The sequence below is a fragment of the Arvicola amphibius genome, chromosome 8 (assembly GCF_903992535.2).
Source record: "Arvicola amphibius chromosome 8, mArvAmp1.2, whole genome shotgun sequence".
Lineage (NCBI taxonomy): Eukaryota > Metazoa > Chordata > Mammalia > Rodentia > Cricetidae > Arvicola > Arvicola amphibius.
In genome coordinates, this window is record NC_052054.1 from 9,136,176 (window position 1) to 9,207,894 (window position 71,719).

The 71,719-nt window shown below is 46.2% G+C and overlaps 2 protein-coding genes and 1 non-coding gene across 3 annotated transcripts in view; all 3 read left to right on the forward strand.

Annotated features, from left to right (window-relative positions):
• Positions 1–25,317: 25,317 nt before the first annotated feature.
• Positions 25,318–25,423, forward strand: LOC119822124. Its single transcript, XR_005286716.1, has one exon. It is a non-coding gene; the product is annotated as a U6 spliceosomal RNA (small nuclear RNA).
• A 25,634-nt stretch (positions 25,424–51,057) lies between these two features.
• LOC119821044 (T cell activation RhoGTPase activating protein) lies at positions 51,058–59,871 on the forward strand. The gene is made up of 10 exons (XM_038339860.1): positions 51,058–51,178; positions 51,890–51,972; positions 52,097–52,150; positions 52,595–52,661; positions 53,870–54,036; positions 54,541–54,702; positions 55,183–55,292; positions 56,551–56,746; positions 57,315–57,429; positions 58,071–59,871. Exons 2-10 carry the CDS (start codon positions 51,949–51,951, stop codon positions 59,300–59,302), a joined length of 2,127 nt encoding a protein of 708 aa, XP_038195788.1. The 5' UTR covers positions 51,058–51,178; positions 51,890–51,948; the 3' UTR covers positions 59,303–59,871.
• Positions 59,872–70,069: 10,198 nt separating this feature from the next.
• The window catches only part of Rsph3 (radial spoke head 3), a 24,203-nt gene continuing 22,553 nt past the window's right edge, over positions 70,070–71,719 (forward strand). Inside the window, exon 1 of the mRNA XM_038340561.1 lies at positions 70,070–70,823. Within this exon, the coding sequence (XP_038196489.1) occupies positions 70,273–70,823 (551 nt within the window). The 5' untranslated portion in view covers positions 70,070–70,272. The remainder of the gene's footprint in view (positions 70,824–71,719) is intronic.

A 71,719-nucleotide genomic window follows, 5' to 3' on the forward strand; every position in this document is an offset into this window, starting at 1 on the left:
AAAAAAATAAATAAATAAAAAAAAAAATGCTCCAAACCCAATAGCTCCCCAGAGTTTGACTGAAGGTGCTGCTGCTTAAGGGACCACACCACTCAGATGTCAGTGGTAACCTTTGGTGCCATTTAATGGGTCTGTGTGAATCACATTAGCCTTACCTTTGACTCCTGACCCCAATTAGCTGAGATTTGGCTTTGTAGTTGTACCTAATGGTCCGACTTCTGCACCGCCAGTCAAATGATGCACTTCAGGGACCCTGCTGTGTGCCGGGCACAGCAACTGATGCTGGAGAGGTACAAACACATATGACAAGGGCCCGTATCGAGATGTGTTCCCATGTAGAGACAGGTGAGCAGGTCATCACAGGACAAGGAGATGGGTGTTAGAAACAGGATGGGTGCTGGGCAAGCTAAGAGTGAGGTGCCAGGTGAGCCCCGGAAGTCTGAGCGGCTTCAGCTGGCAGTGGATTGAGTTAGGTTCTGATACACCAATCAGAGTCAGCCACTATGGAGGAGGTGTTCCAAGTGGAGAGGTGCCCTGTCCTCAAAACCATGACACTTTAAAGAACACCAGGAGAGGCCGTCTGACTTGGTGAGTCTCCTGAGGAGGAAGAAGACATCCCCCACTTTGGATGCAACATTTTATATAGTCATGAGATTCCTATGAAAATGGTAATGCTTAAAATATGAAGTGTGGCATATTTGAGAGTCAGCTAAAAACACGCACACACCCTCTGCCCTTCTGCCCTGCCAGCATCCTACCCAGAACATCTCAGCCCATGAAATCAGGTGTCTCTAAACCAGAGGGCGGTCTGCTGCCTCCGCCTGGAGCCTGCCCCTGCCTCCCCAGTCGGCTGCTCTTCCAATGCACCATGCATCTTTTCCACCCAAGAGTGAAATGTCACAGTTCTCAACCCGCCTATGCCCAGCGTCCACAGAGGCTAGACCCGCACAGACTCCTGTGCAGGCACCCGGGGCTTGTTTCCTGTTGCTCACGAGTGTGTGGGTGTCTTCTAGCCCAGAGGTATTTTCCCTGAGCCAACTCACCCCCTAGCGATTAGGGTCTGCAAATAGAACATTCCATCTGGCCTCAACACAAGTGGGAGGCTCACTGGGGGTCACTGTGCAGAGCTCAACAACTGGGTCTTAGAGACATGTTAGATTCAGTGTGCAGTGCAGGCTGAGTCTAGTCCTGCCCTCTATCCCTTCTGCCGCCCGCTTCTCTGAGCTTCTTTGCTGTCTCCAAACAAAGTTCAAAGATTTCTGTCCCATTCGAGAGAAGGATGAAAACTAAAATCAGATAAGGCATGAGGGCAGAAGGGCTTTGAACTCTGAATCTTCTAAAATCCCATGCATCACTATTATTACAGAAAATCATATGACAGAATAGGTAGCTTCTTGGGGCAATTTCAATACAAGATCAAAATATGAGCAGAAACAAATTTCCGAGCTAGACCCAGCCGAGAGTGTCCATCGTCATTTATGGTAACGTGAATGCATTCGCCTTTGTGGTCACCAGACAAATACCCAAGGGAAGCCACTAAAATGAATCAAAGATTTGTTTTGGCTCCCAGTCTCAGAGGGTTCGGTCTGCGGTCAGCTGGATCTATTGCCCTCAGGCCTGTGAGGCAAGAGCATCACAGCCAAGGGGTAGTTAGTAAGGGGAGGGGGACAAGGGACAGGGAAAAGATGCTCCTCAAAGACACCCCCCCCCCATGACAATCCTTCTCAAGGCCTCGCCATCCACTGCCTCTCAATAATGTCATGAAGTTAGAAGTCCACTGAGGAAGTCAGAGTAGCATAGTGACTGCCTCCACCAGCTAGCAACCGAGCCCTCGGCACCTGAGCCTTTGGGGGACACCTTATATTGAAGCTATAATGAAGCTATGGCACGCATTATAGGATTTCAGAACAGAGAGAGTAGGACCTTCCACCTTCTATATACAGAGAGTCCAGACGAATCTGGTTCTCTGACTGGCACACAGCAGGTGTTCATCTGTCCAAGAGCATTCCGATACTGGAAAGGCCGTGGAGAGGAAAGCAAGCCCAGACAGGTCACACAGCACGGCAGCTGCTTGCTGCGTTGCTCTAGGGTCACTAGGCCGGGACCTGGGTGGATTCCTGCCATTCTCTTGGTTTCCCCCGCTAGTGGGTCTCCCCATCCTCACACAGCTTGCTGGCTTGGCTTCAAGCTGACCACGATGACACTTGTGTGTGACAGAGAAGACAGGCAAGCAGGACAATGAGGTAACTAGGTTTGCAAAATGGTCTGGAGATGGAGGTGGGACATGTGGAGAAGGGAAAACCCCAGTAGACAGATTCTGGCTCCAGACCTTCCTTCCCCTTGATAGCTGTGGGGTCAGCAGGCTGCTTAACACCACTCAGTCTCCGTTACTTCGTCCGCAAGGGCCTAATTCTACGGGAGTGTTTTGAGGACTGAAAGGGAATGAGAGTGAAGGGACCAGCACGTGCATACCGAGCCAGCTTACAGGAAATTTAGCCCCCTGAAAGCAGAGCAAAGTTGACCCCTAGGTCGAGGTAGAGCTTGAAAATGATCCAGGTTTGATTGATCATGCCTACTCCTCCAGTTACAGGAGAGGCTGATGCTGGAGGATCAGAAACTCATGGCCTAACTAGAATGAGTTCAAGACCAGCCTGAGCACTGAGAGGGATCCTGTCTCAAAATAAAAACTAACACAGGGCTGGAGTGTAGTTCATTGGTAGAGTTCTTGTCTAGCTTATGTGAGGTTCAAAAAATGAGTGTGTAATCACACACACACACACACACACACACACACACACACACCGTTTGAAAACGGATGATAAGGGAGAAAGATCCAGCCAGCTTCAGAGGCTCCGGACCTATTTCGTGTAGGATGAAGCTCGCACAGAAACCTGGAAGAGAACTTTGGAGAGCTGAGGGTGCCATGCTTTCCGCAGAAGGTCTCCAGTGCAGGGAACCCCAAAACCTTGCAGAACACTAGAGCTACACCTGTGTGACCTCCAGCCCTATCTGCCAAGAAGGAGGAGCTTTCCACTTGGTCTTCAGACAACCGAAGTCAGTTCTAAAGTATGCTTTTTTCTTTTGGCCATGACACCTGGCCCTCAGAACCTACACTGAATCACTGCTACTTCCTTTATGTCAAACCCGCAGTGGGACGAGGGGAGTCCAGATGCCCTGGGTACCTCCCTGGAGACCTCTGCTCCCCTGTAGCCCGGCACCCCTGCCGCCGGCACCTCTAGCACCTGCCTTTCCCTCTCCAGCGCCTCCCCAAAGTCCACACAGTCCCGGTGCTGGCCACACACCGAATCGTTTCCCATGTCTTGGGAGAGTGAGAAAGACGCCGGCTGCCCCACTGCCGCTGGAAACTCAGTACTGGTGGAGAGACCATGGGCGGAGTTGTTTCCGTACAGCAGGTGTCTGCTACGTCACACGTTCCCTACTTCAATGACTTTTAAAATTTCCCCTCCGGTGACAGCACCCAGGCCTTTGTTGTGAACCATGGTTAACACAGGGTGCTGGGTTTGGGGTTTTCTTTTTGCTTTTTGTTTTTCTTTTGGTGACATCACTCGCTTTAGGTCCTTGTGTGTGACAGAAAAGTAAATCCCCTGTGAGTACCCAGCTCTGCTGGGATCTCAGAGGAATGAAGAGAAACAGGTAGAGGAGGGCTTGGGGGATGGGAAAGAAACGAGAGGGGCTAGAAGAGAGGAAGGGTAGCGCCCTCCCAGCTGTTCAGCAAGCACCAGGCAGAGCAAAGCACCCAAGGGAGGAAGTTCTCCTTGTCACCTTTTTCCTTTCCCTTCCGCTCTCCTGGGAGGAGCTTTCTGGGTATCCATACACTCCCCACTCCGGTGGATACAAATCTGCCATGTGTACCTCTATCTGTCACCCTCTATTTGGTTTATGACCTCCCATAGAAGCACTCGGCTATTTGACCAGAATCATCAGCAGCCCCATGTCTGCTGGATTTTTTTTTTTTTTTTCGTATTCTTTATCATCACAGGAGGCTGGGATGAGCTGGACCAGGGGTTGAAGCTTGCCCCATCACTAACATTGCGTTTAAGTGGGTACTTAAGGTGACACCATTGGCACTGGATGGAGTTTCAGCTTATTGACCAAAACAATTGACAAGAACACTGGGCCCAAATTCCTCCTTGCGCGTTTGGATGTAGGGAAAGTTCTAGCAGCTCCATGGTCCTTCCTCAGTGGCCCCGTCAGGAACTGGCCATCTGTAGGTTAGGTGTCATGGTGGGCTCTGAGGAGTGCAATGAAAAGGCCAATTATCCCTCCCTAGTGGGGAGTTATTCACCCCTCAGATACAAACAAATAAATAAACAAATAACCAATTCTGGAAAAGCAGAAGGCCACTGCATTCAGAGCAGGGAGTTCTAGTCCCCGTGCTCCGTGCTTTGACTCCAAATTTAGCCAACAAGGACAAGCTCCTATATGAATGCCGTCAGCACCCGTCCCTCTGCTTTCCGCTGCAGCTTTACGATGCAAGCCGAGCGTGCTAGGATGCATTCCCGCCGTCAGTTTAATCTCTTAAAATGTGCTCCGTGACCCTGGGCTAAGCATGCCCAATAATGTGTCCACTGTCTTCTTAACGACCCTACACTGGGCTTGCTCAAGAATGTGCTCCTTAACTGAGCAGGCTCAGGAAGGGACCAACCACAGTGAGAGGATGTCAAAGTGCCTGCTTTGGAGAGTGTCCTGCTCTTGCCTGCTGCGTGAAATAAATCCCCCCCCACACACACACACACACACTCTTCAGGCTCTGGATGGGCTTATTTGGACTTTACACTCACCACTGTCCCTGGCTAAATCTCCCCAGCTCCCCCCTTGGTGGCTCAGTAACCTTCAGCAAGTGCTGACAGCCTCAGCCTCAGCCGCCCAGGCTTTCCTCTCTCTGGCTTGTGTCATTTATGGACAGCGCTGGGTGCTGAGGGAGTGGGAGGTGTCTGGTGGGTGGAAAGGCCAGAGGACAGAGTTTTGGTAAAAGCTGTCACCAGGGGCCAGTGCAAAGACTCGCAATGGATGAGATTATCAGTGTTTGCTTTTTAGATAATAGGAATGTGTCCTTAACACCCAACACACCCGTCTATGAAGCTTTTGTTTGTGAAAGATTTGCACAGTTTTGTTATCTTTAGGACAGAAGAGCTTCTGGAGTAACAAGACAGTGGGTCGCCATACCTACTTCCCCTCCTTAGACACACACACATGCACACATGTACACACACAGGGCACATGCACACACAAACTCTCACACACATGCCCATGTGCACACATGATTATGGACACCGAGGCATGCGCTCACAAGCATGCAAGCTCACAGACATCCTACCTGCTGGCACGGCCTACTTCTACCAGATATGAGTATAAAATCTGTGATTGAATCTGGTCTGCCAACAGCAGAAGCTAAGAAATCCTGGCCCACGAGGACTGAACCTGGAGTCAGCTCATGAATGACGGCCACTAGAACGTGGCAGAAAGCATTAACTCTGTGTGGCCACTGAGGAAGCAGCCGTGGAAGAAAGCCACTGAGAGAGAGAGTCATTCATTCACATTTCACAGCAGGCCAACGCTGGCCTTTTTAATCTTTCAGGGAAAATTTTATTAATTAAATGGATAAACATATCTCAGCCTTCATCTTCCCGATCGAGAGCCTGTCTGGGGAAGGCTTGGGTCAGCTCCCTGTTGCCTCTGTTTACCTCAGGGTATGATGTGAACAGTCATATGTGGATGGTACGCAGAAGTATTAGGAAAGTATTGACTTTAGTTAAGTCTCATGTTACGGCATTCAGAACCCCAAAGCCCTTCCTGGAAAGCACACTAGAAAGCTTCAATTCCATTAAACACACACACACACACACACACACACACGAAAGTGTCTCTATTCCACTAAAAAGTATGTGTGCAAGCCCCACTCCAAGAAACTCTTAGCATGGACTTGAAGAGCATTTTTCACCTGCTCTTCAAGGCAGGTTCAGCAACGCTTGCTTTGCTCTGCTTCCAAGTCTTCGCTGGGAGAAAACAGTGTATGGTCCAGCCTCTAGGACAACAGATAAAACCATGCATCAGGTAATGCCCTGCCCATACCACCTCCCTGCCAACTCTCCTCTTCTCTCTTCCTCCCTGAGGACCTAAAGACCTGAAGGAAACCAACATCAGTCTCATAACCTGAGCCACCTCTCCCAGGATTCCGTCAACCTTTCTGATAGAAGCGTAGCCTTATAGGATGTGTTTCAACGCGAGAAGGGTAGCGGTGCACGTGGGGTAGGGGTGGGGGGACACGGGGCTATAAATGCAGCCAGGGGCCTATGGAATTCAACAGAGGCATATGGGAATAGGGCTTTAGGGGACAATCAATGTCCAATGCAGCCCAGAGATGAGGAGAAGAACCATTGTGTATGGATGAAGCGACCGAGGGGAGGGGGGCCTGAAGCTATAAAACCTGAGTTTTATAGAAAGAAGAGTATTTACATGTTTTTATACTTTCATTCAGTTTCCCTTGAAAAGCTCTAATTTAAGCTCAGTGGGAAATGTGCCACCGTTTAGAGACTTCTCACACCTACCCACCAGGATTATTTTTTTGAAGATACGTAGAGATTTCAAAGAATTCAGAACCTCTCTGGCCCCCTCCTCTGTATCCCAGCCAGGGTGTGTTGTTTTCAGTGTGCTGAGAAAGCCCCGGGGAGACAAGCGGCTGCTGGGGAAATCCTGCCCCTGTGAAAATGACAGGGCCCCTAGGCTGCTTGCCACAGTTCCCCAGAACACGGGGCAGCTCCTGGCTGAAGTGCACTTGGCCCAGTGCTCACTACCCGAACATGGGAGCACTCATGAACAATTGCTCGTGTGCACCTGAAGTCAAGGGAAGAGGAGGGAGGGAGAGCAGGGTGCTGGGGAGAGCCTCAGCGTGGAAGTGGGCAGCCAGCTGTCAGTAGTGAACCAAGGAGACTTCCCCAGACTGAGCCACGCAGCCTTGTGAGGCAGTGTGTCAGTGTGTGTGTGCTGGGATTCATGGATGTATGTATGTGGGCTATGTATGTGGAGGCCCGAGGACAACCAGTACCAGTCCACACCTTCTACGCTGTTTGAGACATGGTCTCTGGCCTGAGAGCTTCCAAATACTCTCAAAACTGCTTACCATGTCCCCATACAAGTGCCTTACCCACAGAACCATCTCCCCAGACCCCTTATTCGAAGTGTGTGTGCATGTGTGTATGCATGTATATGCATGTGTGTATGTATATGCATGTATATGTGTGTCCATGTGTGTGTGCGTATGTATGCATGCATGTATATGCATATGCATGTGTGTGCATGTGTATGTATGTATATGTGTGCATGTGTATGTGTATGCCTGTATATGTGTGTGCATATGTGTATGTGTGTATATGCATGTGTGTGTGCGTGAGTGTATGCATGTGTATATGTGTCAAACTACTGTGTATTTAGGAAATTTATCTAGTTCGTCCAATCTTCAGGTAAAGTGGAATGTTATACTGTTTCTTCTTGCTACTGGGGCTGCCTGGGATGTAGAAACCTCTCCCCCTGTGACCAGATCTTCCCTACAGGATGAGTAAGTAACAGAACAGTGAGTCAAAACTCCATATACTGTCAGTGGCACTCCATATGCTGCTAGCTGTGTTCCAAATACCATCAGTGGTGCTCTGTATACCGTCAGTGATGCTCCATATACCATCAGTGGTGCTCCGTATACTGTCAGTGGTGCTCCATATACCATCAGTGGTGCTCCATAAACCGTCAGTGGTGCTCCATATACCATCACTGGTGTCCATATACCGTCAGTGGTGCTCCATATACCATCACTGGTGCTCCATATGCTGTCAGTGATGCTCCATATACCGTCAGTGGTGCATATACTGTCAGTGGTGCTCCATATACTGTCAGTGGTGCGTGTACTGTTAGTGGTGCTCCATATGCTGTCAGTGGTGCTCCATATACCATCACTGGTGTCCATATACCGTCAGTGGTGCTCCATATACCATCACTGGTGCTCCATATGCTGTCAGTGATGCTCCATATACCGTCAGTGGTGCATATACTGTCAGTGGTGCTCCATATACTGTCAGTGGTGCGTGTACTGTTAGTGGTGCTCCATATGCTGTCAGTGGTGCTCCATATACCGTCAGTGGTGCATATACTGTCAGTGGTACTCCATATGCTGTTAGTGGTGCTCCATATGCTAACAATGGTGCTCTAAGGTTCTCCAGCTACTCACCTGTGACCTGGATAACACAGAGCATTCTAAAGGATTGGAGCAAGGATTGACAGAATCATTACACACAGTGCTTGGAGTGGGGCGCCATGTAGGGCTTTTGTACGGAATGGAGACAAGTTCTGTTGTGCTTTCCAGGAAGTTGCGGGGGCCTGTGTGTCATAACACAAAAAGGCCAGGGTGGAGAAGCCTCAGTGTCCTCTGCTAGCCTGAATTTAAAGTTATTAGCTCGTCACAACTGGTGTGAGTTAGGGTTCTGTCTGCTCCACCCTGGCTGAGTCAGGGACCAAGCTCGGGATGGATAATAGAAATTTTGAAGTCTACCAGCCTTGACAGACAGTAGGAGCCATGAGTCTGGCAGACAGAAAGTATGTGTCTGTCTGCCTAAACTGTTATATGTTTGGAAATGTAACTGCTTTGTCTAATTTTAAGTTGAATTTCCTATTATATGTTTTTAAGCTATACATGGAAACATTCAGATTTGCTATCCAGTGAGATAGAACTATTCTCAAGCTTTACTGCGTGACTGCAGCTCACAGGTGAGAAGCTTCCCTGTGTGACCACAGCTCACAGGTGAGAAGCTTTATTGCGTGATTACAAGCTCACAGGTGCAATTGTTTTAAGGATATGGAAAAAGATACATGAAGCTATTTTTAGACCTGTATGAAAAAAAATCTAAAACAGCCCTAAAATTCCTTGACGGGACTGTCACACCCTTTGCCTCCGTGGCCAAAGAGACCGTTTCAGTTGCTTTTTACTACAAATAATATGAGACACAAAACAGCGTGTTGTAACTTTCCCCAGTGGTTTTGAAATATCCCCTTACCCCTGAGGCAATACCCATTCACACTGATGACACCTGTCCTGAGAACTGAGGACCCGTGGTGAGCTGAACTTAGGGGCCTGTGTTCCAGAAGCCAATAGAGATTCCCAGACAGCACGAGAGGAATAGTAACCCCGGAACAAAGGTGTCTGAGCACAGGTCGTGGGCACCTGTGCACCCAGCTGTGATGCTGACCCCAGCTGAACCTGTTGTGAATTTACTATATTTTAATCATAAAACCCCATTTAAGAAACTTCCAAGCTTAAGGCCTTCTTTTTTTTTTACATTAATTTTGCTCTGGAAAAAAAAAATGCCAAAATCCATGTTTTAGAATAAAGTGGTCATGATATTAGCATAGTTCTTTAAAATTCAAACCATAGAAGTGCACTGCTCACACTCTCTGTGAACGTAAACGAAAGTGTCCAGGCTGGTGTGAATTGTGAATTGACCTAACCTGCCTTTCTCAGTTTACAAAGGCTGTCGTCAGCTCAAACAGCAAGGATTTGAAGTTAGCCTCACTTGCTGCCATTGGCTAACACACCAGATGCCTGATTACTGCCCACTTTAGGTGACCGACCCCTGATTGCAGACATTCAGAGTGTTCCAGAAGAAATCCCGGCGCTTCCCAGGAAGTAGCCTGAAGGAGCTTCACAACTCAAAAAGTTTCCATCTTGCGTGAGACCCCTGTAGGGATCCTTTTACCTCCTTCTGTTCCAGTGAAACCAGGTCAGAGTGAGAGACCATCCCTCTGCTGCTGATCCCACAGAAGGGAGGAGAGAGAAACACTATGGTCCGAGTCACTAGAGCAAGCATTTTTATTTGTATACTCTAACTGTCTCTCCCTAAATGTGGGCTTTAAGAGATGAACACCGGATGGGGGTGGGGAGAGAATGGTTTTATAGGTCAGGAGTATCCGGTTTTGGAATGGAGGGTTTGGCAGGCAAACAGGCAGGGTTACAGGAGCAGAACACAAACATAGCGAGTTGGTCACAACAATCTCCTGAAACAAAGGCATGGTTGCCATGTCCTGGAACAGGCAGCACAGAGCCGTTGGTAGTTAAGGTTATAGGTGGGGCATAGCCCACTCTTTGAGAAATAGAGATTTAATCACAAACAGGAGTGAGCCTAGTTTATCTTCATATGATGTCTTTACCTAAGATGGAGGCAGGTTGGTTCATCATCTGCCGCAATCCAATCTTAGAAGCAAGCCAGCCAGCTTCATCCACGCTAAAGGGAGGAAAACTAAGATTTAACTTTCCAGAGAAACCAGCAGAATGAGAGTGGAGAGGAGAGGAGAGGAGAGGAGAGGAGGGGAGGGGAGGGGAGGGGAGGGGAGGGGAGGGGAAGGGGGAGGGGAGGGGAGGGGAGGGAAGGGGAAGGGGAGGGGAGGGAAAGGGGAGGGGAGGGAAAGGGGAGGGGAGGGAAAGGGGAGGGGAGGGGAAGGGAGGGAGTGGAAGGGGGAGGAGAGAAGGGGAGAAGAGCGGAGGGGGGGTGGGGAGGGGAGGAGGGGAGGGAGTGGAAGGGGGAGGAAAGAAGTGGAGAAGAGCGGAAGGGGGGAGGGGAGGGGAGGGGAGGGGAAGGGGGGAGGGGAGGGGAAGGGAGGGGAGGGGGCCAGGGCTGAGACCCAGGATACTCTACACTCACCTCCCCAGTGTCACTGAGTTGGTGGCCTGAGTTTGGCAAACTCATGGGAGGAAGGTGGAGGTTCAGGAACTTGTGTCTGCATGTGTTCTGGTGTGAAGGACAGAGGAAGGCTTCCATTCCTTCATGAACTCTCTGGGTCTCTGCCATTAGATGATGGTGCTGGTCACGCAAGCGACTGCTGATTCATCTGCTCTAGAGGTATGTGGTGGGCATTTGTCTACCAGGCACTGTTCTTAGCACTCGTGATGAGAAAAAGAATCCTGCGCATATAGCACTTACCTTGTAGCACAGAGAAACGACAGGCATAATAAATCATTTAGCATACCAGAAGCTGCTCTATGCCGAGCGGCAGGGAAGGAAGTTGGGTAGGAACTGGCAGTTGCTGCAATAGTAAGCAAAGCCTACACCAAGGGCAGAGGCCCAAAGTACGGGGTGTGCCTGGAATGTTGTGGGAGCAGCAAACAGCAAGTGGGCAGAAAGAGAGAAAATAAGAGTAAGAAGGTAGGAGATGAGGTCAGCAGGGACCACATGTCAAACCAAACCCGGCCTCCTCTGGCCTGTTGATTTTGTTGAGTGAGCTAGGAAGTCACCGAAAAGGGTAAAGAGACAAGTTGCTCTGGTTTCCATTGCTACCCACAGTCCAGGGCTCATGGAGACACCAAGGGCAGAGAGGAGGATTGTGGGATGAGAAGTTCAGGAAAGCAACCTGGGAAATTGCTGCTGGAGGTGGTGACCTTATTGCTGGATTCTGAGGAACAACATGTGGAGGGGATGACCACCGGCTGAAATAGAGTGGGCTTCTGGAGAGAAGGGGACATCAGGGAGGATGAGAACGACAGAGGTTAAGGACTCTGGAACTCTTGAGATCGGCAGTTTGGCTTTGGATGGGTTGTCCGGCGATGATGTCATGCTTCTCAGAGAAACACCTCAGTATGTGCTGTCCTGTGGCAAGGGAAAGATTAGGCCCGTCAGCAGCCTTGTCAAAGGATGAACTAGGGTTCGTCTTGGGCTATCACAGGAAGTAAAAAATTGGTATTAAGTAGAATTATTCAGTCTTAAGAAAATTTTCTTGATGTTGCTGTCTTAAAGGAAAAGGGAATCTCTGTCCACAGAAGATTCTCGTGACCGTGCTGGTGAACACTGACAGAGAGAGGAGGATGGGTTTAAGATTGCTCATGCAATCATCCGGCTTCTCATCTGAGTGGTGTCCTGCAGTTACTCTCTGAAAGCATGGGCTGGATCTATCCACAGAGACTGTCAGCTGTGGGGATCTGCTCGTGATGTGGGGGTGCTGAGCAAGGAGGGGCCAGTCCCAGGAATCAGCCTAAAGCCATCCCCACTATTATTATGTAGAATTCCATCCGCTGGCAAGTTCCAAGCCTGAAAACTGAGACGTCAGTTAAGGAAGCAAGGTAGGGCTTGGAGGGATGGAGACTAGAAACAAAAGCCCATGTTTGTGAGGCAGTGCAGTGCCCTGCTTCTGAGGCCTGCACATGGAATCCCTGTAGTGTGGTCTTGTGCTCCATACTAGGGCAGTCAGCTCACAATCACAATCACAATCAGCTCAAGTCACAGAATGATCTAGAACAAACCTTATCCTGGAGCACAGCAACCTTCAGGAATAAGCCACAAGCCTTGCGTTTTTCTAGGTGTCCACACACGGCTCAACGGTGCCTATCATTCTCCAGGCTTAGTAGGACATCGAAGGAATATGTTGCAGGATTTAGGCTTTTGTTTGGGAACTGCTCCTAACATTTTGGTTTTGGTTTTGTGTCCTGAGGATGGAACACATGTGGAGGCCCAAGTGCCAAGTCCCTCAGATCTTACCCCCTAAAGACAACCACACTGTATTTCCCGTGTGTCGGCTGGCTAAAAGTCGAGAGTCTGAGAAGGACACCATGGTCACCAGAACCAAGAGCGTGGCTGTGCGGTCTGACCACAGAGGACTGAAAACTGGCAGCAGCAGTTAAACTGAGCACAGTGCCATTACAGTTATTGCTTTTATTGAGGACACTAGGAGAAGGTCAGCTTGTCTGGTATCTACCAATGTCAAGTGGAGAGACAGAGATTCAAAGCCAAACAAATAGGCCTCAGAATCCGGGTTCTTACTCAGAGTTATAGACAGGGTCTAGACAAGAGCCCATGTGATCCAGAGGAGAAACATGACAGGTTAGAAACGGATCAAGAAAAGGACAGAGACAGAGCGGCTGGAGCCAGCCTTAGACGAATTCTACCCAAGTTCTATCTTGTTCAGTCTCTATAGATCCCTTTAGCTGCAAACCGTAGTGCATGCTTGCTCTTCTCAAGAATAGAGTCATAACAGACATGTTATATCCCCAAATGGAGACGTTATTCCTCTCCCAAATCTTTTTCAAAATTTCATAGGTTATCAATTTTTTGTCTTTTTCTTTATAATAATAAATGTCTGTGTTTTCAAATGATTTGCCCTGAGGGATGCAAAAATTATAGCCTTTATACATAGAAATATGTTTTAAATATACTGGTATCATTTTACATTGAGAGTTCTTTGTTGGAAGATTTTTCTGTAATATATTAAGCTTGCTTAAATATATTTTGAGGCAGATTTTTCAAATTTTTGGAACTGTAAAAAAATTTTTATTTTACAAATATTTTGCTTGATTTTGAGATTTTATTCAAAGCTAAAAATCTATACCATTTGCATAGCTAAAACAGGAATTAGTTTTAGTTATTCCAGAGAGTAATCAATTTTGCATTCAATGGATAATAGTAAAATCAGCATAATTGGTTTTCATACTTTGAATAATGACGCAACTGCTCATAACCAACAGTGAGATGATGTGTCTGATTAGGATAAATGAAAAAAGTTATTCATATTTAAGATTTTTGACTTCTAGGCTTTAAAATTAAATTTCAAACCCATAATGGCTTGAGCAACATTTCTGAAAATGTCAGAGAAATCCAAGCAACCATTTTCTATCAATCTGTTTCTTATCCTGACCAAATCAAATCCAAAATAGATGGAAGGATTGTGAAACAGTAACTCAAACCCGAGACCGTGAAAGGAGATGCGGCAGTCACATTCGAGCCCAAGAATAGATGGAGTTTCAGCCTTTGCAAAGATGATGCAGCACCCTGGCTTTCATAGAAACACCAAGGGCTGTCATGTCCCGTGAAACTGCTGTCACTCATCCGGATTCACGGCACAACTTCCACTCCATTTTTATTCAGCCGCAGATAATTGAAGTAAGAACTTTTCATTACCTATAAAAAAAACTTCAAATATAATTGTGAGTGCTTGTGGTAGCTTGGTAGATAAAAGGACTGAGACCAAAGGCTTTTGTTTCATTCCCACAACCCAAAATAGAGGGAAAGAGTGGACTCCCAAAAGTTGTCTTCTGACCCCAATATGGTGTACACTCTCTCTCATACACAAACACACACACACACACACTTTCAAATTCAGTGACAAATACAATATTAAGTATGATTATGGCAAAAATTCCAAACATATTAACAGTAAATATACTGTTTTGTATACTTTGCTACTAAACAAAAAAGTGGCTGTGTTACATAGTATCACATGTTTTTTGATGCAATGATTAAGGGGTCACAGTAATGGCTCAGCAGGGAAAGGCATTTGCCACTAAACATGCCAATCAAAGTTTGAACCTCAGGACACACATAGTAGGAGGGAACTGACTCCTGCAAGCTGTCCTCTGGCCTCCACATATGTTCCATGGCATGCACAGTCATACCCATACACACTCATGTACACAAACACACCAAGAACGATTAAATAAGTAAATACGTTTCCAAAACATAAAAATACAGTGATCACAAAATAAGGATCAACAATGCATGAATCCATCACTTAACAAAAAATAGACAAGAGCAGTTGAAATGCATTGAAAAGTATAGAAAGCCTAAAAAGAAATTTAAAATTAGGAAATGTAAAAAGAAATTTAAAATCAGGAAATGTAAAATTAAGAATGTGGCTACCAATTCTTCTGTCAATCAATTTAAAAAAGATTTAATTTGGAATCACTTTTGAAATAGTAATATATTCAAGAAAAATATCGAGACTTTATAAAAAGCCTGGTGAGCTGGGTTTGACCCCCTGAACCCACTAAAAGGAAGTGGAAGGAGAGGGCCAACTCCACAGAGCTGTCCTCTGACCGCCACACGGTGCCATGGTACACGTAACCTCATACAATAAATTAAATGTGAAATAAAAATTTTTTAAAAGGAGCCTTGATTAAATGTAAAACAAAGACTTGACTAGGAGAGAGCCGGACCACGTCCGTGGTTAAGGAGGCTTGATTACCAAGCTGTCCCTTCCCAGGGCACTGCAGTTGCAGATCAGAATCCTCCCATGGCTTTTTAATCAAGCTGGTTACGAAGTTCTTCAATGTGCTAAAATACCCAAGGGCAGCCTCTGAAGATAAACAGAGCAGGACAGGCCCTGCCACGTCCACCGGCCACAACAAAATGCAAAACACAGAAATCTTACGACAGACGTCTTCCAGTCCTAGCGTTATGGGTGATGGCTGATTTTCTTACAGTTTTGCTTTCTTAAGTCATTCGCTCTCCAAAAGGGGAAACACATAAATAGATGTAGTTACTGGTAAAATGAGACGTGGAAGGAAAGAAACTGAAGGAAGATCGTGTTTTTAATCACTTAGCCAGTGGTTCTCAACCTGTGGGTCTCGATCCCTTCAGCAAACTTTTGTCTCCAAAAATACTTACATTACAATTCATAACAGTAGCAAAATTGCAGTTATGAAGTATCAATAAAAGTAATTTTTTTATTTGGGGATCACTACAACATGAGGAACTGTATCGAAGGGTTGCAGCATTAGGAAGGTTGAGAACCACTGACTCCAACAGTTCCAATGCAACAACAGGAGACCCTCACTAGGACACTGTGTGTGACTCTATGGCCAGTCACAAGGTGAACTTCCTGCAGACTATCTGGTCATGTTCTGCATCACTTCAGCCTGTATTTCCACACACAGAGAGAGAGATACACATACAGATATGGATAGCTATAGTATCAATAGATTTCAGTTTTATCATTTTCACTGAAGTGAAACAGCTGAATTACAAGTCCAAATGAGGCTCGCTTACCCTTCGCATTCAATGTTGTTTTAATGTCAGAAATCCTTTGTAGGGGTTGTTTATTTTCACAATGCTGTGGATAGAGTCCTAGGCTTCCCACACGTCGGGTAAGTACCCCTCCACTGGGCTACTCCAGCACCAAAACCCTATTTTTAAAGTATTTGACAGTTAAGTGCAGGTGGGAGATTCTGTTTTCCAGCCCTGTTCTCAGAATCAACAGGTCTGTTACTAAAAACCCTCCAATGTATCCTCTTTTCCATGGGAGATGAGACTTCTGGCCTGAGGTGCTGGACAGTGTCCATTAGTGATGGCGTGGCAGGGTTTGGGGTGAGTATGACCTTCAGGGACGGTTTCCAAGCCTTCTGGGGAGGGATTTTTATTGCTGAGCTCAGTGAGCTCAGACACTTCTCCTCTGCTATGACATGAGGTTACCTGATCTCCCTTATAAGAAACCAGTAAATATTTAATGGCAATGTGTCAAGTTGGTTTATTTTCCTTAACTGTTGGTTTAAAAACTTAAATGAATCCAGGCATGGTAGCGCATGTTGTAATCACCGCATTGAGAGGTGAAGGAGGGGTATATAGTAAGCTTTACATGAGACTGTGTCTCAATAAAATAAAATAAAAAATTTAAAACTGGAACCAAGTGGACGTCAGAAGAGTAAAGGGTGCGCCTCCAAATCCTGCACACCTTCCTCCTCCACATATTTTCTGGCCCCTGGGTTGCCTTCCACGGTGACACCAATTGTAAAGATGGTGCAGACTCTGGGACAGTTCAGGCCCTCGGAACAGAAGGGACCCGATGTTGGGTCTGCCCAAGGGCTCCTCTTTAGTTCTCTCTGCTTTGGTTTGTGCTGTTTGGGCCGCTGAGGTCACGGTCGGAACAATAGGAATCAGTTGCAGTAAAACAAACAAGAGGAAAAAAGTCCTTTAGGCTCTTTCTTGCCTTGGGTGGATGGTATCAGACTGACCCAAAGAGCCAGCAGAAAGGGATCATTTGTTTCTCTAGACCTGGGGTAAGTTTTTGCTGTCCTTTCTGTAGCAGGGAAAGCCCCTGGAGACACAGCTTCTGGCCACTCACTTTCTCTGTTTGGTGGATGTGGCATCTACATTAGCCCACTATCAGCAAAGGACCGCCTCCAATGTGCGCACAAAGGCCAAAAAGGTCCAGAGCTTAGGAGTGGGCGGAGGATGTGGGGAGGGTTTAGGGTTAAGGTTCCTGAAGGCTTAGTGTCTCACTGTTAGAGCGGTCTCTAAAATAAACCCCTACCAGGTCTTGTTGGTACACTGTTCTTAGTGGGCGCTTGGTGCGGTCTCTCTTCAGAGTGCGGGGACCTCCCGCAGTGAGGAACCCGGTGGGCAGCTTCCCAGGACTACCATGTGCTCCCCAGAGCTCCCCAAGCCCTTCTGTGTGACTTTGCATTGTGGATTGCTGACACAGCAGAGGAGACTTACTAGCCTGTGTTGACTCTGTCCCAGGCACAGCCCTGTCGTTTTTCCATTATTTAAATCGTTAGGTTCTCATAACAGCCCGACTTTGTAGTTTCTGCCTCAATTTGAGGATGGGAAAAATGTACGCTTGCACTGGACTAGGTTCTCTTGATGGAACTAATGAAAATAAAGTTGCAAAAAAAAATTAAAGTAAAAGAAATCACAAAACAGTTGGTACCAAGAAGCCATAACTCAATCTTACCAAAGTATTCAAATTAAGAAAAGCATTTGTGGCTCTTCCTTCCCCACATTTTGTAGTCCGTGTGTACACAAGGCATCATTAAATACTTGACAGTTCAAAAGTACCAGTAGAGATTTCATCCTTCAGTTGACCAGAGTGATATTTCTTCAGTTTGGGTCTGTCTGTTTTTATTAAATGCCGAATGCATTTATCTTTGGCCAAACTCTGAGCCTCAGATCACTGCACCCTGCAACATGGGGAGTTGCTCAGCCCATGGGTGAGAGGAGCAGAAATACAGAAGGAAAAGGAGACACTATCTGGAGCCCGGTGGTCTCTGGCGAGACTTCCAGCTTTCCCCACTATGGCTTGTACGTGGACTAGCTCTACCTGTGGATTTAGGATAAGAGAAGATCAATAAAAGTAAATAAAAAAGTAGAATAAAAAAGTAAATAAAAAGTAGAAGTAAAATATAGGAACTAAAACTCCCTCTCCACCATCCCCTCTCCTTGCACAATGGCCACTGAGAGAACTCACCTGACCTTCTTTCCCCCAATCTACCTGATGACCAAGTTCACATCATTGTATCCCTGCCAGGCTGTCCATTCCTAGGCACAGTTAGCATCTGTGGGGACTCACTCATGCCCGAGCCAGCCCACCCCCTATATTACCACAAAGACCCATTACCCCAAGTCTGCTCCTCACCTCGCTGCATCCCTCTGAGCCTTCATCATGCATCAGCTCAATTAAACACCAAGATGCCACATCTCCACAAAGCCCAGCAGCTGTGTATTGGGCTGAGGGTACTATTATCGTTTGCCTGTGCTTTTCTCATTCTACACAGCAGCAGGACTCACCAAGGGTCAGTTCCAAGCCCTGCCCATGCCAGTGCCCCTTCCAGGAGTCACATGGCTCCCGTACTCCTTCTTGTGAGACTCTGTTTGCTCTTTGAGGGTTCACTTGAGTGTGTCATTGCACTAAGATCTGGCCCAGCTGCTGTGGACACAGTGGTGGTCCACTCCAAGTCCCCATGGCCTCAACCTCACTCTTTGTAACTACATTAGCCCACAGGTGCCTCCAGAACAGGGCAAACTTGAGCTCTCTGGGATTCCCACAAGCAGGAGCCCTACCAAGCTTCGCTAAATTAGATGAACCGGAGCTAGCCAACAGTGATGGTCCATGCCAATGAAATGGTCACTTCAGCCAGAGATTTCCAGATGACTATACCCAGCACCACCATGAGAACAGACTGGTGACTCAGCCAAGCCTGGATCCCATCCCAGCTGCCAAGCAGTCTTAAACCATTAGACGCCAGTTTCCTCCTCTAAAATGCTGTGGTGACAACAGTATCCTTGCGTCACAGTGGTCAGAAGACTGAACAAGTCAACAGTGGAAAATACATATGATAGTCCAGGTGGTGGAAATGCCTCCAAGCAAGAAAGATGGTTTTATTCTTTCCTTTTTTCTTCCATTGATCTTTTACAAATCAAATTCCAATTTCATAAGTGTTTTCTCATTTCAACGGAGGATCCCATTGTCTACTTCCCAGGACAAGAGGGCAGCCTGTGCTCCATTAGGAGGTGGACAGCTAAGGATGGGTGAGCCCTGCAATCAAAGGCCTGGAAAACCCATGATTTACCACGGAAATCATGACACACCTTCTTGTTGACACCCAACCCACCCAACCTCCCCCTTTCTCCATTAGGCCCCCCGAAGCCCCTCAGGGTGCAAGCACAGAGGCCAGGTGCTGCCGGAAGCCCACTCTATGGTTTGGCTTCACCTTCCTCCCACTCGTTTGAGTGGGCTGTGCCACAATTACTCAAGGGCCATGGAGGGCAGGGGAACTACAGGCCTTGGCTCCTTCTGACTGTCCCCTGAGTCCCCAAAGAGCATTATACCCGAGGCTGAGACATTTCGGGCAATGAAGCTCACTTCTCATCTGAGCACAGGAACAATCACACAATTGCTTCTGAGAGCAAAAGACCCTGAAGCAGGTCCATTGTCTCCAGCAGCTACTTCCTTTAAGAAGCCACTGTTGCTCTCTATCCTGTCTTATAGAGGTTCAAACCGTGCTCTAGTAGCTGTGGACCTAAGGAAGCCTTTTTTAAAAAGCAAAGATAGTTTTGAAATTTTTAGTAAACTTTATTTTTAAAATTTACCGATAAATTAAAAAAATTACACACCAAAGGTAGCCAGACCCAGTCTACATAAACCAGAGAACTTCTATACAATTAGAGCAGGCATTTAGAATGGAATCCACATTGCTTCATTTTAAAGTTTGCATTTTCAGTTTCAAATTTATTTTATGCACTTATCCACCATCGAAATCAATGACAAGAATACATGACCTTGTCTGATGCTGTATATCCTAAGTCATCATTTTTCTCCATATTTTTAACTGTGCTCTTCTTTAAAGCTGAGTAGTATTCATATGTGTGTGTATTACATACATTTTATATTTTATAAAATATAAATATACAAATATATAAAATATAAGCATAACAAATTTTCATTATCCATTTATCTGTTGATGGGTAACTAGGTTGACTCCAACTCTTTGCTATAGCGAATAAAGCACCAGCAAACAGGGCATACAAATATCTCTCTGGGGGTGTGGGGTTTTTCTGGATATATGCCTGGAGGTCGGATGGCTGGATCATACGGCATTTTTCTTAGAAATCTGCAAACTGATTTCACAATGACTATATTAATCTCTCCTCTGCCATCAGAGTTCTCTCTGGCATCTCCAGCATCTGTTTTCAGATTTCCTGATGGTAGCCATTCTGACTGGGGTGCGGTGCTGTCTCACAGGAGTTTAATTTATGTTTCCTGCTAGCTAGGGATATCAGACACTTCTAAAAAATAGTTATTGGCCATTTGTGTTTTTTTCTTTTATTTTTTTCCAATTCTCTCTTTTTTTCTTTTTTGAGAGTCATTTATTCAGTTTATTTTCCTATTTGTTGGTTGGCAGTTTTACTTCTTTGGTATTTAATTTCCACAATCCTTTGCAAATTGTGGATATCTGCCCCTCATCTGCAGGGTAGCAGTAAAGATTTTTTTCCCATTCTCTGGCCTGTCTGTTAACTCGGATGTTTCTTTTGTTGAACAGGAGTGGCCATCGCTTTGCCCTTTTATTTACAGAAAAGCCTCGGAATAAGAAATCAGTGTGCAGAATATTGACCTACTGGCAGCAGAATCATCTCGCTCTTCAGCTTCAAACTTTTGGACGTGAGTCTGCATCCTGAGCATGGCTCCAATGCCCCGTTAGCTTTGCTGACCAGGAAGTCCCCATTTATTGCCTTGGGAACAGAGTGCGTGCCTGCTGCTTGTGTGAGAAGAGATGCTGCCTGGCCATGAACACCTTACTGGTAGCATCTCGTCTCACGCAAGCAGAAGGCACGCACTCTGTTTCCAAGGCAACATGAGATGCATGTGGAGGGAGGTTGGGAAAGAACAGATGCCGTGTGCTAGGCCAGCCCAGTGTTCACCAGGAAGTGTGCAGTCTCCTAGAGAAGAGGATATGTGCAGACTATGCCACCAGCTATAACGATGAGTTATTTGGAACATCTTTCCAAATCCCAACAAATGGTCCAGTTGTGAGTCTGGGGTACTGAGACTGGAAAAATCAGTGCAACGCATTCAAACATTTCAAAAATCTAAAATCCTCCAAAATCCAAAACTGCAAGATGCCACAGCGGAAAGTTGCACCCACCTCAGGTGATAAGTTGGCAGCTGCTGTCTGGTTTTGGTAAATAAAGTTTTACTGAAATACAATCACATCTGTTTTGTTGACACTCAGCCTGTGGTTGAGTGGTGTGGCATCATTAAGCCAAAAAAAATTCACTGTGTGGTCTTTTACACAGAGTTGTTGGCTCCTAATCTTAGAAAACAGACTAGATAAAAGCCATTCTGAGCCAAGAGTGATGATCCCACTTCTGTAGAGAAATGTGGGTGCAGGGAGATAGAAGGGAGTCCGGAATCGGTCTTCCCATGCCAACCTAAAGAGTAATCAATCTAAAAGGTTTTGGTCCCCCCCAAATCCAGTGATCCTCCAAACTCTACTCAGTATAAGCTTTATTTGAGCTGGTCTGTAATTAGTTGTAGTCTTTATTCAAAGCAACAGACTTAACTACGAAAAAGGCAAAGACCTAGTTTGGGAAGGCCATCACATCTGTAGACAGGAGGTCCCAGCTTCAGCCGCTCAGCTTCATGAGCGGTTAGAGCAGCGGTTCTCACCCTTCCTAATGCTGCGACCCTATAATACAGTTCCTCTAGTTGTGGGGACCCCCAACCCTAAAATTATTTTCACGGCTACTTCATAACTTTAATTTTGTTCCTGTTACAAATCATAATAAAAATATCTGATATGTAGGCTATCTGATATGGGACCTTGTGAAAGGGTCTTTCGGACGAGAGTCGCGGTCCATAGGTTGAGAACTACTGACCGGTTTAGAGTGTAGTGATCTCCGCGAGCAGACTTTTACCAGCTGAGCAGGGCTGGGATTCAGTTTGGTCCGTGCAAAGGCACCTTGCAAACCCTGACATGAAGAACAGATGTTGGTTTCTCATGGGGTTGGGGAGGGGTGATGTGAAATTTCAGATTCACGTTGTGGGGTTTCAAAGGGGGCTTACAGGAAAGCTGGGGAGGAGTCTGTGCGTGCTCATAAATCAACACATTTCAGAACTTAAACAGCGGCATGGTGTTCACAAAAAAACTGAATGTCAAAGGGACTTAAAGCTCAAGACTGAAATGGTGAGAAGTGGAGGGGGCGGTGAGAACGGTGCAAGGACGACTCCAAGATTATGAAAAGGGAGCCAGCCAGACCTGGGCAAAGGAAAAAAGCCAGTGTTCCCAGATGGGAATGGGCAGGGAGCAGAACAGCGGCTCCGCCCCATCACGTGTCTCGAGGTCTCTGGCACACGTTACTTCCTCCCTCTGGACTTTGCTTCCACCCCAGCCAACCTCACCCCACCAATCCACCATTCTTGCTTCAGAGTCTTCAGGACACCTTTGCAGGGAGGTCTTCACGGCCACCTAATCTAACATCTCTTGACTAACCCGTGGGTGGGACAGGAAGAGGCTGCATGAGCTAGTGGCCCCTGGGCATCCCCACACCGGTGTGGCCCAGGCCAGTGCTGCTTTTGTTTTTTTTTATTTACAAATGCGTCTGTGGATCTGTGATGCAGAATCGAAACATCCATAGACTTAAATGTACATAGTCCGAATCTAGGTTTTCTTATCTTGGAGAGAGCTGCCTAGGAAGCTTGAATGTTAGCAGACACTTTGTAATGACCCGTCGTGTGCTGCCACCTTGCACAACACCGCGTGGGGGGGGGGGGGACACACAGCAGGTGTTCATCGGTGTTGGCTGAACGAAGGAAGATGGGCCAATCTTAGCAAAACTTTGCAGAACTTTAGGGGCTGCCTGGAAGAGTCACTACGGCTACTGGAGTTTTGCTAGCCGAATCCCAGAAGTAATCTTGCCAGAAGTCTGCGACTGGGGAAGGACCAGGAGCTGATCACTCTGTCCCCTACACTGTGCGTGCTTAACTGCTTGTAGCATGGCCTGGCCCACAGTTCTGTCCAGTACTGTGAGTAGAGATCCTCCTGTCTTTACAATAGCTTGAGCCCTTCAAAGGGTTGTAGTATACTCACGGATTCATTCCAGCTGTTGTTAATATTAACTTCCGTTTAGTCAGACCTGAAATGTGAGAACCTTTTTATTTACATGTTCTTCATTGGATCCACCCATTTCTTGGTTAAAATTTTTTTTAAAAAACGTGGGGAGGGAGAAAGGAAGAGACCAAAACCAAAACTCAGCCAGATGGTGGTGGGATCTTTGAGTTTGAGGCCAGCCAGGTCTATAGAGCGAGTTCCAAGACAGCCAGGGTCACATAGAGAAACCCTGTCTTGGAAAAAAAAGGAAAAGGAAAACAAAACCATCACACACATCGGTATGGATTGTGCTGCTCCACACCTAAAACTAAAAAGCAAAATTGCTCTTCTCTAAGCCGTGGGGCATTTCTGAAAAACACAGGGATGGTACTCTACCAAAGCATATCTCATTAAGAACACCCTCTCCGTGGGCTCTGTTCTGTTTGCTTATTTGCTGTGCTGTTTATTGCTCTATCATCTCTCTTCACATCCCTTGGAATACCTCTGCTGTTGCTAACCCTTGCAGGGAGTCTGCAGAGACACCTAGGAGTCTTGCACTTGCCAGCGGTCAGTTGTGTAGATCTAGCCAGGCCTTGCTACGGAGCCTGGCTCTTGTTCAGGCTTCGCTTCCGCTCTTTAGCCTATGCTCTTCAGGAAAATCCGAGTCATCCTCTGCTTGATTTAGGTTGAGCGTGGTTCATCTAAAGATCACACACACACGCACGCACACACACACACACACGCATGCACGCATGCACACACACACACACACACACACGCACACACACACACACACACACACACACAGTGTAACTGAGTCAGAACTTGACACGTGACTCCATTCTGACCACTAAAATGCCAGGAAAGTCTCTTTTAAATTTGTGTGTGTGCATGCCTGCATATCCAGGATGCTGGATCTCCAGGAGGTGGAGTTCAGGCAGTTGTGAACTGCCCCATGTGGATGCTGGGAGCAGAAGTTGGGTCCTCTGGAAAAGCAGCAAGTGTCCTTAACTGTTGAGCCCTCTCTCCAGCCCCCTGGAAGGGATTCTCAGTGTTTGGAGGACTACCAAATCTCCCTGTGCGAATAGTCCCGTAATAAACAGCATGAATAGCTTCCCATGGTTACACCACTGGCAGCCAGCTCATCTACAGGGAGCTGTCGCTGAGAGCTTCATCATGATTCTTACAGTCCCGGCATTGTGCAGTGTCAAATGCTGCAGCAAACACAAAGGCTCCCCACATTTCCATCTCCCTGCCAAAATGGAATGGCTGGGTGGCAAGTGTGTGGTCTCCAGGAAAGCGGAAGATGGCATGAGCATGGTGGGAGCCATGTGCCATTTGGGACCCAGAAGCCACAAGACCAGTGGAAAGACTCACTCACAACTGTAAAAAGCTTTGGCATTTTTTACTTGCGTGCTTCTTGACTGCCAGGCCATTGCTTCAGTGGCTCAGGCCTATCCTGATTTGCTCACCATCCCCCACCCACTACACCCCTTCAGGTTTTAATTCTTCCTTTTCTCCCCTGCCCCTGCAAGTCAGGTTGGACGACAGTTAAATTTAAGACTATGAATGAATGCTAAATAAGAATTGCTTAAAAACCAATAAAATGCATGAATTTCTCTAAGTGTTGGTTAACTGGCATACATAGAACAAAGAAGATTGCTTAAAATCAGGATTTAATAGAACGACGTAATAGACAATCATATATAAAAAAAAAAAAACCTCTCCAGGGACCGGAGAGGTGACTGGGTGGCTAAGAATGATACTGGAGGCTGGAGAGATGGCTCAGCAGTTAAGAATACTGGTTGTTGCCGGGCGGCGGTGGCGCACGCCTTTAATCCCAGCACTCGGGAGGCAGAGGCAGGCGGATCTCTGTGAGTTCGAGACCAGCCTGGTCTACAAGAGCTAGTTCCAGGACAGGCTCCAAAGCTACAGAGAAACCCTGTCTCGAAAAACCAAAAAAAAAAAAAAAAAAAAAAAAAAAAAAAAAGAATACTGGTTGTTCTTCCAGAGGATCTGGGTCCAGTTCCCAACACCCACAAGTTGGCTCACACCCATCTGTAACTTCAGCTCCAAGCGATCTAACATCCTCTTCTGGCTTCTACTGGTGCCTGATTTGCACAACCATACATGTAGGCAAAACACCCATACACATAAAAAGAATTTTTCAAAAAGAAATGTGGGTACTGGTGCTCGCTTCGGCAGCACATACACTAAAATTGAAATGATACAGAGAAAATTAGCATGTCCCTGTGCAAGGATGACATGCAAATTCGTGAAGCAGTCCATATTTTTATTAGCATGTAAAATAAGAAGATTGTTTTAAAATTTTTTTTTTTTTTTTTTTTTTTGGTTTTTCGAGACAGGGTTTAAAATTTTTTTAAAAAATTAAAAAATGTCTACTGTTCTGGCCAAGGACTGGAGCTCAGTTTCCAGCAGCTCACAATCCCTATAACTCCAGGTCTGATCCAGGGGAGATCGGATGCTCCTGGGCTCCTCAGATACCTGCACACACGCATACATGCACACATGCACACACACACACACACACACACTTAGAAATAAATCTTAAACATAGCAGAGTCCAGAAGGAGGTTAAAGCATTCAACTTGTGGAAGGAAAAACATGGCAGTGTTAACCACCTTTAGGATTTCTCAAAAACACAAGGTCGAGTAAGAAAATACAATAGAATGTGTTTTCCCACGTTCTAAGAAGAGGTCAAAGACATTGTTGAAATGACATAAAAATGATTGGTGCCACATGAGTCAGAAAAGGAAATGAAAAGAATCCAAGAGAAGATGTGCTGCTGGTCCTCAGGGAGCACACGATCTCTGCAGAGATCACACAGGCTGATCCTCAGGGAGAACACGATCTCTGCAGAGATCACACAGGCTGGTCCTCAGGGAGAACACGATCTCTGCAGAGATCACACAGGCTGGTCCTCAGGGAGAACACAATCTCTGCAGAGATCACACAGGCTTGTCCTCAGGGAGAACACGATCTCTGCAGAGATCACACAGGCTTGTCCTCAGGGAGAACACGATCTCTGCAGAGATCACACAGGCTGGTCCTCAGGGAGAACATGATCTCTACAGAGATCACACAGTCTGATTCACGGGAGAATATGATCTCTACAGCGATCACACAGGTTGATCCACGGGGAGAACACGATCTTTGCAGATATCACATGGATTGATCCACAGGGAGAACACTATCTCTGCAGAGATCACACAGGCTGATATATGGCCAGAACATGATCTCTGCAATTATAGTTGAAGAAAGGAACCAAGTGAGGTATCATGGATGTGACCACAGGAAGCAGTCAGCTCACCTGGCCTTGGAGGACAAAAAGAAGAAATTGCCTTTCTTAACAGCTGGGATGAGAACCTTGCAGGGATTCTCTGCATATGGGAAGCAGCTTCCTTGGCTGAAAGCCTGGCAGTCAGAAGATGCCAGATGATAGGAGCTGAGGATGGCTGAAGCGGTGTGACCAGAGTGATTTTGAGAACTTTGAAAAAAAGTGCATACTGCTATTGGGTGAAGACAGCGTTCCTCAGGGGACACAGACAGAAAACAGAAAGTAGAACAAGGGACACCAGGAGGGAGTGTGTTCTGCACATTCGCACCAACAGAGCCTCCCAGGGAGGCTGAGAGAAGAGCAGGAATGAAGCGTGTATAGTCCACCATGCCTCCCAGGTGCCAAGGACGGTGGGTTTGACATTGAGTGACACCAACAGTCTACCTTGTAACTGATTCTCCTTCCCCCACACACCTTCTCGTGTTTGAATCTCCAAGAATTTCAGATTAGCAAAATGTGAATCTCTCTCATAACGCACACACACACACACACATTCACACACACACACACACAGGAAGACATTCCCAACTTTCTCCACAGATGTGGAAATACAACATCCCAACAGTTCAGCAGTTACCGTTGTAATTTCCTAGGACATAGTCCACCATTATGGAGTCACCGTTCCTCAGATTCAGGCAGTCTCGTTTGAATACGATACTACCTTACAACTAAACCCTAAAATCATCTCTGGCAGTATTTGTTCCAAGAGATGAAGAGAAAAGAAGAAATGTGTTACAGACGTGCTTTGCACATGTGAGACATACTCAATAGTCTTCCTTCTTAGACCAGCCATGAGCCTGTTCTGTGGTTGACACTTGTAACTTCCTCCATGGGCGTTCTGTGTCCTCTGCCCTCAGCGTGTCCTCAGCTTTCTGGGTTTCTCCACCCAGCGACTCCTTCCTCGGCTCCTCTGGGATCTAGATCCTCAGTGGCCCTGCCTCTCTCCTCGCAATGGTTTTCCTTTCACGTTCATAAGATAGGAAGTAAGGAGGGACAGCCCAGAGACTCCGTCTGGGTCCAGACGGGCGTCTTTTGCTCTCAATATGTGGCAATAGCTCAGTTTCCTCTTGTGACTGATCACATGACCTGCCCCATGCAGGAGGCAATCCCCTTCTTCCATGGATATGAGTGATCCCACAGGGTGACCTCCCCTTCTCCCAGTCAATGGGGACACCACTGGAGCCCCTCATGAGACATCTCTCCCTTCAAAGCAAGGTTTTTTTTTTAAGGAATTTGGATTCAAGACAAGAGGAAACAGACATTTTTCAAGGTGCTGTTAGGGCCAACACTCAGATTAACCATCCAGTAATACTAACCACACCGTGATTAGTGGCTCCATCGCCTGAGGAACAACATTGGCCTCTCTGAGCATCTTGGGTGTAGAGGAGGTGTCCAGGTTGCTCTATCCTCTATTCATGGATGTAAAAGGGTGTCCTTCAAGAAGAGCAATGTTGTACTTTCCAGGAGCATGTGAAAACTGTCATCCTGGTATCGTGAACTGGGTGGGGGTGGGGCAGTTGAGGCTGCAGTGCAGCACCGAGTCAAGTGTGCGTGATTTCGTAACCATCTGTGTGGGGGCAAGGAGTCTGTGAGACCAGGGAAGGCAAGCACTGAACCACAGCACATACTGTGCAGAGCCCTCTCTGGAACCGGGCTGCGCTCCACCCCCCTGCCCTGGCCCATCACTCTCCTCCTCCTTGACTCCGTGTTTTAAAGACCATATACAGACGGTGGCAGCAAAACAAGGACGTGGTTCTTCATGCGGCTTCTGCGCTCCTGCCATTATTTTATGGTCATATTTCACAGCTTATCTTTTCATATTCTGCTTTTGCAAAGATAAAAACGAAGACTTAAAAAAGCAGCTTAAAATGGACTGGGGGCGGGGGGAGGTGAGCCTGTATCCCTGAAGAGAAAACATTAGTCATCCCTTGATTTTCATTTTTCTTTGAATGAACCAAAACGCCATGGCATCTTACTGGGCAGAAGTGTCCTTTGTTCTGCTTGCTACTGAGCTGGTAGAAAAGGAGGAAATCACACACCTGCCTTGTAGTCTACAGAGCTCCCCAAAATAAACTGCACAGGTGCTCCCAATCACACACTAACCCCAGCAAATCTGAAATACCCCAGGCTGCAGTTCCCCTTCAGTAGGAGGGTGTGTAAAAACCCTCCGTGAAGACATCCAAAGGCACAATGGGATGGTGTCCGGGGTTATTGAAGGGGGCGGGGACATTCTGAACATTGAAAACAATATTTAAATTTTCAGAACGTAGGAGGGGGCTTTCAGTGGCACAGGAGTTTTGAGTAAAAACACTGCCCCTGCCCTTTTGCTCTTGACAGACCACGTGCAAGACGCCAGCACTGGCCTCTCTAAGCATCCTGGTAGAGAGATGGCATCCAGGTCCTGCAGTCAAGGAGGAGGAGTGTGGGTGGGACGGGGGAAGGGAAGAGCTGTGTTATTTGCGGAGGGTGTGCGGCACCAGGCATGTCAGCCATGGAGAAATAAAATGTACCTGAAAGAACACTGCCCTTCCAGCAGTCTCTGGCCCTTGGTGTACTCCAGCCAACCCTCACAAAGATAAAATTTTGGAGGAGGGACTTGGCTTTCTATTTTCTTTCAAGTAACCGTCTATGATAGTGTGGTATGGGTGCCCTTTATGGAACTAAATTGCCACAATGGCACGGGCTTCGGGGAAACATGTGGAGACCTCATCTGTGCATAAGTGATGAGCTGCCTTGAATCTCAGCAGTCTAAATAATCCAACCTACCCTGGTGTGAGAGGAGAGAATGGAATGCAGCCGTATTTCTTGTTTATTGTTTCAGGAGAAATTTGTTGTTATAAATACATAGACTTAGGACTGACAGGTCAGCCTGCCCTAAAACGTAAGTGGACTCTTGCTAGGCGGCGATGGAATCCCTTTAGTTAGTCCTTAGGAGAAGTGTTAGAATGACCCGCCCCACCCTGCCTTCTCCCGCAGCCCCCACAGCTCCCAAACCCACCAGAGTCCTCCAGGCCCGTGTTTGCTGCTTGGTACTGTGGCCAAATGGATCGGGATGGCCGAGATGTTTTGAAAACATGCTGAGGCTCAATGGGATTTATGATCCCTTGTTTTGCACTCCCTGCCTATTCCATTCCTCTTGCTCAGTCCCGATCTAGTCAGACAGATAAGGCGGTCCTCCCCTCCTAAATCCAGGGATGATGGAGGCCATCCCCCACTCTGGCTCGCCTACGTCTCCACCCCTAGTCAAAACTACAGTTGTTTTCAGGTCACAATTCTCAAGCTGAGTTGAAACGAGGCACCTCGTAGAGAAGAAGAGCTCAGGGAGAGCCAAAAGCTCCCTGCTGCTGGGCGGGAGGACTCCCATGCTTTCCAGTGCAGATCCTGTTATGGTGACTGGTAGTGTTCGCGGGGTTCACAGGGAAACTTTCAAGTTTGTCCTGTCACCAAGGAATGTTTCAAACCTTCTTTGTACTCTCAAGTCCTTATTCTTCCTTCAAAGCTCCTGGTAAATCCTCGTGCCTCTAAACTACCTGTTATTAAGTGCCTCTGCGGGCCTGGTACTAATGCTCCTCTTTTGATCTGCTAAATTACGGTTTTTGTTTAGAGCCACAACAAAGCCAGTGAGTTCCTCTGTAAAAGGAGGTGTCCTTTCACTGACTTTTGATGCTTTCAGACTGAAAATAACGGAGAAAATAACAACCCTTGTTTGTTATTGTTGCTTTCGTAATAAAACACTTGGCCACAAGTCCTCACTGGGATAGGGTGAGGGATGGGTGCTGTTCTCTTTCAACTCTATAATGGATGCTCTGTCACTGAAGCTATGTCCAGTCTCAGCCAGGGTCCTCCTCCACTTGGAACTGGTACAAATAGGTCATCTGTGGCCGTGATAAAGTCAAAGCACTGTCACCAGGTGCCTCACACTTGCAGAAGCTGCTACTTCCTGCTGTCTGAAAACTGAATAGACCACGTGTCGGGGGCAGAAGGGAGAAAATAAAAAAGATGTAGGGGCCAAGCTCCTAAATTGGAACTTGTCAGGCACTGTTGTGAAACAGTCTTTGTACACCATAAATATGTATTGCTCTCATTGTTAATAAAAAGCTGATTTCCAGTGGCTAAGCAGGATTTGGGGGGCAGAGAGAATGATGGGAAGAAGGACAGAGTCAGAGGAGTCTCCAGAAGTCACAGAGGAAGCAAGACATGCTGGAGGACAGCTAAAGCCACAAGTTTCATGGTAATACATAGATTAATAGAAATGGGTTCGTTTAAGTTGTAAGAGCTAGTTAATAATAAGCATAAGTTATTGGCTGAGCATTTGTAATTAATATTAAGTCTCTGAGTGGTTATTTTGGAGTGGATCCCAGGGACAGAAAAAACTCCACCTATAGGGCATCTTACAAGGTTACTGACTTAACTTGGAATTCCACTGCTGTACCCAAACTGAAAACACCAGCAGTCAAGCAAGACTCTAGACCTGACATTCTTGTTCTATGTGATGTAGAAGGAAAAGAATATAGAATGAAGTCTTGTCCTTTGCAGCAAATGGTTGGAGATGGAGGTTACAACATTGAGATATAGTAAATCTGAATGTAATTCACTGCCAATTCCGGAACCCAGACAATAACAGTATGATATCCCTACGAAGGGTTTCGTGTATGAATGAAGATACAGCTTTCCCTTTAGGCATACCTGCGCCCATGTAGCCAGTGAGTGACTCTGTCACTTGGAAAGATGGGTACAGGAATGAAAGCTTCTCCCGTCATGGTCTCTGGGGAGATACTGAGTCATCTCAGGGCCCCATCAAGAACAGACATGAAATGGGGCATCCCTTTATTTCCATGTCATGCTCCTAGACTCCTGAGGTTTCAGGGTCCTTTCCCAAGTACATGTGTGTGGGATAATGATCTGCACACAGTCTCCTAACGATGCTTTCCCTGGCACGGGTCATCCACATCCACTAGGTCAAAAGAACAAAAAACCCAAAGCTTTGTGTTTCATTTTTCTTCCACATGGAACCTGAAGATGATGTCACTATGTTTCAAGCTCATCTCCCATACTCCTTGTCTTCTTGCTGTGCCTCATAGCCCACTCTCTTCTTCACTCTAGCAAGCTCGATCCTTAACCCCGGGGAACCAGAACCTTCAGCCCACAGCCGGCCCCCTGCTGGACCCCAGCCTGGAACATGGAAACAAATAAAATAGTGTGTATTGAGTTGGATCTTCCTGATTTTCCCCACCCATTTCTCGGAAGCCTTCTTCTCACTATCAAACCTCACCTGTGCCCTTAGCTAGTAGCCATGAACCATTCAGTGAGGAGCCTCATGGGAGCAGGTCTCCCGACACTAGTCAGTATTTGTAAAGATGGTGCATCCCCAAACAGATACTAGGAACTACAGTGCCTCCAGAGAGCTCTTATTTATGAAAACTTTTCAGTATATTTCATCAGCCCTGTCACTTCTGGCTCAGACAGCCATCCCTACCACTCGTCTCCAATGCCCTCATAAAGATTTAGAACAATCACAAAGACTCAGACAGACAAACAACCTGGTCCTCTCTTTTTCCCTGAGCAAATTTTTCGCTTTCCTGCCAGTAAAAAAGGTGACTGTAGGGGACTGACAAGATTGTTCGGTGGTTAACACACTCCCTGTTCATGCAGAAGGTCCAGGTTTGGTTCCCAGCACCCTCTTGGAGGCGCACAGCTGTCTGTCAGTTCTGGGGCAACTGGCACCCTCTTATGAACTCTGAGGGCTCCTGCACAAACATGGTACACATATGTGCATTCTGACACATGCATATACACACAAAATAAAAATAAATATCTTAAATTAACTTTATCTGACATATAAAATGTTGGGGGCATTAATGGAGTAGCTATCACATATTGTCAAGGACTGAGAAATGAGATGGTTTCAGAGAAGATACCTGGACCAAAACTTCTAGCCCTCAGCAGGCCTGCAAAGTCACTAGCTGCCAACTAATTTTGTTCAAGAGTAGGGTGTGGGGGGTGATCAAGATCAGCAATAGGATTATTGATAGAACTCCCAACAAAGTTTCTGATCTTGGAGGATAACCTGGAAAATTTTCTCATCTCCCCCTGATTGCTTCAAATTGTTCTGGCAAAGCATTTAATGGCAAAGAATGGGGAAGGTCAGTCTCAACGTGGCAGAGCAGATACACACACCTACAGAGTAGGGGCAGGAGGAGGGTGGACTTTGCAGCCCTTAAACATGTCCAAAGTGTGGCTGAGATGTCTGGGATGTCATCTAGGAACCCAGGGTCACGGAGCTGGCTCCTGAGGACTCTGCAGCCACAGATCCAGAGCTGGAAGGAGATGTGGATGGTTTTAGGTCACTCCCCCTCACTTGATAGAAGATGTTTTGTGTTTTGTCCTTAACGTAGGTGGCTGTGATCCTAAAACAACCTCATAGAATCAGCCCATGGTGCAGGTAAGAGCTAAAATAAATACCTGTGACACATCCTCCCAGCAGAAAAAACTCAGAACAAGTCTATATACTGTGATGCTAATAGCTGTGGTCCCTCGACACTGTGCCCCACACTGCTGTGAGCACGGGAGACACAAGTCACCTACTTCCTCACCGGCACAGATGCCCTGGCATTACATGAGGTATGTCTTTCAAAGCAGGTGACACTGACGTATCTTCTCTTTCCAGAAATGTTTCCTTTGGGTTGCAACAGCTGGTTTCTCATATCACTGTGGGGAGTCCCAATAGGGGACGGAAAGATCTCCCGGAAAATCCCTTCACATTGGCAGAGCACGGCCATGCACAGGCGGTTATAACAGAACCATCTAGGAGCCTTCTTGGTTCACCCGGGATCTGTTTCTGATGGCTGGCCAGGATGAGCAGCATGGGCTTCCCTTCATGTTCCATCCCAGGCTTATGCTGAGGAGTAAATGCAAGCCAGTCTATAAAGCCCTGATCAGGGAAGCCGACCTATAGGGAGGCACCAGCAGCGGTCTCCTGTGGACTCCTGACAGTGAGTGCATCTTTCACTAAGTAGTTTATTCTTTTCTAAAGCACTGTCCCCCATCCCCACCCCTCCAAAAAGTATAGCATAGCTACAAGGACCCAAATGCACACCGTGATGTCACCTTGGAAGGGCTTGGATGTCAGCCTCAGCAAGTTCTACTTTATCCTAAATCTACCATGACATATTCACCCCTGAGGCCATGTTGTCAACTAATGGGAAGCTGATGCCATGAAAGTCAGCAAGGGCAATAAAGAAGAGCCAAAGATCAACAATTACTCGGTGCAATTACTCGGTGCGTTAGGGAATACTGGGGATGGGAATAGCTCAGTCCAGCCATCAACCATACCATCCCTGCTTACAGTGAAATCATGGGGAACTAGAGTCTATCTGCAGAGACCGCATTTAAAAAGGGAGATGTAAAACCCGTGGTGGTGGTGCACTCCTTTAATCTAACACTCAGGATGCAGAGGCAGGTGGATCTCTGAGTTCAAGACCAGTTTTGTCTTCAGAGTGAATTCCAGGACAGCCAGGGCTACATAGAGAAACCCTGCCCCCCCCAAAAAAAAACTTAAACCAAACAAATAAAAATAACAATACAAAAAAATTGGATGTGGTAGAGCACGTTTTTGGAAACAGGCAGACCCCTCAATCTCATCAGCCTGCCAACTTGATCTATTTGGTGACTTCCAAACCAGTGAGAGACCCTGTCTTCAAAAAAATAAACCCACAAAGTGGCCAACACCGAAGCAACACCACCACCAAAACTGGTCTCTGATCTCCATATGCCTGTTCACACGGGTGTAAGGTACAGTGTTATCTTAGCAAATGAGAAATACATGAAGAATACATGAAGAAGGTTCACACTGTCCCTAGAGAGAGATATTCGCAAGACTGAACCACCTGCCCTTACCTGCCCTTGCTGACCGGATAATATTGCTTGGCTAGAAACTCAGTGCCTGGTTGTCTTGTCACCCATTTGTGCTCTTGCTGTTACGGTTTGTTAGTTTCTTCTTTAAATCTCACATTGAGTCAGCATGAGTTAACTCTGTCGTGGGCATTTCCATCACTAGACACTGAGCTCCTTAGCAACAGCCGAAGACGGGACTTTTTGGTTAATGCTGTTTATCCTTCGCTGACATGAGACTTGCATGACAAGTGAAATTCCTGTAAAGGTATTTTGTTTTCAATAATATTCTGCTTTTTTTCACTTGCCCATAACTTTCTGAAAATTCTATTTTGGTTGAATTTTCTTTAAATTGTTTTCAGCATAGCTTACTTTGTTTATTGCTAGAAAGGGGTAAGGGCACGGGAAATCCCATTGATAACTTCTGAGTGTGAATTTTTTAAAACTATGAAGTATTTGGTCTTATTACTTTTGTAGTCATTACTTTTGAGGACTCTGAGGTAGATCTCTTAAGCACTGACTCTCACTACTGTAACCCCCTTAGAAGTTTCAGGTATATCAATGGAAGGCATTTTTAAGATATACAACAAGTTCTTAAAAAAAAAATTAGATCTTCCTAAGAGATTGACTTGGGTTTCCTTGACTTCTAGGTGGTTAAAAAACCTTTTTGGTTGATACTAATGTTCAAACATCACTCAGAGGTGTCCTACGATACAACCACTCCAGTGTTCAAATTCAAAAAAGACTGCCATGGCCTGGAGCTTGCAGAAGGAAAACAAATTCTTACCAGTGATAGTGATCATTTTCTTCCTGCTAAGAGAAGAGTCCAGCTTGTTAGTATCTGACTCCACAGCTCTATCGGTCTATGGCACAAGCTGGAAACCCCAGCTAACCAGGAGGCTAGGGCTACAGACTAAGTTCAAAGACAGTTTTTTAAAGGAGCCAAGTGATGTGGGATTTCCCTCTGTATGCTATGAATATCGTTGGTTAATAAAGGAAATGCTTTGGGCCTTTAGCAGAGCTATAGGGGAACAGAGCTAGGTGGGGAAAACTAAACTGAATGCTGGGAGAAAGGAAGCCGAGTCAGAGAGAAGCCATGTAGCCCTGCTGGACACAGACGCCAGAACTTTACCCGGTAAGCCAAAGCTATGTGGCGATACACAAATTAATAGAAATGGGTTAAATTAATATGTAAGAGTTAGCCAATAAGAAGCAAGAGCTAATAGGCCAAGCAGTGATTTAAATAATACAGTTTCTGTGTGATTATTTCGGTTCTGGGTGACTGGGACAAACAAGCCCTCCTCCTGCAACAGCCAAGGGTGTAGCTCAGTAATAGAGCATTTGTCTATCCTGTGTGACATCCTGCATTCCATCCTGAGTATCAGAATGACGGGAATGAAGAAGAAGAGGAGGGAGAAAGGAAGGGGGAGGAAGGAGGAGTGAAGAGGAAAAGAGGAAGTGGAGAGGGAGACAGGGAGTGGGGAGGAGGAGTCAGGAAGGAGAGAGGGAGAGCGGAGGGAGGAGGGAGAGGTAGGGGAGACAGAAAGGTAGGGGAAGGGAGGAAAGGAGAGAGGGAGAAGAGAGAGAGGAGAGGGAGAGAAGAAGAGGAGAGGAAGAGAGAGAGGGGAGGGGGAGAGGGGGAGGAGAGAGGCAAGAAGAGGGAGGGAGAGGAGAGGGAAGAGGATGGGGAGGAAGGAAGAGGGAGGGAAGGAGGGAGTGGAAGGGTGCAGAGAGCAATGTGAAGGAGATTTAACTCAGACTTTCAATCTATACCACTCAATCCACTGTCCCCAGTAACTATGGTTCCTTCACTTGCTGCTCCTCAGGCAGAGACTGGCTGCCTGCTCCTATAACAGCAAGGGGTGTCCCTGCACAGCATTAGATAAGGAACTTCTCTTCCTTCTTCTGGCTATCAGTAAACAGGAGAAACACCAGGAAAGTAGCCACTTCCTTGGTTCTGTGGCCACCTTTTCCCTTCATTCAGAGTCTCTACTTCTCCCATGAAACTTTTCTAAGCTGTCCCTCTCCTGAGGCAGCCAGTACTCGACCCTCTAGTCACACAGAGAAGTGTGGCTCCAAGACAGGCCACAGAGAAACCAGACTCATGACCACACAGGAGAGAGACTCTCCCTTCCCTTCTGGGCAGGATTTGATGGCCTGAATTATGATGTATACCAGAAACCAGAAGAGGATTCTGTTCCTCTTCCTGGTTGACTCCACCTATGGGTTGAATGAGCCCATCTGATGACGTGTCCTCACCGAGAGCTGCAGACGGATGGCCAGGTGTGTCTTGTATTCGCACATGTCCCCTGCAGGAACCCATGTGCTCAGCAAGGCTCTGCTGAATGCCAGTGGATGCTGGGGGCCATGGGGATGGGGTGGTTGTGGTGGTTTTAATGAGATGTATATGGGCAAACCTCAGTATGAGCCACCTTTGGGGCTTCATTCCTTGCCTCATTTGCAGGTCGGAGTGTCTAAAACTCAGAGTGAAATATTTTGTTCACCGTAGAAGTTTAGTGTGTTGACTGTGAAATTCTTACACAGTCTTGTACCAATTCCTACAGAGTGGATTCCCATACTTGTAATAAAAACGGGGGGGACAAGTTAGTTTCATCTCTCCATTGAATTTGGCTATGAATAATAATAAAAAAAAAGACTTACAGAGACCAGTGTAGAAAACTATGTCAGGCTTCTTAGGAGAGAGTTGAAGGTGCTCTCTGCCCCTTGAGCGCCACAGATTTCTTCGTTGCCTCAGAAGAGCCCTGGGCTGCAGTGTGGTGTGGTATCCCAGATACAGCTCCTCTGTAGTGGGGGAGGGGATTCCTATGAGGGAATACAAGAGCTAAAATGTGCAAATCTTTATGCCCAGGGGTCACTGCAGAGGCACCAACAAGATCTAGGGCTCTTTCTTCTTTGTTCTTTTCCAAACTCACCACAGCCAACCAAAGCAAATGTGTGAAAGGTGACCTAACAGGAAGTTAAACCCTATGGGAGAGAAAGGTCTCCCATGGGGGACTCTTATGAGGAATAGCAGTATTTAATATTTAACTCATCTCGTGCTGGCTTCCATGGCAGGGGTGGGGGGTTGGGGATGAGGGATGAGAGATGGGGCTCCAGGTTGATAGGATTTGCTTCATCTGCCTGGTGGTTTCTTTTGACAATTTCACTTCAGGATTGTGGTGTTAGCATTGCTTCACTGTTTCTTTCTTGACAGGGTTTTCACATTTTTTTTAAACCCTACTTCTTTTCTCTAGAAGGGCATCATCTTCTGCTCCAGTAGCCCCAGCCCTTCTTGGGGAAGCTAAGGGAAGTCCCCCTCATCCTGGCCTCTGAGGCTTCTTCCACTGTGGAAGCTGAGCAGAGCTTGCGCTGAGGACCCGACCGCTGTCTCTGACTCCTCTCTGGAATAGGCTGCAGCACTATTCCAGTTTGAGTTTGTAAACTAACACATCTCCTTGAACTTGGGCAAATGTCCTGAACTTCTGCCCTTGAATAGCCAACTTATCTACAGAATCCCCCTTGAGTTAGGAAGTGGGTTGTGTTTTTTGGTCAGTCTGGTCGCTTGACTTTTTATTTGAAATGCTTCCAATGAGAGAAAAAAGGAACCTAGTGACTTTCATTTCATAAGGGAGAAGTCCTGTTGGCCTATCACACCAGGGAGAAGTTTTTAAAATGAGGAGAAAAGAGCCGCCAAAAAAATGTAATTTCCCTTTTGACGGTTATTTCCAAACACGGACCTGAGCAATCATACTCAAGAAAGTGGGAATTCCGTCCCAGCTGTTTACTCAGAAAAGCTGAACTCAGTGCCCCTCCTTTGCTTTGCCTAGACACCACTTTGCTTAAACACCTTTAGCTAATGCCACTCACCGCATGCCTTCCCCCACCCCCAACAGCTCCCAGCAGCTTTCCCAAACCTCTGCCTTCAAGGACTAGGTTCAAAAGCTACTGTCTCTCTCAAAAGACACATACTTGCCTTTTCATTTGCTAAAACACAGGGTCACCCAGAGGGCAGAAACCTGACACACTTCTGGTCAACTAGGGACCTGTGTATTGAGGGGCTGAATGGTGCTCTCCTCCAGAAGCCCAATCCTCCAGCTCCTCAGAAAGCAGCACTGAGAGACAAGACCTTTAGAAGGGTTAGATAAGCTGATGCCCATACGGAAGGACATTTGGACAGAAAGACACTGGAAATGTAGGCACACAGAGAGGCCACAGAAAGAAGGCACCAGAGGACAGAGTATTAAAAAATCAAATCTGTCAACATCTTGATCATGTCTATGGTCTAGAACTGTGGGGTCAAATTTCTGTTATTTTAACCATTTGTTTCCATTGATTTTTTTTCATGATTATTTGTTATGATGGGACCTAGCAAATTCTACCTCTGACCCTGTACATGTGTGTGTGTGTGTGTGTGTGTGTGAGAGAGAGAGAGAGAGAGAGAGAGAGAGAGAGAGAGAGAGAGAGAGAGAGAGAGAGAGTTAAGCTGGAGTAAGTGGTCACAAGGCAAAGCCTTCTTTCCAAATCTATCCTCGAACAATGCATGGTTCTGGAGCCCAATGGAAGCCCCTTGTCTATAATGTATGGAGTCTTACCCTCCACACCTCCACTCTCAGGGGTGTTGTGATAACATGAGGAGCCTCTTCATTCCACAGAGTTCGTGGGAATACTGGACATTTCAGAAGCTGAACTGAAGTCCCCTGGCTAAGATGGAGATGTGCCTGTCAACAGCAGCCAACAGCTCAGGAAACTAGAATGGCATGACTGGGACATGGCCGACATTCCTGGTGTGGGAACCCTGCTCTCCAGCTTCCTCCGGCACGGCACCTCACACACTGTGAAGACTCAAGAAGTATTCACTCATCCGCTACAAATAATACAAAACTGACTTCCAGGCCTTCCAGATCAGCCCTTGACGCCACCATAGGGAGTCACTCTTTCTGGAGTGTGTGACGTCCTGTGCAGAACTCTGTCTGACTCCAGTGGGCTTTTGTACCCTGAAAACCCCCTTCTGTGTTGCTTGTACCCATCAATTCTTTTCACACCCATCAACGGTAGAGTTTTATTTAACGTCTCTACCATCTATTCTAGAGTTTATTATCCTTTCCTTACTGCATGGGGGTCGGGGGTGCTATGAGGAGGCCGGGTCTCACTTGGTAGCTCAGGTTGGCCTCAAATTTACAGTCCAGCTGACTCCACTTTGAAAGTACTGAGCTGCAGTCTTGCTCCGGTGTACCCAGAGTTCACCATCTTGAAAATACTTTAAAACGCACAAGAGAAGGAGGCTGGAAAGATGGCTCCGTAGGGAAGGGTACCTGCTACCAAGCCTGACAACCTGAGCTGGGTCCTGGGAACCTGTATGGCAGAAGGAGGGAATCAGCTCCCTCAAAGTTGTCCTCTGACCTCTATGTGTGCACACACGTTAATAATAAATAAATCAATGTGTACACGGTGCGCTGTGAGAAAGACAATCAGAGACTCAGTGAGCTGTTTCAAAAGAAAGCTGTGTGGCTGAGGTGGGGGAAAAACTGTGTGTTCAACTCACTTGCAATGCTTTTCAACGCTAGTTTGGTGGCCGGCGCACAAACGTGATAATGATGTGCAGAGTCGTTTGTGTTGCCTCTGCCAATAAATCACAACCTCCTGGAGATGGGAGATTGTGCAGACAATGCCAAGCGTCTGTTTGGCCTGGACTCCTGAGTCATCACGGCAGGCTCTGTGGGTTTCACATGGGCTTACACAGATGAGTCTTTGAGATGAGCCTCCAGGATAGCCTGACAAGCATCTAAGAACTGGAGCCAGCTCCATGCAGAGCTGCCTGACTCCCCAACCCTCAGAAAGGGAGACTGTGGTTCTCACGTGTTGTCTCAGGGCTGCTTCGAAGACAACAAAAGTAGGAACTGTGAGGGCTACTAGAGGCCTGGGCTGCAGGCCTGCACAAAGCTCGGTCTGCTACATCCTACAAGTCATGAGACCAAGTAGCTTCAAGGGTTAGGGAAGTAGACCCTGTCTCTTGATAGGAGCAACTGCAAAAATAGTGACCACATCCAATCGACCACAGGATTGCAGCAGAATCGGTCGTTCTGTGTTCTTGTTTTATGAGCCAAGAGAGGGCTGGGGGTGAGCTGGGGAAGTGGTGCCTCCCTCTGAGCTGCTGTGCTCTTTGGTGGAGAGAAACTGAAACCTTTATCTATTCCAGTAAGAAATGATCAACTGGTCCTTAGCTTGCTCAGTGCCCACGGCTACAGCAGGAAAGAATCCAGGCACAAAACTGCCAGGTCAGCTTACCCAGAAACTGTTTCCAAGACACTGACCATCAAGCCTGGCTGCATACTGGGATTCTCTGCAGAGTGCAGGTTGTGGTGTAGCCTGGCGGCGGATGGCTTGCCTAGGACAGGCAAGACCATGTTCCATCCCTGACACCACAGGAGATCCTGATGTCGGGACCCATCTTTATAAATTCTGACTTTACGTCCTGTGAGATGTAGCAAGGGCACTGTTTTTTGTTGTTGTTTGTTTTGCTTTTCCCCAAAGCTCTAAAACCCAGCAAGGAAGCTTGAGAATGAATGAATGATGTCTAAATCACCTTTGCTCCTTCGGCAAGAGAGAGCCGACTAACAACCAATGCCTTATCTACCGGGCCAGCCGGTCATCTGTATGCACTCAGTACCTGTGGTGAAAACCTAATGTGACACGCACAGTGTCCTTGTGGGTAATATTAAGGAAACTTGCCTTCCGGTGTCTGGGGAACGCTGAATGACATTTGTGGCGAGCCGAGAGCTGAATGAGGGGTAGCACCTTGGTCATAGGTGACTCAGGCTCAGAACACACTGGCACAACTTGAGCTCATTTGGTTTCCTTAACCCAGGGCAACTAGGAGTGAGTCACTAGCCGGAGAATACCATATTTATTTAAGGGAAGAAACGATGAAGCTAACCAAGTCTACTTAAGCAGATCTTGGACTTCAAGCGAGCCAGGCAGAGGACATTTGTGTTCAGTCACCTAGCAAATGTCCTGGTGATTGTCCCTAGAAACTTGCAGGGTCCCTGGGGAATAACTTCCATGTGGTCACCTGGGAAAAGAGGGTTGAGCACGACACTGGGGGACAGAAATGAGTCCAAACGCTCAATAAAAGCAGAAGTCCGTCTTCTGCCAGGGAACCTGTGTCTTGGCTCATTCTCAAACCGAGCATTTGTGAACTCCGGACAGGATGCCTGGGACCCAAGTCCCAGAGTCAGAATGAGTTCCTCCATCTCAAGGCCTGAAGTCTAATTTTGGAAACAGGACATAAGTGTGAAACCGGCAACAAACGGGGAATAGCCAAGCAAGTGAACTACTCAACTCCCCAAAACACCAGCAAAACACGCCAGAGTAGTCCTTCCAGTGCAGCTCTAACAGCTAGCTGCAGCAGGCTCCCAGGCAGGCACATTCCCAGGCCTACCCTGAGCCTGCCGAAATGGAAGCTGTGGAGAGAGGCCTCTGTTGGTGTTTCATGGAGCCCCTCACCCACCCGGGGGGTTGTCACACACACAGCATTTGAACGGCCCTGCATGACATATTTGAAGCCTTCACACAGGACACGGCTTAGAGAAATGGTGTCTGTGGGGCTGGAGAGATGGCTCAGTAGGTAAAGTTCTCGCTTTACAAGTGTGAGAGGGCTTGAGTTCGGACCCCTAGAATTTACATAAAAATCTAAATGGAAGAAAAGAAAAAGAAAACAAAAGGAAAAAAAGAGGAAAAAAAAAGAAAATTTCTTAGTCTTAAAAAAAAAATCCTTGACAAAACAAAACAAAAACCATCAGTGAATGCACAAGTAATCCACCCCTGAGGACCTCAGGGGCTTGTTGGCCAGTCATTCTAGACAAATTCACACATACAAGATTCGGAGAGAGGGAGCATGTCTCAAAAAATAAGGTGGGCAACAATTGAAGACAGATAATGACAACCTCTGGCCTTCGTGTTCCTGCAGGAACACACACATGCATGCACACACACACACACACACACACACACACACACACATATGCACACACGCACATACACACACACAGTCTTTAAAGGAAAGGCATTTACTTGTAGGATATCTGCACACTATGTGAAGATGTGTTGCTGTGATTGGTGTAATAAAATGCTGAACAGCCAATAGCTGGGCAGAAGGGAATAGGCAGGACTTAGAGGCAGAGAGATACATTAGAAGGAGGAACCTAGGTGTGGATTTCACCAGCAGAATCAGAGCAAATCAGATGTGTCATGCTAAAAAGAGGTAACCAAGCCACATGAGAGAACATAGATGAACAAAATACGGGTTAATTAAGTTATAAGAGATGGTTGGGGGGGGGAGTCTGAGATAAGGCCAAGCTTTCATAATTAATAATAAGTCTCCTAGCCATTATTTTCAGCTGGTTGTCCAAAGATAGACCAACAAGGAAGCTTGTTACATTGCAGAATATCTGTTTGCACTGTGAAGATGTGTCTTTGCCAAGATACTGTCTGACTGGTTTAATAAAGAGCCAAACAGTTGATAGCTAGGTAGGAAGAAGTTAGGCGAGACTCCTGGGGACAGCGAGGACTCCGAGAAGAAAGGCAGGGTCACCAACCACACTCAGAGAAAGCAGGACGGGCAGTACAAGGACGCCAGGGAGACACTGAAGAGGGGGAACACGGTACAGAGCAGAGATAATCGAACCGCGGGACAGAGCACAGATTAATAGAAGCAAGTCAACTTAAATTGTAAGAGCTACTTGGAGAAAAGCCTAAGTTAAGACCAAGCTTTCATGATTAATAGTAAGCCTCTGTGTCATTATTTGGGGCTGGGGGTAGAAAAGGAAGTCCAGCTACATTTGCTCCTGGTTTCCAGTCAACATCTGACAAACAAGAAGAGATGTGAGATCACACAGCTATGTCTAACAATTTCAAGAGCTTCCTATGCAATTTTATGGCCCAAAGTCAGGAGGAGTCTTGTTTCTTGTTCTTGAATTCTGTTTCTGTGGAGAGACCAGGAGTAGTGGGTCCCAAAGATCACAACTAGTGCCTCCTCTCTGCCATTCCAGGAGGACCCTGGCAGGAGCGAGCTGAACATTTAAGTGTGTGGGTCACTCCCACAGACAGTCTCCAGGTGCCCTCGCCCTGGGATCATCCCTCCGGGGCCACTGTGTAAGGCTATTGCCTGCTGTCTGCTTGTGGGAGACACTCACCAGCCCCAACTCCCTGCGAAGTAACCACTTAGTGACTGCCTAGCCACCTAATCCCTGGCTCTGCCACCAGAGCCCATTGCTAAGGGTTTCCCAAGTAAGGGTCGGACCTTAAGAAAGGAACCATACGTTCAGAATAAAATACTTTAAAATATTAAGTTGGGGCCCAGGCATGATCACCCCTTTAATCCCAGATCTTGGAGGCAGAAGCAGTTGGAGCTCTTTGAGTTTGAGGTCAGCCTGGACTAAATAGTGAGTTACAGGATAGCCAGGACTTTGTATTGAAACTGTCCCAAAGGAAGAGAGAGAGAGAGAGAGAGAGAGAGAGAGAGAGAGAGAGAGAGAGAGAGAGGGAGAGAGAGAGGGGGAGGGAGGGAGGAGGGAGGGAGGGAGAGAGAGAGAGAGAGAGAGAGAGAGAGAGAGAGAGAGAGAGAGAGAGAGAGAGAGAGGAAAAAGAAATAAACCTTTAAATAGTAAGATAAGACCGCTGGGTGAGCCCTCCCCTATCCCCATGAACCCCACACACACCAGGACAAAAGAATTAAGTGCTAAGAAAAACAAAACAAAAACCTCAAACTAGACTACACTAAACATCTCCAAAAGATACGGACAAATCAACCTTGTTTCCTCAGCTTCTACAGTTTCCATCCAGACTTTTACAAAGGCTACATGTGAATTTAGCTACTAACAAAAAAGCTCACTTGCCAGTTTTGCTAGTGCTTTGGTCTTGTTTTTCTTCAAAAAGTTACTCAATTACACCCTAAGAGTTGGAGCTCAGAGTTGCTGTGGTAACCTTTCTGCCACTGTGTTATCTTTGCTCACATTTTTTTCAGGTCTAAATGGGCTCAGAAATCTTTTCAAAGTGGGGGGATCCTTTGGCTCCTCAAGTGATAAATGCTGTGAATTGAAGCTCCGCCAGAGGCACTGTGGAAGTCTGAGACACCAACAATGCAGATCCTAATCGCCTCCTTGCAGGATGTTTTATTTCTAATTCTTCATCGGGATCCCAATAACCAAGAAAGGCAATTTGCAAGAATCATTTTGTCCTAACCTTTCTTGGATTTCAAGCCGACTTTCTGAATACACAGAGTTCCTCAAATATTATTTTATAGTGAGGCCATTTTATATTCTGACACAAAGATAAATTAATTATCTCAAAATCTGAGGTGAAAATTTAAATCACCTACACCGGCACTGCAGAAACACAGGCGGTTGTAGGTGTAGGGCATGGTGCGGCAAGGTGCGAAAATGATGTGCATTCTTTAAGGGACTCTGGGGTCCCAGGAAACCTCAGAGAAGTTTAGGGAATTCTTGTTAGATAAAATCTGCCTGGGGCAGCCTTTTTCCTACCAAGGACAAGAGAGAGAAGAAGGAGACAGGATGGGGAGGGACAGGAAAGGGAGAGAGAGAGAGAGAGAGAGAGAGAGAGAGAGAGAGAGAGAGAGAGAGAGAGAGAGAGAGAGAGAGAGAGAGAGATTGTAAACTTAGTTTATTCTGGCCCAGACTGGGCTGCTGTACACTGCCTGTTCATCAACTGTCCTAGAAGGTTCTTAGGGGACATGCAGATAAGAATTCACCATATAAGGAAACTCAGGGAGGCCAGGAAATTGGGCAGTCTCCTGAATCCCAAGTTCTCACTTAAAGTTGAGAACCAAACCCCACATGGGACAGAGGACTGATCTCCAAAACATACAAAGAACTCAAGAAATTGGTCATTAAAAGAACAAATAATCCAATAAAAAAAATGGGTACAGATCTAAACAGAATTCTCAATAGAGGAATATAAAATGGCTGAAAGACACTTAAGGAAATGCTCAACATCCTTAGCCATCAGAGAAATGCAAATCAAAACAACTCTGAGATTCCATCTTACACCGTATGAATGGCCCATATAAAAAATACTGATGACAGCTTGTGCTGGAGAGGTTGTGGGGTAAAGGGAACACTCCTGCATTGCTGGGGGGAGTGTAAACTGGTACATCCACTTTGGAAATCAGTATGGCAATTTCTCAGAAAATTAGGAAACAACCTTTCTCAAGACCCAGTAATACCACTTTTGGGTATATATCCAAAGGATGTTCAATCATACCACAAGGACATGTGCACAACTATATTCATAGTAGCATTGTTTGTCATAACCAGAACCTGGAAACAACCTAAATGCCCCTCAACTGAAGAGTGGATAAGGAAAATGTGGTACATTTACACAATAGAGTACTTCACAGAAGATAAAAACAACAACATCTTGAAATTTGCAGACAGATAGATGGATCTAGAAAACATCATATTGAGTGAGGTAACCCAGATCCAGAAAGACAAATATCACATGTACTCACTCATAAGTGGCTTTTAAACATAAAGCAAAGAAAAACCAACCTACAATTTACAATCCCAGAGAACCTAGACAACAAAAAGGACCTAAGAGAGACATACATGGATCAAAATACATAGGAAGTAGAATAAGACAAGATCTCCTGAGTAAATTGGGAGCCTGAGGGTCATGGAAGGGTAGAAGGAAAGGGGGAAGAGAGGGACAGGAGCGGAGGGGACAGGACAGGAGCGGAGAAAAACGTATAGTTCAATAAAAACAATAAACAAACAAACAAATAAATAAATGCAAAACTCAAAACCAAACCCTGAAAGAAAAAAAAATCCTGTAGAAAAAAATAAAAGCTGAGAACCAAGACCCAGACTGGCTACAGGATCCATAAGGATGATCAGACAGTGTTGCTTCTTAGCAACCTCAGAACTTAATCCTAAATCTTGATTCCCAGGGCCTCTTCCCTCTAATCTAATAAGGATGTCCCCAGAACTGTGGGGTGTCTGAACTTCCCGTGTCCGGGACTTGGTACTAAAGAGTCCAAATAGAGTCCATGGGGACAGAATATCTACAATTCCTGCCACTGACACTGGTGTCTGAACCGCACATGTGACAAGCCCCCCTTGCTCACCACTTATAGGTCAAGGCTCAGATCTTAACCATGGCTGTTCACAGACAATTGCTAATGGTATGGACAAGGGGTAAAGGCTGGCCTTCACCTTGACCAGATGCCACTCTACCAGCCTTTGCTTTATCATGTAAAATAGCTTTACAAAGATAGAGAGGGGATTCTCTCTCTCTCTCTCTCTCTCTCTCTCTCTCTCTCTCTCTCTCTCTCTCTCTCTCTCTCTCTCTCTGTGTGTGTGTGTGTGTGTCTCTCTCTCTCTCTGTCTCTCTCTCTCTGTCTTTCTCTCTTTCTCTCTGTGTGTGTGTGTTTATATGCCATGTATGTGGAGAGCAGAGGTCAACCTAGAGGTCATTCCTCGGGTTACACCCCACCTTGCTTTTGAGACAAGGTCTATTGCTGACTTGGAACGAGACGATTCAGCTAAGCCAGCTGATGGTGAGCCCCAAGAATTGCCCATCTCCCCCTTCCTGGCTGGGATTATAAGCACATGCCATCTCACATGGCTTTTTTATATGGTTTCTGGGGTGTTCGTGTTTACACAAGCACTTTACCAACTGAGCCATCTCCCCAGCCAGATAATTTTTAATCTTGGAAAAGTCACAGTGAGCTCGCAATGCGCTCATTTCTTCAATGTCTTCGGAGGAAAACAGTGACCTGCGGTGTGACTGCAGAGTGGAAAACACTATTCTGGATGTGTCCAGGGATAGAGTGACCACCATTCCCTGCTTCCTATAGGCTGTCCAAGGGGGACGAGCAGGGAAGGGTCCCTCTGTGGAGGAGATGGAACTTCAGCTAGGTTCTGGGCCACAGTGGGTTTTCCCCCAGGCGGATGCTGAACTGAGCCGCACATCGCTTACCAGATGCAGAGGATTGAAAGATGGTTTTAGTGAGCAGCCGGAGGCTGCCAGAACATGAGAGGAAGTGGGAGAGAGTTCACAGGGGAGGCTGGCTTCCCCTTCAAAATAATCCATAGCTTGAACTTTCGAGACAATGAACCTATCGGTGAGTTTGTAGGTAGCTAGGCAGGGGCGTGGTGCTGGAGGCTGGAAGAGGAAACTGAACTCTTTGAGAAAGCAGGAATTCGTGCAGAGAGCTGTTGACGAGAAGGAATAGGAAGATGGGGACCTGGGCCCCTAAGGCAGTGGTTCTCAACCTTCCTCATGCTGTGACCCTTTAATACAGCTCCACATGGCGTAGTGATCCCAACCATAAAACTATTTTTGTTGCTACTCCGTAACTGTAGTTTTGCTACTGCTGTGAATCATAATGTAGCTATCTAATATGCAGGATATCTTATACGAGACCCCTGTGAAAGGGTCGTTCTCACCCTCCACCCCCCACAAAGGGGTCGCAACCCATAAGTTGAGAACCACTGCCCTAAGTGGTCCTAAGGGAGAAAAAGATCTCTGCACAGAACAAGAAGACTAAGCAGTAAGTTGGTGCTTCCCAGGAAGGCAGGGCAAACAGTTCCGCGGTAAGTGATTCACAAAGTCCTGCACACCACAGGCAAGACAGAAGTGGTCACCGAGACTGGAAGTTGGAAAAGGAACGAACGGACTTCCCCAAAACTCTCTCACACACACACCACAGTGTGTGAGGCACGGGCCCTACAGCAGAGCCTCCAGTCCTTACAGACTGGCCGCCGTGAGAGCAGAGCTGGGTCTCCAGAGCAGAGCTGGGTCTCTGGAGCAGAGCTGGGTCTCTGAAGCTGGCTGGAACCAAGAAGCAGGTAATGAGAGTCCTGGAATTAGAAGCCTGATTACAAGCATGGTTCTCATTGTGGTTTTCTTCAGCCTGACCCTGCAGAAGCCATCTGGGTTCCTTCTCATCAACTGAAGACAAAAGTTTGTCATGCAGGAGGGTATGAGTTTGCTCTTCAAAGAAATGGGCTGAAGAAAGAAGATGTATTAAATAATAATCATCACCCTAAAACAGATCATTTCATCCTTGAAAAGATAGAGCTGGAGAGATGGCTCAGTGGTTAAGAGCCCTGGCTGCTCTTGCAAAGGACATGGGCTCAGTTCTCTGCATCTGCACGGAGGCTTACAAAAATCTGTAACTCTAGTTGCAGGGACGCTGGCTCCCTCTCTGTAGGCACCAGGCACACACATACATGGTGCAATACATACATGAAGGCAAAACACCTATACACATAAAATAAGAATAAATCTGTTGATCTTAAAAAAATAAAGACAAGAATACTTCTACATCTCATACTGTCTGTACAAATAGTTCTACTGCTAAGAAAGCTGCCACCAATGTTACTGTGAGATTTTCCAAATCAGGGGGCAGGCTTGTCTTCCACGGACAGCTCTGTCTCCAACTCCGCTCCCACTGCATGGCATTTGGGTAGCGCCACACCAAGAACAGAATGTTTCTTCAGTGCCACAGCAGGACCATCTGCCCATGGCAGCTCTCTACAAATGTATCTATTACAGGGGTGCCAGTATTGATGCATGCCTTACCTCTGGGTTCCATTAGCAACAGCTGGGTCTTATAAAATCAACGTTTTTCTGCTTTAGAAGCATGAGGTCCCAGCTTACTGCTGTATTTTAGTCCTAATTGCTCAGCATCTCCCTTAATTACTACAGGTTGGACACTGTTGGTCCACGGAAAGTTATGGACATTTGACAGATTTGTCAGTGTGGAAGTCTGGAAGATGACTCAGTTGGTAATGGCCTGCTGCACAGATATGGATAACTGAGTTTAGATTCCCAACACCCATGAAAAGGCCAGAATGGCAGCATGCTCCTATAACCCTAGTGACGGGCAGAGGATGGGCATGGGGCTCTGTCCCAAAAGTAAGATAAAATAGAGGAAGAAACCTAACTGCGGCCTCCGTAAGCACACCTGAGCACACATACATGTCATATGCACAACACATGCATGCCCACACAAATCTACAGGTGTAGCTATTTCTGCGGCTCACCAAACCACTGATGATGTGACTTGCATTTTATTTATTATTAGTGAAAATGACAAATGGGGGCTCTGAAGTTTCAGGATTGTGCCTGTTCTAAATCTGACTCCCTGCTAGGTAAGTGGTCCTCATGAGGACCCCTGACTTGTCCGTAGAAATTAATAAGCCAGACATAGGCAACTTGCCTTCGCTCACAATTGAACCACTTGAAGAGTTACCCTGAGAGAAAGCGTCGGCACGTTTGGGGCTCCGGATCAGTAGGGCACATTCCAGCACAGTGTGCTGATAACTATGTGCAGTGGGGCACTTGAAGATACCCAGAAGAGTATGTGGCACCCATAAAGGTGGGAAGCATGACTTAGCAAACTCACATCTTAACCTCAGAACCGCGCGCAGAGTTCACGGTAAAGCCGAGAAGGAGAGCTGGTGACTTCGAGGACAGTGTTTGCACAAAGGCAATGAAGTCTTTCCACTCAAGGAGAGTTGAGATTTGTCCCTTTGGGTGATAACACAGATGTGGAATTAAGATGAAACGCTTTGGGAAGCAGGTTCCATCTTCACATCACCAAGAGGCCTCTGTCTGGTGAAGAGAGCCGGCATTCGCCAGAGCAGCAGTGCCCTTGACGCGGAAGAACATCAAGAGCAATCCTGACCAGGGGTGTAGCTCGGAGGCAGAGCATATTCTGATGGGCAGGTTTCAATCTGCAGCACTGAAAACATGACAACCAACCTGGACAATTGGAACCTGCAGAGCCAAACATTGAGTAATCCATCACATATTCAAAGCCATTGTCCCGAGGTGTGATGTCGGCCGATGTCCACACGGGTCGGGGCGTGATGTGGTCTTAAAGCAGAGGATGACGGCTTGTAGGGCCACTTTGACGTGCAGTGTAATTTACGGCATTTGCTTCTCCACCATTTCTTTCTGTTAAACTTGCCAGAGGTGCCACGATATTGACAGACACGTAACCCTTTACTCCACTTCTCAAAATGACTGATCCAAATGAACGTCGCTGTGCCGGGATAGCTACCTCTGACTGTATTTCACAGTAAACACGGAGCTGTGGTTTTCTACATGAGAAATAAATATAATTCTCAGTGGGCATTTCCCCTAATTCCAAAGAAACTGAAGTAGTTTTTGAGGGTGATGATTTTTCAAAGAGGGAAAGTCATTACTTGGTCTCTGTTCTGGCTTTAGAGTAACATCCTGCACCTAGATGTACCATTAACATCTGGTCCCGAGGACGGAGAGGGAGGTGGGTGGAAGGGAGACAAAGCAGGGTGGGGGGCGAGATCACTGCTTTTGAAAATAAAATGTTTACCCGGAGAATAACAAAATTTCTCATACACACACACCACCTTCGACACTAATCAAAGCCTCTCTCTTACGTTCACTATGTCATGTTTTCCACCCCTAGGAGTTTGTAGAAATTTTTACTTTGAAATGGGGTGGGAGGGGGCGCGGAAAGAACCCTGGCCGCCCTAAAAGGAATGAGGAAGTGAGAGCTGCGCAGTGTCTGGCTGGCTCCGTCGGTGTGACAGCCCGTGATCTTCCTTCCGGCCCCAGTCATAGTCTGAGTTTCCACCTGCCCGCCCCCGCCACATATAACGCTCGGCACATGAGCCTGAGGGCTTCAGTGTCTTGTCTCTGTGGGTGGATTCCAAGGGTCGGGGTGTCATGCTGTGCCTCCTGCCGTCCACAGTTCTCTTCGGGTAGAAGAATTCCTGGCTACAGACCCTCCCTGGGTAAGTACTGTAGAGTGACAGGCCAGAACACAAACCGCCTCGAGGGTCCTGGGTCTTGTGTCCCGAAGGTTTATTATACGTCACTGGGAAAGCTCTGCCAAGGAACAAGTGCTGTCTTAGCAGGGCTCTGGATGCAGAAAGCTCGGCTGTCCTGTGACAGCTGCAGTCTGGGGCTGCAGGAATTCTGTCAATGTTGGATTTAGTTTCTGTATACTGTAACTAGCATCTTAGAAATAAATTTCTTTCTAACTTGGGTTAGATTGGAGTGCAGAGCATTTAATATAGGACGTAGGAACACTCAAAAAAAAGTGTTGTCATAGTTGTATTCAGACACTCCTGATAGGAATATAACAACAGACAACGAAATTTCAGAGTGGTAGAGACAGCTGGCTTAAGGAATATAGAAATATGTTTCTCAGATGCTGTTCTTAATATAGGTGACATTTAATAAGAAAGAGTGATTTTTATCTTATTTCATGGAAATGTAGGAAATTTTATTTCATTTGAATAAAAAATGCAAATGAAAAGTTGGATGGGATTCTCACCCTGTCTCTTAGTGGGAGGCTGGCTTCAAATGAAATCTTCTCTAGGCAGTAGCTTTAAGCTCAAGACCTTTTGTTTTGGGTTTTTGTTCTTGTGTTCCACAATCTGACTCTGAAATTTGACTGGTCATTGTATTTTGTAACTCTTTTCCTTTATGATGTATTGTAGACAGAATCAGAGCCTCACGGCTGGTGAAATTCCCCCTTGGACTGTCAGCCCCAACTCCAATGAAGCTGACAAGCAGTCTCGAGGTGCGTGAGTCCCCCACGCTTGTTTGTCCTGCTTGTCCACACAGGAGAGCTGTTAAAGCATGGACGCCAATCCGTAGGCTCTGATACAGGAGGCCTTCTCTCACGCTGCTTTCCTCTCTTTCAGTCCAAACCACTTAACGCCAATGACATGGAGACCTTAATTGAATGCCAGTCAGAGGTAAGAAAGGAATGTCTTTAACGTTTTATTTGCACTGTGTTTGTTGAGTGTTTGGGTTGTCTGTCACTGTAAAGTGAACATCAGATTATAAATTAAACACATCTATTGTGTTTTTGTTATTGTGTTTTGTCTTCTACAATAACGTTGGCCTGAGAAGGATGAAGGCAGAATCAATGCAACTGACTTAATATTTAAGATGACTAAAAAGTCGCCTGTGTGTCGGTGGAAAGGGGCCTTGTGTCCGTGGAGAGGGGCCTTGTGTCCGTGGAGAGGGGCCGTGTGTCCGTGGAGAGGGGCCGTGTGTCCGTGGAGAGGGGCCGTGTGTCCGTGGAGAGGGGCCGTGTGTCCGTGGAGAGGGGCCGTGTGTCCGTGGAGAGGGGCCGTGTGTCCGTGGAGAGGGGCTGTGTGTCCCAGGTCGCTATTTTAACCTGAATACATTTCCAGGGCGATATCAAGGCTCATCCGCTTCTGACATCATGTGAGAGTGAAGACAGCATTTGCCAGCTAATTGGTGAGTTTTGAAAACATACCGCTCTCTTCTGTGGGCCTAGCTAGCGCTCTCTCGGTTTGCAAAACCACAGGGCTTTTACTTTACTAGGAATTTGTTTTCTAAGAGTTCCGAGAGACCGCAGAACATTAACCCTTGACTACAGCAGCAGATGCTGTAGGAGGGAGCTGGTCTGCAGCTGGTGTCCAGCTCCACTGGGGATTTCCAGGCAGGCTGGCAAGCCGCGGGCCTTGTAAACATTGAGGATGGAAGCATGCACATATTGGAGAAACACACATGCTGCTCTTCCTGCCACTTGCTTCCCTCTTTAGTGGGGACCGCATCTAAGAGTCCCTGAGGCAATTGTTGATCTCAAACCCCAAAAGATCAGGCACCCACTGTTATTCTCTTTTATAGTGTATTTTATACGATGTGCATCGGATCTGATCACCCCTCCCAAAGTATCAGGATGGTCCTCAATGTCCTTGTCTGTCTTCCACTTGCCAGTACAAAATATGTGAAAATAAATGCCAGTTGTTTAAGAAATACAGCTTTAAAATTAGAAGTGGGGAAAAGGGAAGAAAGATAAAATGGGGACTTTGAGTTCTGATACCCACTGCACATAAGTTTTATGGCTATCAGAAGGATCAGAAGCTTAGCAAAGCATCAAGTCTGGGTGGCCAACTGTCTGGAGAACCATACATTAACTTCTGAAACATGCAGTCTGGGGGACTGCAAGATTGCCTGGGCCTGGGTGATGTAGCCCCCTCTAGTGGTGGCTAAGTGAAAAGATGGGGTGACCAAGCAGCCCTGCTCAGAACCTTCGAAAGGATCTTGAGCAAGACACTTACTCTTTTTGTAAAGTTCACATTCGAAGGAATAAGCTAAAATAATACCCATTAATCAAAATATTCTCTGTAGTTATTAGGAACAATACATTAAAGTGGGAGGCTTTGATGTACACGGTTAAATTTTGCTGGTTTTCTGTAGCTGATAGCTGTGAACTAGAAACAGGAAAGGTGGGGCTGTGAGGAACTCTGGCTGCTGATGTTTAGGGACTGGTTGCCCTGGAAACAGGGCGGTTGTTTGGGGTTATGCCCTTGGCCTTCTTCTTTTGATTTTTTTTTCAGTGTGGCATACTGTAGATAGAATAAGGAGGCCAACACCACCTATGTCTTGGCTTATTATTAACACTGTTTCTTTTCTTTATCTCCTCGCTGCCTTGGCTACAGAAGTTAAGAAGAGAAAGAAAGTGTTATCCTGGCCCTCTCTCATGAGAAAGCTCTCTCCTTCATCCGACTTCTCTGGATCATTGGAACCAGAGCTGAAAGTGCCACTGTTTGACCAACCCTTGTCAGTCATCTGTGGGGAAAATGACACACTCCCCAGACCCATCCAGGTAGGTGTGTGTTGACTCATAAACCTGCTTCCCTTTTCTGTGGGACCTAAAAAGGCTTTGGGAACTCTGGACATGGTGGAACTCGTCTTTTGAGGCCTCCCCCTGCTTCCCAGTGCTGCAGGGGAGCCGTCTGCCTGCTGTTACCCACGGGTGTGCAGTGTTACCCCACAGAGTGACTTGTGAGGTGGAGACGGCAGCGGAAAGTTTGTAACTTCTAAAAGCTCTGCCGAGAGGGAGAGAGGGTGTTTGTGGGAAAGCTAGTGTTTCTATGAGAACATCTGAGAGGGGAAAGGGGGCCCACAGTACTTTTCAAATGTGCAAAATTAGTGGTTTCACAATTTACCGCCTCGGAGAAAAATGAGCAAAGGGTCATCCTTGGCAGCACTGGCCTCGGTAGCTTGTGAAAGCTCTCCTGTAACAAGAGCCTACGGATCGGTGTCCGTGCTTTAACAGCGCCAATGCGTGTGTCTCCAAGTGACCGTTTTCTGCTGTCTGCTCCCACAGGACATCCTCGCCATCCTCTGCCTTAAAGGCCCTTCAACGGAAGGAATATTCAGGAAAGCTGCCAGCGAGAAAGCCCGCAAGGAGCTGAAGGAGGAGCTTAACTGCGGGGGCGTGGTGAATCTGAAGCAGCTGCCCGTGCACCTTCTGGCTGTGGTCTTCAAGGTGAGCCGGCTGCATTTGTGTCAGATGCCGTTTGGGGGGGGAGGGGAGAGGCGCCGACAAACCCATCAGGAAACCAGCACCCTGCAGGCAAAGTCAGCTGGTCTGAGAGTTGAGTCTTTCCTCAGTTAAACTTAATTATTCACATAAGCACCCCTATTTCAGTGGTCCCAGATTAATTATTCACATAAGCACCCAGTGGTCCCAGGTTTCAACAGAAAGGGTGGCATGTAGTTGTATCAAAACATTATTTGATTGCTCCATGGCCACGTCCATTGATAAATCCGGTCTCCCCAGGGTTCACCTACCTATGGACAGTGCACCTCATTATGCTGGTTACTGGGAGGTTCCTGGGGCCCCTAAAGGAAGCAAATACAGGGGTGTGACTGGTGAACAGGGGCTCCTGGCGGAAGTGGGACACAAGGAGACAAAAGACTCACTGCACCGGCACAGACAGGAAAACACACCCCTTTCTTCCTCCAGGACTTCCTCCGAGGAATCCCCCTGAAGCTGCTATCCTGTGACCTCTTTGAGGAGTGGATGGGCGCCCTGGAGAAACCAAGCGAGGAGGACAGAATCGAGGCCCTAAAGCAGTAAGTCCTCTGTCTCCATCCTTCCTCCTTCACAACCTGTGCAAGCGCTTTGGGATTCTTGTCTCACAGAGACCGTGAGGTCCAGGGAATCTGGGTGCTCACCTGCTCCCATCACAGACGCCAGAAGGAGCCCTGGGCATTTACAGGATGTAATTCTACCCAAACAAGAGAAAGACCTTCTTAAAAAGAAGAAAGGAAACTTCAGTAATCACAGATCCCAAGATAGGAGGGAACCTAAACGCAGGAGTAGATTTAAAGGCACAGAAAAAAACCTCAGACCTGTGAAGGCTTTACCACAGGCTAGGCAGCCACAGTTCTCTCAGATACCCTTATGGCCCAGCAGAGCAACTTGGAAGGGACTTGTTTTGTTTCTTATGGTTAACAAAAAAAAGGAAAAAGAAAAGAAAAGAAAAGAAAGAATTCCAATAGTTGGCAGAAATCACATTTAAAAATGAAAGTGTGATCTCTGTGTAACTGGAGTCCCAAATGCCTTCTGTCAATGTCAGAACCTTCCCCACCTCCTGAGAAAGCCCACCACTATGCAAGAGTTGTCCCCTACACCCAAATATTTGCCATGAATATTTACCAAGAGGAGGATAGTTTCTGTCCATCCTTACCCCAGAATTCTAAGATTTTCATAACCAAGTTTCACTTGGGTATAAAATTCTTTCAAGAAACTAACACTAAGAAATGTGTTGGACTTACTTCATTTTTTGAAATACCGAAATGTAATGAAACAATCTATTTTTTTATAACTAGAACAATGTTTGTATTTCAGTACTGCCTGACTAGTTTTAAACACGCTTTTATAGACTGGTTGATTCTATCTAAAGATTTCTCAGAACGATATAAAAATGGGTGGTCTTGCTCTAAAAATTACAGTCCAAAGAAGTATGAGAAAATCAGTTTCATGGGGCTCAAAACAGGAAGAATTCTGACACAGTAATTTGACAAAACTGTTTCAAATGCAAAGCGGATTGTGGCGGTTATACGGGCATTGCTTTCCGAGCAGCATCTCCATTATCTCTATGGATAATAGAGAAAGGTACTAGTAGCGGAGTCTCAGTTACTACAACCTTGCGGTTTACTGGCCCCATCAATGTCAGCTGCTGCTGCTGCAAGAGAATGAATGAGCATTTCACAATGTCCCTTTTGGAAATGCACCTTCCTCGTTTTAAAGGAAGTCCAGTTTGGGTAGAACCTCCTGAGAGGTCAGGCTAAAGCCATGTGAAAGCCTTCATCCCTCAACCTTTTCCAGGGTTGCAGATCGCCTCCCCCGGCCCAACCTTCTCCTGCTCAGACACTTGGTCTACGTGCTGCACCTGATCAGCAAGAACGCTGAGGTCAACAAGATGGACTCCAGCAACCTAGCCATCTGCATCGGGCCCAACATGCTCGCTCTGAAGAATGACCAAACCCTGTCCTTCCAGGCCCAGAAGGACCTGAACAACAAGGTACGTCCTGTCTCTGTAGGAGGAAGTCCCGGCCGTGAGTCTGCCCTCTACAAAAGCTGAGCACCCAAATGCTTCAGACTGGAGTTTCTCAAAGTGACTTGGGGCCCACAGTGGACATCTCAACTGTGGGTGTTTTTCATGGATCCTCTCTCTTATAGCATTTCCTGAAGAGAGAAATACGTGTATCCTCTGTTGTCCTGGGAGACGGGCCAGAGCACTAACTTTACAGAACTAACTCCCTGGCTAGAAAAAACACTTTGTTCTTTTTCTCCTGGGTATCACATTCCACCTGTTCAACTAGAAATCTGAACAACTACTTCCTTAAATGAAAACTTCAGTTACTTCAAAGTAATTTTAAAAAATTTAAAAAAATGTAAACCTGAAAAAAAAAACAGAATAATAAAGGGGTGTTATTGCCACCAACCCAATGTGCTTTTCGGGCACATACATGTACCTACTTCTATTTCTGCCACTTCCCTAGTAGTCAACCCCAATACACCCTCATTCTTTTCTACCTTCTCTTTTATGAATGTATTTAAGCTGATAAACTGCTTATGTTTCCACACAGGTTAAGACATTGGTGGAATTCCTCATTGACAACTGCTTTGAAATATTTGGGGAGAACATTCCGACACATTCCCGCATCACTTCTGATGACTCCCTGGAGCACACAGACAGTTCAGGTACGGAACATTCTGTCACTGATTGTGCTTCTGGGGAGAAGCCCATGACGGTCCTCAATGCAGGGATGAAAAGCATTCCTGGTATTAGAAGCAGGATTTGCCTTCACAAATCAGAAGTCTGTAAGAAAGTCATTAACCGTGGGGCCTTGCTTTTAAATTTACCTCCTCACGCCGAACTCTTTCTCATCAATCTGGAATTTTCTCCTTCCTATTCTAAGGCACGAATAACTCTTGATTTTACCTAATAAACTCTAGTTATGAGGTTGAGTAAGGACGTTCCAGCTCTACAATGGAATGTGAGTCCACTAAAATGGAAATTGGTCCAATACAAGAGCTACCCAAAGGATCAAGCTTATGAATTCAGATCAATAAGCCTTAAAGAATATTGTCATTGCCATCTTCCTTTCCTGATAACTCTTTCCCTTCTTCCTCCCTCCATTTCATTTCACTATTTCATCATCATTTAAAGATCACTTTAGATAGGAACAAAGTTTTAATGGAATCAGTGTATTGTCAGATCAAGCCCCAGTGTACTCCGTCAGATCGCCGTGGTGATAATCTTTACGGTAGCCTGTTTATTTAGAATACTGTTGCTAAAAGACCCTGGACAGAATGTTCACCTCTGCCTTAACTTTTCCCAGATGTGTCGACTCTGCAGAATGACTCAGCTTATGACAGCAATGACCCAGATGTGGAGCCCATGAGTGCCATCCCCTCTCCCAGCAGGCAGCTGGAGGGGCCCACTGACCTGGATAACCGGGGCCCACAGGAGTCAAGCTCAGAGCTCATTGTTAGCATGGTAGCCAGGTTGAAAAGCTCCATTGGTCAGCAAGACAGGCGATTCTCTGAACCCAACATGTCACCCTCACAAGAGTCATTCATGAGCCAAATGACAGAACAAAAGCCCCCCAAGAGTGAGGATAACTTCACCATGCCCCAGGAAGCCTCTTGTTTTGAGGGTGATGAGGCTGAAGATCCATTTACAGAGGAAGTCTTCCCAGGAGTTGAAGGCAAGCCCAAGAGACCAGTGGATTTAAAGATAAAGAACTTGACCCAAGGTTTAACATCAGCACAGGGACTGGGACCCAAAGTTTTCTCCAGAGTCTCCCCATGTAAATCTTTGGACAACTCACCCGCACCTTCTCCTTCCTGTCCCAAAAGAAGCTTCTTCACCAGACACCAGAGTTTCACCACAAAGACAGACAAGGCCAAACCCCAGAGAGAAATGAGAAAGCACTCCATGTCCTTTTCCTTTACCTCTCAGAAGAAAGTGCTGCCCCGGACCTCCAGCACTGGCTCTGAGAAACCCAAAGACTTTTCTAGAGACCAAATCAAGAAGGGTTTGAGGAAAGAAAGCCAGCTTGCTGGCAGAATCATCCAGGAAAACGAGTCAGAAATCCAAAGCCAAACAGCTCTGGGCTTCAGCTTGTCTAGAACCTGGGCGCTCTCAGTGGATAACGTGTTCCAGCTAGTGGATGTGAAGAAGCCAGGAAGCCCACCATCATACGAAGAAGCCATTCATTACCAGATGTCCGGACTCACAGCCTGCAGCGGCCAGACGGTGGGCAGTATGAGAGCGAGAGAGAGGACGCTCAAAGGGAGCGCAGCTCCGCCTCCTCTGCCTTCTCGCCTTGGAGGTGACCACAGTGAAGGGACACCTGATGGACACAGATCCTCTCCCATGACTGAGCACTGGAAACAGAGTCAGACTGTCTGTGTCTCTGTGGAAACTCGGGGGAGATCTGAGCTGCACCGATTGAGGACCATGTCTGAATCCATGCAGAAGGCTACGTTGGACTGTCTCAGGCGACGACACAGCCATATGGTCTTTGAGTTCGACCAACTCCAATGTGCTAAAGAATCCTACATTTAGGAAAGGAGACCTTGCATGGCTAACTGGTGGTGTGTGTGAATATATGACTGTATACAGAACTGCTGGTCAGTTCTACTTCCCAAAGAGTCACGAATAAGCTCATTCAGAATGTCGTGTAGAGCTATCCTCTGTGAGGATGGCTCACACAGCGACACACCAGATTGTGTGTGTATCTGGGTTTGTGCAATACATAGTAAATGTATAAAATGTACTATAGACACGATATTAGATAAAAAGGGTGTCTACACATCCTGTATGCATGTATCTGCGCACTTTCTATATACTGCTGTTTTTTGCCCTCAGGTGCGTGTTTCTATTGATTAGAAAAGTCTTTACTTTTCTTAGTTACCTCAGATGTCTTGCCAATGTTCACATTTTCCAAGAGCTGCATGGGGGTGGAAATGTCTGAACCTCTGGTAGGCTTGTTTTCTAGACAGGCTCTTGACAACTATCCAGCACAGTAGAAGGACGCAGCCTGAAGAGACTGAGCTCTGTGTGGGAGCTGTCAGCAGCTGGGGAAGGTTTTTCAGTGACCTAATGGAATGCGGGTGGAGTGGTGGAAACGCATTATGTCGGTATTAACGCGGGCAGAGCACTCTGAGCTTCTGCTCAGTAGTGTCTCATGCAGCAGTGTGGAGGAACGTGGTGTTGTACGCACTGGGGGTCATGCATAAAACTTCAGGGCAGTGTCACTGCAATAAACCGCCTTCCTCCTCTTCATTCTTTGCTGCTGTTGTCTCCTTTCCCTCGAACCACCAAGAACCTTATCCACACTCTGGTGCATCCAACCAGCATCTGTTCAACATGTTCTCATTGTCCCAGGTTCTCGCACACCTTGGGGGAGCTGTGTCTCTGTTCTCTGGGGATTTGAGACACTGTTTTTCAGCAAACAGTTACTCAGGAGACAAGAAAAACTATAAGGCACAGAATAATCTGGAATGTAATGCTTCCCATTTGTAGCAAATGAGATAACCTCAGAACAGAGTGGGCCTTTACAACATGATTTAAAATCTAAAGACACAGCACAACATAACAAGCTAAAACCTAAAAACCAAAAATATCAGTAAAATACTGTAAGCCAAATAAAAACTGATGAAGGGTTTGTGCCTTGTCTTAGCGGAAAAAGGAAGCATCCATAATATACAGTCCTATCCCATGATAAGGGAAATGATAGGCAAATCTGTGCTCTAGCACTGAGCCACACCTCCATCCCTTAAGCCCATTCTGACCTTAAAAAGTAGAATTAGGGCAAGATGATCATTCTTCCATTAATTAATAAGTACAAATCTAGAAATTTCAGTGTTCTGTGCACTGATGAAAAGGGGAAATTTGTTCTTCACTTCTGTTAGAAACTGATGCCAGGATAAGATTAAGCATGGCGTTTATGCATATAACAGTAAAGACCAGGGCCCAGGGACAGGAACAGCTTGAGACAGGTTGCCTGAGACCACATCTGAAATCTGAGCTTGCTATCTGACCTTGAATTAGCTTTTACTCTTTTCTTACCGGGTAACCTCAACACAAATATCAAAGAGCCTCGTGCGGTGGTGCACACTTTTAATTCCAGCACTGAAGAAGTAGAGACAGGCAGATCTCTGTGAGTTCAAGACCATCCTAGTCTACACAGTGCATTCCAGGTCAGCAAGGCTTGCAGAAAAATACCCTGTCTTTAAAAAAACAAATATCAAATATAATATTTTAACAAATTAGCATGTAAATAATTTCAAAAATCATAAAATTCTCCTTTAGAGAAAACCATCAAAATTCCTTTTATAAGATTGTTTAATTAAATAGCAATTATTAAAAGAACTGCTGTTAATGCCATTTCTGTATATGTGTATGAGCATATGCCTTCCATGGAAGTCAGAAGAGCATGGAACCTCCCAATACGGAAGTGTTGGGAACTGAACTCAGCTCCTCTGTAAATGCAGCCCATGCTCTTAACTGCTGAACCCTCTCCAGCCCTAAAAACATCAAATTTCAATTAATCTAATTTTTGAACCCTCAAAGAACTAGGCAAAATATATAGAAAACAAACATATTAAAAGTAATTAGTTAAGAACTGGGTGGTGGCTGGGTGTATTCCCAGCACTTGGGAGGCAGAAGCAGGTGGATCTCTGTGAGTTCAAGGAAGCCTGGTCTACAGAGTAAGTTCCAAGACAGCCAGAGCTGTTACACAGAGAAACACTGTCTTGAGAAAAAAAAAAAAAGTAACTAGTCAAAAGAAATGCTGACAGATCCATACACTAATTAAAAAAAAAAGAAAGAAAAATGTTAATTCCATAGTTCTGTGCATTGTTAGATTCTCCTAATTCTTAATTTTAGTCTAGTTCCATAATTTTAAAAGCTCCAAAAACAAACAAAACAAAAATTTTGCTTTTTTCATTTTGCAAAAGTTGTTAGGAAGTGATGCATTCAAAGAGCTTGGTTCACATTCCAAAATGATACATACCATTTACCTTTCTCTTTTAACACATAGCTCCTGTACATCACTCAAACTGATGGTCTTCAGTTAGGGAAGGAAAGGGGAGATGAGGAAGCTGTTTTAAAATGTTGAAGCAATTCATAAAGACTTAAGCACTCTGGGTGGTATTCTGACGTCAGTGTTTGGGGCGAGCCTGGGGATCTGGGTAGCAAAGGTCAATTCTCAGGACATTTACTTTCCTCCTTGTTACTTCCGCTCCTTTGTTTCCACCTGCTATGCACACCACTGTGGTCTAATTTGAAGGAAAACAGTGTGGGGTAAGACCTAAATCTAATTCTTGCATGTGTGTGTTGGCTATTTAGGAATTATACAAACTGTTTCCCAATTTCCTTAGAACTTTTTCTATAAGTAATAAACTGCAGCGGGTACTTCACATATTCTGCAACTTTATGTATTCTACAAATTCTTTGGTTCCTAAGATTTTGTCCCACTATGTAGTTTATTTATTTATCATGTCACTGTGGGGGTGGTCTTTGAGGTTTCAAAAGCCCCTATCATTCCCACTTAGCGTTCTCTCTCTCTCTCTCTCTCTCTCTCTCTCTCTCTCTCTCTCTCTCTCTCTCTCTCTCTCTCTCATCAGATTTAAGCTCTCAGATACTGCTCCAGTGCCATGCCTGCTGCCTGCCATGCTGGTCATGAGTCATGAACTCTCATCCTCTGGAACTGTGAGCCCCAAAATAAATGTTCCTACATTGCCTTGTCCAGGTTGTCTTAGCACAGCAAAAAAAAAAAAAAAGTAAATAAAACATCCCTGTGTCTTCGCCTAAAACTGAGGGCTGTGGATGTGCTCAGTGGTGAGACACGGCACAGCAGGAGCAAGGCCCTAGGGCTCAGTCCCCAGCAGCCTTCACACCAAAAGTAAACGACTGGCTTTGTAGCTACAGGTCTCCTAGGTCTTCTCTTTCTTTGGTCCGCATAACCATCTTGCTGATATTACACTGTGTCGACACTGGAACTTTACAGGAATTCCTGAAACTGTGCCACAGCCTTCTCCTTCTCTTTGACTAGTCTAAGTCCTTTCATCCTTACATATGTTCAGTTGTTTGCCACTATCTAGGAAGGTTCTACTGCTTTGTTTCAGACAAGGTATCCTGTAGCCCAGGCTGGTTCAGAAGTCATGATACAGCCAAGGATGACTTTGAACTTCTGGTCCTGTCTTTATCTCCAAAGTACGGATCACACAGTCCTGTGTCAGCACAGCCAGTGTTATGGGATGCTGGGATCAAACCCAGGGCTTGCACCCACTCTGCCAACTGAGCTACAAACCTTCAGTATAATATCTACAAACTTTGGAGTTTAATCAAGTTCATATATCAATGGGCAGAGTTGGTACCTCAAAATTGTTGAGTCTTCCACTCCATGAAAATAATATATCTTTCCACTCACTTAGGTCCTTTAAAAAATTAATGGTTTTGGGAACTGAACCTAAGTCCTCTTGCATGTGAGGCAATTGATCTAACAATGAACTATACCAGAGCTCTCATTTAGCCATTTTAGGATTTCACTCAGCAATTTTCTGTGGTTTTCCATATTCAGCAAACATTTACACATAAATCTCTCTAATCTCCAGGAGTGGCAAGACATTTTGGAAAAGAATGACCTCTTCTGCAGGTATGAACAGTCAGACGCTGTGGATATGAACAGTCAGATGCTATGGGTATGAACAGTCAGACATCGGACTCCACTAACCAGACCTGAAACTATTCTAGAAACTATTTGTCTAAAATTCCAAGTAACAGAAGGGATCTTGCAGATGCAAATCAACACCTGTGACAATTCTTCGGCAAGAACAGCTAGATTTAGAAAGAGCAGCCCAGAAGTTTGAGAAAGGATCTCTCCAGGGCAAGATGCACAATTTTACAACTTCAGTTCTTTTTGCTACTAGGATCTGCTCTAAGTTTTGCTGACTAGAAAAACAATCCCTATCTTTAATAGAGTTCTTGGACAACCTTTCTTAGTACACTTGTACACTTAGTACACTTAGTACACTTCCCAAAGGCAGAGAACTCAGCTGTATATATCTCAGTGTGCCCTGAGTTATGGGGATGCTTTCTGTCTGCTAAAGATTGAGGCACTGAGTTATAACAAAGTTATACTTAGGTCCAATAGAATGCAAGTGCCATATCATATTATGTATCATTTCTAACCTCAATGAAAATCCTGTAACATTTTGCTACAAATACTCAAACAAAAATAACAGAAATCATTGGTGAACGATCAGATGGATGCCCTATCACCTAACGGTAGAGCCCTCACTATGTATGTTTCTGAGGAGAAGCCCACAACATTCTAGGCTGGATTCTGATCCATTTGCCTTCTGTAATAAAAGCCTGTTCTAGTTTACAAACCTGAAATGCTTTTAAAGTCACAGAATAATCCCACCAGTAAAGCTTACATTTGATAAGGTATTAAGACAAAGAAACCCATGCCCTTAAATTAAAATTTCACAAACCTTTTTTTAAAAAATATTTATTTATTATGTATACATGTCTGCGTGTATGCCTGAAGGCCATAAGAGGACACCAGGCCTCATTACAGATGGTTGTAGGCCACCATGTGATTGCTGAGAATTGAACTCAGGACCTTTGGAAGAGCAGGCAATGCTCTTAATCGCTGAGCCATCTCTCCAGCCCCAAAATTTCACAAATCTTAAACTACTTTCATTTCTCATGCCCATATTTCCTGTGTTTTTAAACGGTGGTACACAGTTTAGGGCTGTCTCGAGGTGGCATGTAGGGGAAGAATAAAATCACAGAATTATAGGCCCTATCATAACTGGTCAATTAAAAAATACATTCAGGTTTCAGATCTGACATTTGACAAAAATAACTCTCATTTTCAAGAATAGAAAGTGTCAGGGGTTTTTATATCTTCTTATAAGAAATTTCCATCCACTGGATGTAAATTTTACTTTTCATTCAAAAACACATGTTTTGTTACTGAAAACTTCCCAAGAAGGGAGCTATTCTACACACTCTGAGTCACGGTTTTGCTCTGACTGGGAGTCTGTGTTCCCTCAGGCTCTTACTAGAGAGAATTTCTGAAACCGTTAGATCAAAAGGAAATGATCGGAACATCATCTCTGCTTCTCAGGTCTATAGGAAACCGAAAAGCAGTGTGTCTCCAGTTCTGGGTATTACCGCCAGATTCAAAGAACCACCACCATACAGAGCACTGTCAACCTGAAAGCTGGGCTCCTTCAGGCCAGAATGAGGTGCTAAGGCCCCAATGTTTACATGATTCTGGAGTTTCTCTATAGGAAAAAGAAATCTTGCAAATACAAATTAAAGCACAAACACAGATGCTTATCTAGGACGAAAACCCAAATTGTGAGTTATGAACTTAAGAGACTGGCAAATGCACACAAATCCCCCCATACAGGGGACATCTTCATCAGCTGCCCGACAGGCTTCTCTAAGGCCCCTTTTCTGTGTGCCCTAACTAAAGGGCACTTTAAGTCCCTTCTTCCTAACACAGCTTTTTCTTTCAGCTTGGTACTAACTCGGGGCTCCTTTCAACATGACAAGTGCAGAGGAAATTTATTTGCTTTAGCTTTTCAAGTTGATAATAAGATGGAGATGTTTAGGACCACCAATGTAGAAAAATATCTCTCATGTTTTTCATACAGGAGCTAGAAAATCTAGAAAAGCTCTCCACAGATCACTCTGCTGCCTGTCCACCTTTCACGTCTTTGGCACTCTGTAAATACCCTGCTCACTCACAGCTGCGAGCCACGTACACGACGTGTGCACATGAACTTCAGAATTAGCAGATCCAAGCCAGAACTCTGGGCTTCCAGTCCCTCCAGCAGATGACTGTAGCTCAGTGAATCGTGTGATTGCTGTGTTACTTCATGTTAGCTGAAACCATGGTGAGTATTCTGTATCCATCTACTCCCCATTCCCACATCTGATCCTTTACTAAGGGTTCTAATTCCATTTGTTGCAATGACAAACTCACCAAAAAAAAAAAAAAAATGACCAAAAGATCTTAGGGAACGAAAGGATTTATTTCATCTTACAGGTTGGTTCATCATCAAGGGGAGTTGGGGCAGGAAACCAAGCAGGAACTTGAATCAGAAACCTTGGAAGAATGCTGCTTGCTGGCTGGCTTGGTTACAGAGTCATGCTTAGATAGCTTACCTTTCTCCTCTGACTATGGAGGAGTTATCCATCCTGCTTGTGCAAAAGGGACCATCTCTTACCTCTGTCATCCTGCCAATTCTTCCCTTCCTGTTCCACATCCTCCATACCCTCATAGAGTCATCCCTGTAAGCACATACAATATCAATTTTACCGTTAAAAAATGAAACTTTTCTCTTGATCCAATTCATCTGTCTACTGGACCATTTCCCTTCCTTCACGGCAACCCTGACTAGTCACAGGTTCCTCTCCTCCCACTCCCTCTGAACCCACTATAGCTGAGCTTTCTCGTTCATGACTGCACAGACCAACTCCTTCCCTCTTGCCGGCGTCCTTACTTTGCTTGACCTGTGGACGTTAGAAATTGTGGTCCTTCCCTCTCCTTCACTTTCCTCCCTTGTCTCCTAGGTAACCAGACTTTCTGCATTCTTAGATCTCTCTGGACACTCCTTTTCAGTCTCCTTTGCAGGTTGACTTGTATTGGGAGAGGTCAGGGGCCTATTCTCTCTACACTCCTTTAATAACCGCATCAAGGTTACAACTCTAAATACGAGCTATCTGCATTGTGTCAGAAATCCTTCTCCCCACCCTCACCCAGTCCACAGGAACTCTACACTCCTTGCCACCATCCGCTTAGTCATTCCCACATGCGCACCTCTGTCTTGTGGAGTTTCCAACGACCACCCCTAAACCTGCTCTGCTCTCGAGCTTCCTGTAAATGTCAACTCATTTTTCCAGTCACTCTGGTCCACAACCTGAGCGGCCTTTACCTATGACTCCCAAACAGAATCATTCTTCAGGAATAACTATAAAAGTTAAAAAAAAAAACAGAATATTTTATAAATCCAACTTCACAGGAACTGTACAAGTGGTTTAAAGGTGCTTTCAGGGTGAAAAGGACCAGGGCCCAGGCAGGATGGGATACAGAAAGCAGTACACAGCTTTCTGTTGTTGTCCCTCCTTGGGACATGTAAGTCAAGCACAGAGCCATGACCTGGAGGCTTCAGGAGTCTATCTAGTATGGGGAGAGAAAAACTACAGTTGAGAACAACGGCCAAGACTTGAAGGAACCAGGCTCAGAGATGCAGAGAGTGTGGTGAGGAGAGCCTGACAATTGGCTTGGCTTTTAGCGGAGTTATTTACTGAACTCTACACTAGAGAGGCACTAGCAAGCCAGAAACACAGAAGCTACTCGATGGCTAGAGAGCTTCACAGACCTCTCAACAATCTTACGAAGCTGGAAAAGAAATAATATATTTAGTTCAAGTTCATCCAGAGATAGGGACCTGCTGAACATCCTTGGCTTTCTTAAGGGCAGAAAGATCTATGCTTTAGGGTAACCGCAGCTAGGAAAACACAACAGAACAACAAGATGCAGATGTCCTCATCCTCTCCTGCTCTATCAACTACAGTAAAATCAATGCTTAAGCTGGGGGAGTGCCTCAGTTGCTAGCGCGCTTCCCCAGCTAGCATGCTTGAAGACCTGACTGTGGTCCTCGCATCAAAATAAGTAATTAGTTTAATCCTCTCTGGAGAAAGATCATGCCAGCCAAGGCATTTGGGCAAGTTTTTCTGCACATTGTGCAGTGTTTCCCCGCACCCCTTCAAAGTTGTAAATCTCTTGGGGTGTGGGGATCTTCTGCTAGGTCTCCCTGCCCATGCTTCACAGCAGTCTTCTCCCAGTGAAGGAACTGGACTACTGTGGTTCTTTTTTAATCAAATGGTCAAATTTCCAGTCAAAACTCTTCAGGGCTTCCAAGCTTTCACACAGACTGTCAGCGAGACACTGATCTGGTTCCTGACTTCATTTCCCCTCGGCTCTCCTCCTCCACTCACTCTTAGTCCTTAACCTTGTCTTCGAACACGCCTGATGTGGGAACTCTGTTCTTGTTGCTTCCTGCATCTGGAATGCTCTGCTGGTCTTAAGTTTCACTATTTTGCTCCCTTCTCATCTTTGCTGGAATTCTGTTCTGTCTACTCTGCCTACCTAATTTCCTGTTCTCTTAAAGGGCCAAGGTAGTTTCTTTATTAATAATGAAAGTAACACATAGACACTCCTCCATCACTACTGCCTCTGCATCCTTCCAAGGCCTTCTCTAACCAGCCTACATCTCTGTCTCCCTAGACCTAGCCTTCCGTGGTTCTATTTTACGCTTAGTTCCTATACAAATTTTACTCCCTTGTCTTAGTTTTATGATTATCTGCTAAAATACAGACTCCACAGCGGCAAGAACGTTAGCTTTTGTCATTGTTTGTCACTTCTATACCTCTCATTTCCAATGACCCATGCATGGCATACAGCGGATACTCAAAGTGCTCAACCAAATCATTGCATTTCAGACCATCCAAGGCAACCATAGAATGCAGACATCTAGTACTGTCAACTGAGAGAGACTGTTATGGTTTTGGTCCCTGTCCCTTTAAGAGACAAGCCACGCCCACTCCCTCCCCCATCCACTGAGGCAGGCTGATCTTCAGCTTCCAGCCTCAGCTTGCTCTCTTGTCCTTGTTCCTCTCTGAGAGGCAAGTTTCACTTCTGCCTCTCTCCCCACTTCTCTGCTTCCCCCTCCTCTCTCTCTCCCTCTCTCTCTTCCTCTCTTTAATAAAACTTTATGCCTATTTTCTTTGTCTGTGCCGTTAACCTGCGCTTGCCTGCCTTTAATCTGCCGCCGTTCGCCGCTGCTGTTCACGTGTGCTCACCCGCCGCCCTTGGTCACAGCCTTGGTCACACGTGTTCTGCGAGTCTCCGTGCAGCTACGGGCTGGCAGCTGCTCAGCTAACAGTTTTTAAGAACAAAAGACTATACAAAAGATTTTATTACCACAAATATATAAATGCTACTATAACCAAAAAAGTAAACCAGATTGCCCTGGGCGTAATACAAAGAGAACCAGACTGAGGACACAAACTTATAGAACTTTCGGTAGCTATCATATTATCAATAAATACCAGCTATGCCTGGGATGGCACCATTGGTTACTCACTCTGTGTGCAATCCTCCCTATGTAAGCAACCAACCTGTCACTCCTTCCTCCTGGAAGACAGAACGCCGAAACCCCGAGTTATCATTTCATCTCTGGACTTAAGTGAAACGATTCTTTACTGTTTCTGCTGTTTGCAATTGGCTTCCTGCTCCAAGGGGGCAAAAGCATTCCGGCAAGCTGTCCAAAATTTATATGAGATAATGCCAACTTTTCTTTAGTATTTCTACAAATCATCTACACAAACCTTTCTGGATTTCTACATCTCAGACCTTTGAGCCTTTGATCATAGCCACTTTTTAATTTATTAGTGTGCGAGTGTATAGGTGTATTGTGACGCTCGGACAACGGTCAGGAACTGGGTCTCTCCTGTGGGTTCTGGGGCTCAAACTCGGGTCAACAAGCTTGCTTTTAGCCCCATCAGAGCCATTCTAAAGATTCCTTTTACCAGAGGCTAAAACCTCAGCATGATACTAGCTTATTCCAGCGCCATTTTCTCAAAAGTTTCCCCAAAATCAGACTGAAGATCTTAAGCAGTGTCTGTATATAGCATTTACTACATTTAATGGTACTAATTACACAATGGTGATTATCTACTTTAAACTGTAGACATTTACCAGGTACAGTTCTAACTACCAAAGTTTCATTCATGCTTTTAATCCTTACAAATCCAAAGGGATAAATTCTATCACTCCCATTTTGTGGATTAGAAAAGTAGAGCATGCACGGACAAAATTTACAATTTGCCCGCGAGTTGCTGGGCTAGTCCACTGCAGAAGCTCGGTTAGAGCCTGGACAACGATGATGAGCTGCATTGAAAGTGTAGCTGCAAACCCAAGTAATTAACCACAAGGGATGCATACACTTCACAAACAAAATTCTTAACCTCTCTAGCTCTAAAACACGAGTCCTAAAACGCTCCGCTCTTGGGCGCCTGGGGCCGGAAAGATGAAAGCGTAAGGAGAACCCTGTTTCAGCAACAACCTTCCCGGCCCTTTCCCAAAGTTAGGTGGCTAACGGGGGGTCCAAGTCGCCCCGGAGCCCAGGGGTCCTCTAATGTGCTGTCCCAGAGCGCTGAGTGGAGAAGGCAGGTACGGAATTCACGCCAGGGAGCGGAGGAGGAGCTGGGAAACCGGAGACAGCCCGCCTCCGCCCGGCCCCAGCGCGTAACAGAGCTGCGAGCCCGACTGCCCAGGGCGTGTCACCGCCGGGGAGCGGGCAGCGCTGCGACGTGGCAGGGCAAAAATCAACGGAGGACGCCCCTCAAAGAGCAAGAGCACGTGGGCCTGCGAGGATGGCGCGGACAGCAGCCCCGCCAGGCGGCGCCCCGCCGCCGGGCCAGACGACGTTACCTCCGCCCCAATGGCCGCCTCCAACACCTCCATGGCGCCCTGGCCGGTCAAGAAGCGGCCAGTGCGCAGGCGCGCCTGCGGACCAGCAGGTAGGCGGGGGCACGAGCCGGAAGTAGCCTTTACTACGGGCCCCTCCGGAAACCCCGCCGGCCGGAACTGCCGGGAGTTCCTGCCTCCAGGCGGAACCTCGCGTTGCTCGGCAACCGGTGCGGGCGCCGCAGACTCGCTCCACCGTTCCCGGAGCAAGCCTAGAGTAGCTGCTCCCTGCTGCGCGGGCCCGCTTGCGTGGCGCCCGCTTCCCCGAGAGCCGCGTCCCCGCGCCTCGCGGCATCCCTGCCCTTGGCACTATTTACACGTCTCCGGCTCCCACGACTCCTTAACCCCCACCTGCCACAGAGCCCACCTCCACCGAAGGGGAGGTGGTTCGACCCCCGACATGGCGTCGGCGATGACAGACCGCAGTTCTCGGGCGGCCGAGGCCTCTGGCACCTACACCTACACCAGCAGGCCCCGGGCCGTGCCTTGCCAGCGCCGCCGCTACCGGGACAGCCTGTTGCAGCCGTGAGTGACCAAAGTAGCGCCTGTCTGGTCTCCGCTTTGCATTCCATCTGTTTTCCCTTGACAACGCGCAGTCAAAACCCCCTGCCCTAAAATAACACAACTATGTGGTTAAACAGAAGCACAGCTGGCCTGAATCATGATGTGTACACGAATGGTTATAGACAGCCACCACCAAACACCACACGGGGCGTATTAATCGAGTTCTGCCAAGCTGGTTTCATCACCCCATCATGCAGACTGAGAAAGTGAAGCACAGAGAAGTACATGGATAGCATGTACCAAATGAAAGAGCCAACCACATTCAGCTCTTTCCACCCCAGCCTGGGTGGATTAGCCTTCCATGCAGGACCACAAAACATACTAGTGAATATTTGCTGTATTCAGGCCTGTATATGTAATAAAGACCACGGAATTTATAGTTCTCTTAGAGTTCATTCTGTAAGCTTTAAGTTTTGGAATAGCAGGACTTAAGAGCGGGAGATTTATGGAAGCAGGCATCTCTGTGCATTTTGTTCACCTTGGACCTTGCCTGCCACACCGGAAGCTCTCAGTGTAAACGGAATTTTAACTCTGGGCCAGGCCTGGCACAAACCTGTTATCCTAGCTCACTCAGAAATAGATCAGTAGGATGGCTGAGTTGTTTCTTATAGTTAGTTGATATTTATGTTGAAATAGTGTGTTTACTGATAGATCAGTGTATCAAAGTAATGCAGAAATGCATGGTAAAGTGTTTCATGAAAGTAGTTAACAAACCAGAACATATGAGACCCTTACCACAGGAATGGTTACCTTCCATGATACCCTCATAAATGAATATATTGAGGTGACTGCCATTAGCTAAATTATGTAACCATGTCCAAAGAATGAATGTCTTTAGGTCAGTCTGCCTCTGTTCT

Coding starts and splice junctions, on each gene's coding strand:
- LOC119821044 (XM_038339860.1), top strand. CDS start 51,949: ATGAAGCTGACAAGCAGTCTCGAG. Junction 54,037..54,540: donor CACTCCCCAGACCCATCCAG/GTAGGTGTGTGT, acceptor CTGCTCCCACAG/GACATCCTCGCCATCCTCTG. Junction 56,747..57,314: donor AGAAGGACCTGAACAACAAG/GTACGTCCTGTC, acceptor GTTTCCACACAG/GTTAAGACATTGGTGGAATT.